Source organism: Brienomyrus brachyistius, unplaced genomic scaffold, assembly GCF_023856365.1.
Source record: "Brienomyrus brachyistius isolate T26 unplaced genomic scaffold, BBRACH_0.4 scaffold47, whole genome shotgun sequence".
NCBI lineage: Eukaryota > Metazoa > Chordata > Actinopteri > Osteoglossiformes > Mormyridae > Brienomyrus > Brienomyrus brachyistius.
In genome coordinates, this window is record NW_026042322.1 from 619,433 (window position 1) to 689,449 (window position 70,017).

The 70,017-nt window shown below is 46.7% G+C and overlaps 5 protein-coding genes across 10 annotated transcripts; 2 read left to right on the plus strand and 3 right to left on the minus strand.

The window, feature by feature from the left end:
• Positions 1–396: 396 nt before the first annotated feature.
• Positions 397–7,893, plus strand: LOC125723377 (calcium uniporter regulatory subunit MCUb, mitochondrial-like). Its single transcript, XM_048999909.1, has 8 exons — positions 397–751; positions 5,860–5,929; positions 6,094–6,264; positions 6,384–6,488; positions 6,615–6,775; positions 6,850–7,053; positions 7,348–7,464; positions 7,635–7,893. The coding sequence occupies exons 1-8, from the start codon at positions 659–661 to the stop codon at positions 7,710–7,712; spliced, it is 999 nt and encodes a 332-aa protein (XP_048855866.1). The 5' UTR covers positions 397–658; the 3' UTR covers positions 7,713–7,893.
• A 3,153-nt stretch (positions 7,894–11,046) lies between these two features.
• pla2g12a (phospholipase A2, group XIIA) lies at positions 11,047–14,707 on the minus strand. Its single transcript, XM_048999911.1, has 4 exons — positions 13,933–14,707; positions 13,648–13,724; positions 13,014–13,179; positions 11,047–11,888 (listed from the first exon to the last, which is right to left on the minus strand). The coding sequence occupies exons 1-4, from the start codon at positions 14,192–14,194 to the stop codon at positions 11,770–11,772; spliced, it is 624 nt and encodes a 207-aa protein (XP_048855868.1). The 5' UTR covers positions 14,195–14,707; the 3' UTR covers positions 11,047–11,769.
• A 257-nt stretch (positions 14,708–14,964) lies between these two features.
• dnajb14 (DnaJ heat shock protein family (Hsp40) member B14) lies at positions 14,965–22,207 on the minus strand. The gene is made up of 8 exons (XM_048999908.1): positions 21,897–22,207; positions 19,851–20,025; positions 17,946–18,091; positions 17,515–17,700; positions 16,664–16,752; positions 16,468–16,577; positions 16,072–16,244; positions 14,965–15,854 (listed from the first exon to the last, which is right to left on the minus strand). Exons 1-8 carry the CDS (start codon positions 22,027–22,029, stop codon positions 15,730–15,732), a joined length of 1,137 nt encoding a protein of 378 aa, XP_048855865.1. The 5' UTR covers positions 22,030–22,207; the 3' UTR covers positions 14,965–15,729.
• Positions 22,208–24,437: 2,230 nt separating this feature from the next.
• On the plus strand, positions 24,438–27,797 carry snapc3 (small nuclear RNA activating complex, polypeptide 3). Its single transcript, XM_048999907.1, has 9 exons — positions 24,438–24,786; positions 24,977–25,054; positions 25,186–25,267; positions 25,482–25,586; positions 25,796–25,945; positions 26,056–26,138; positions 26,542–26,700; positions 26,975–27,082; positions 27,513–27,797. Exons 1-9 carry the CDS (start codon positions 24,548–24,550, stop codon positions 27,658–27,660), a joined length of 1,152 nt encoding a protein of 383 aa, XP_048855864.1. The 5' UTR covers positions 24,438–24,547; the 3' UTR covers positions 27,661–27,797.
• A 703-nt stretch (positions 27,798–28,500) lies between these two features.
• Positions 28,501–38,366, minus strand: psip1a (PC4 and SFRS1 interacting protein 1a). 6 transcript variants are annotated; one of them, XM_048999906.1, is made up of 17 exons: positions 38,348–38,366; positions 37,422–37,522; positions 37,053–37,129; positions 35,896–36,034; positions 35,651–35,761; positions 35,030–35,113; positions 33,791–33,853; positions 33,610–33,673; positions 33,400–33,511; positions 32,988–33,192; positions 32,783–32,892; positions 31,272–31,327; positions 30,952–31,022; positions 30,122–30,223; positions 29,828–30,029; positions 29,463–29,547; positions 28,501–29,312 (listed from the first exon to the last, which is right to left on the minus strand). In XM_048999906.1, exons 2-17 carry the CDS (start codon positions 37,491–37,493, stop codon positions 29,282–29,284), a joined length of 1,584 nt encoding a protein of 527 aa, XP_048855863.1. In that variant the 5' UTR covers positions 37,494–37,522; positions 38,348–38,366; the 3' UTR covers positions 28,501–29,281. The 6 variants fall into 6 exon arrangements, with proteins under 6 accessions (XP_048855863.1, XP_048855859.1, XP_048855860.1 ...); XM_048999902.1 differs by lacking the exon at positions 38,348–38,366 and adding an exon at positions 38,084–38,234 and having other exon boundaries at positions 33,400–33,508; XM_048999903.1 differs by lacking the exon at positions 38,348–38,366 and adding an exon at positions 38,084–38,234 and having other exon boundaries at positions 30,952–31,010.
• Between the last annotated feature and the right edge of the window lie 31,651 nt (positions 38,367–70,017).

Sequence of the window (70,017 nt, forward strand, 5' to 3'; positions counted from 1 at the left end):
GGCTGTTTTTTTTATTATTCAGGGGGTCACAACCCACGTCACCCCATAATTCACGCCCACGCCTGTAAAACATTCCTGATGAATACAAACATACTATCACACGCGGGTTAAAAATTCAGGCCAAAAACATAAATACACTCAGAATTGCTGATTAACTCTGTACATCCCAAACAGAGAGGTTCAGCACATCCTCGTGTAACAAATGCCAGCTTAGCTTCAGGCGATGCCATATTCACGGTTATTTTAACATCATACTGTTTGCGTGGGTGTTTAAGTCGAAATCACACTCAGATCAGCCTGATTCAAACACACTTCCGCCACGGCAAGCCAGCACCAATTGTGCGGCGTATAGTTTTACAGTTTTTGAGTGTCGGAACATTTCTATTTGGTGCACCAGGATCCCGTCCTCTTGCCAGTGTCACCTCCACCAATGGGGCCCCAGTGGAGAGCCGATTGGGGCCGGGCTCGCAGGGCGTTCTGCCCCCGCCTGGTGCTCCGATGGGCGGCGCCTTCGCGCTCTCCACATCTCCGGTTGTAGTGTGCGCACGCTGCGGGTCTGCTCTGCGATTCCTCTGGGAAGCTGGAATACCTCCATTCGGGATTTATATACTCGCAGAGTATGCCATTGTTGTTCCGGATCCGGGGCTGATTCGAGGCGATGGTGGGGCTGGTGCGCGCCGGCGTCCTGCGGACCGGAGTTAGGTGTGCACTGGCATGTTACGGCGCGACTCCCAATAAACTATTTTCAAAGGTGAGTCGCTCTTTGATATAAATTCAGCGATAATATGATATTTTTTAGTCTGTATTTTGCAACTTTTTTTTTTTTTTTAGCAGGATTTGGTTTCAAAATGTCCAGGCAGCTTTGTCTCCCACGTCCGGAGGCAGACATCAAAACTGTTGTCAAAGTTCGCGACTTTCGGCGAGTTTCTCTTTCTCGGATCAGAAGGACGACGCATCTGCACGATCGAACGTCATTTAACCACTCCCAGGGACTTAGAGTTGGGTAAAGTTTGAGCTTTGCTAATTAACTGCTGGATATTCGTTTTAACCAGCGATCGACGTGAAAAGCGACGAGCCTACATGTGTTATTGCGACAAAGTTTCCTGCGTGAAATTTCTTGGGTTCGCGGCAGATGCTTTAAATAGATTTATGGTGCTATGGGCGTTGGCTTATCGTGCGTTTTCACAAGCAGAACTATCTATAGATAACGGAAGAAACCGATAGGAGCTGTCACCAGGTGCGCAAGGTGCTGTGACCGGGTGACACGGCAGCCGCTTCATTATGTGCTAATGCGTGTTTGATACTTATCGCCTGGATTTGCACTTAATGGTCCACTGGTGGCTTTGACGTGACCCTAAGTTAAGGAACAAGCAAATACGCCCGTTACAGCGATGTCACCCTTCTATGCGTGCTAGCAGTACCTTAAATTAACATGAATGGTGAGTCAATTCCTGCCAGCTGCCTATCACTAGGCCTATATTATGAAAGGCTATTATATTTTGCTGACTCAGATACTTACTTATAATTGTCTGAAAAGGACACGTTATCCGTTTAATTGCCAAGTAGTTTTGGCAGCAGAATTTTTTTTTCACCTGGCAGTGTTCCCAATAACCACAACCCTACAAATATTAAATCTCAAGTTGCCGTATTTAATAGTAGTATCATTAACGAGCCGACCAGTAAAAGTCAGGAACTAAAAGACTTTTAGGGGGCTTTAAGGAATGTGTGACGCTCGTCCTTTGTGCAGTTTTGTAGATGTAATCAATACAACCTGAAACCTCAGCCGACATTCACAGTGGTTTAAAAAGCAAGAAAGGGCAAGTAGAGCGTAATCCTTAGTCTGTTATAGATTTTAGATGATATTATGCATCCTGGCTGTGATGGGAATGGCACAGCGCTGACATTTGAAGCCGCAAGGCGCTGCGAACTTGCTAATTGCCTGACAGAACGCTGTGGAGTGCAGGCTGTGTAAATCATCCCATCCCGCCTGTAAGCCAGAGGAAGGGCGACGACGACAGTAACGGCGTGACTGCGGACGCCTCCGTGTAACAGGAACCACGTAGTCGCTCAGGATGAGTCATTGCTTCGGTGCGGATGAGAGAGGCGTGTAGGTAGAAGTTCAAAGATGTGTTTATCCTGCTCCATCAACTACAAAAGGTGTTCAGTCGCTCACCCACACATCTGAGTCTCCGTCTCCCAAAACCTGTTTGGAGGACGCTAATCCAACTCTCGCTGTTTTTTTTCCCCTACTTACGCTAAATTATTCACTTCCGTGTTTACCAGGCATTTCTGTCTCACGTGTGCCACATTCCCTGAATCGCTGGTTTACCTATCCATTTATTATATAGGATCAATGAAGTTCCGGCACCCCTTCGGTGTCCCTGATTACTGTCCAAAAAAAAATCAAACTATTATGCTCCATTAATCTCTTCGCTTTGCTCTGGGATGAAAAACCGGCCTCGTTCTTATCCAGTTGACGGGTTGATAATGGTCGTACAGATTAATATACAACGTTTCTTCACTGGGCATGGTGTGCCGTTCTGTGGCTCCTGACAGCTATGCATATAGCTCTGCTTGTTAAGCGATGAAATAAAAATGATTCACTTGTCCTCTTTGCAGACCACTAAACGATAACAAAGGAACGGTCCCCGGTCGATATTTCATCATTATAGAGACTCGCGGCGGTTGCTGACGGAGTGCAGTCTTTGGAAAAATCTGCTGGACTGACCATATGCTTGCAGCGTTCAGGGCGGAGAGGCCAACCTCCTGCCTGATTAAAAAACAAAACGCGCTGGAGTCAGCTTCCTGTGAGAAGTGCGATCTGCTTCTAAGCGATTTATTTTCCTTCACGGTGACACCAGCTGGCAACAAACTGGATGTGTGTGCCCGCTAGACCATGGATTCTGCATTTCCTGCCCAAAGAGCAGAAATCCAAATAAGACAGTCTGTCGCTTCTCTCCAGCTCCGCTAGCACCGGGCTGGTGGGCGGAAGGCTGGCTTTAAACTGTGTGTCTTCTGAGGCGGGGGGGCACGCCACCCGTTTTTAGGGACATCCCGCTGTAGGTGCTTTGGCAGGAGAACCACGCTCTGCCTCGGTTGGTGTCAGATGGGTTTAAGAATTAGCTTGTGTTTGTGGGGGTAACTGAGATGATTGTGTAGAGAGTGGGGAGAATAAATGGATTAGGCCCAGGACCTGGGGGGGAGTTCTGTGTTTCATAATTGAGATGTAAGGGTGTAGTTAAGAATGGAGTATGGCGAAGCATTATGGAGTATGGCGGAGCATTATGGAGTATGGTGAGGACAGATTTAAGAATCGGCCCCTGTGCACCTGCATGCTGTGTAGTTTTGAGTGACACCCTCCTGTTCTGTAGGTGGTTGTTGTCCCTGCAGCTGGTTTTGCTGATAAAGTTGATTAATTTTCCACCTGTAAGCAGGAACCTCTCACTGCCCTCTATGGCTGCTGGGGGTTTGGGTCACTCAGCATTCATCAGAGGCTGCACGGGGTCATATTTCACCAGGACAGGACTCATAAAGGGCGGGACGTGGGAAAATGAGACCATCTATCAGCAAGACGGACGAAATCACCGCACTGCTGCCTTCAGCCTCGGTGTGAAATCACACATACGCACCCGACTGAGTGGCACCTAGCGGGCCACGCACGTGAAGGAGAGCTCCAGCGAGATTTCCCAGCATGCTTTGATGTGTGATGCTCGTGCCAACCGCGGGAGAAAAGACGATGTCCCAGAACAATGTCCCCCATGGAAGGGCAGCCACCTCAGTAGCCCCTTGCTGCTTCAGTCCTCCCCATCCTGGGCTGTTTGTTGACTCGCCACCGCTGTAAACAAACAGGCGGGAGCAGGAAATGCAGACGGCCGCCTGCTGTGTCGCCATGGCGCCGTCTGTCTGGGCATGTGACCGTGCACTGCATAGTCATGTGACTACTCTTCTGGAACAAAGATGCATGTGCCGCACTGTGTTCCGGTGGTTTTGGTACATGAGGGGGAGGCGTCCTTTGATTTTCCTTTGACAGCAACTTCTACTTCTGCAAACAGCTTCCGTGTAACATCAGTCGTTATTAAATGTATGTCGCAAGCATGAAGTATGGCTGTGACCCCCCCCCCCCCACACACTTGATCAGTAGGGATTGGTGGATCATGAGTCAGCAGTCTGGGCCGCCCTTCTGATTGTGGATGGGATTTGGACGTCGTTAGCGAGCATCATGGAGACCGGGCCGACCTTGAACCCTGGGCTACTGTGCACCAACCCGGTGCTACCTAGAGGGAATCGCTTGTTCTGTAATCAGCCCTTCATGTTGAGCTGGGGCACTGATTGTACTGCTACTGGAACATACTCAGTGTGGCCGGTATCGATTTTAGGTTTTATCGCAGCGGAGGTAGAGGACCTGTGAAGCATCGCCGATGAGGCAGAGATGCACGTGTCACTGCCGGCAAGTGTCCGAGCCGCTCGGATTTCGTAGGATCTGCCGTTACCGCGGTGAAAAGCTCTACGGTAGCGACAATACCAGAGGGATGGGACGGAGCATAGCTAATAATAGCCGTGAGGTCAATCCGGCTGTGCTTGACGTCAGCGGGTGCCACCTGTAACAGTTCCCCCTCCTGTCGCGAATCTGTGGGACCAAAGCCACCCAGCACACAGAGGGACGCCCACATCAAAGGTGCCTTTTTTGGAAGCCTGTCCTACTTTCCCCGAAAATTCAGGTGGAGGTTATCTCAGCCCTGAGTGTCTGTACTTCACGCTGGCTTCCTGTGTGACTTGGAACAGCTTTTTTATTTATTTTTTTTTAAACACTTTTCACCGGTGCTTATACTGGGCAGCTGCCATCACGTCGATGCGGATCTGTGTCACTCACAAACCCGTCTCCGCCCTGTCTGGCCTGGGAAAGGTGCGTCCGCACGGCCAAAGCGTCCAAAGCGCCGCGGTTTTAATCGCATGTTGTCAGCTGCTACTTTGCATTAGCGGATGTGCAGCGAAGTCTCAGCACTTGGACCTTTGAACCGCAGTCCCAGAAAGAACAGTTAGAGCGACGCTGTGCTCCGTCGCCCGGGTTACGGGGTCAGTTCCTGGGAGAGGTGGCTCCGTTTGGATTTCCTGACTCTTGTTGTCTTAATTGAACCGACCCCTTGCTGCTCACCATCTGCTCTGGCAAACTGAGGATTTTCAAGAAGCTCTTAATTTAATGGCTGCAGGATTTATTTCGAGACTCTGGTCCTGGGGCTTCTGGTCTCAGGATAGCAAGAAGTATCCCCAAGGCGCATGAAACTAAACGATTTTATTTGTGTTTGGAGTGGACTGAAAACTGGAGGGAAGCATTCCGATTGGACATTCTGTTTACTGGCAACAAGCACATCGGACTTTCCCGTACTTTCTCGGTTTCATGATGCCCAGCTGGCCTCCGTAGCTTGATCCGATAACGACCGTCTTGCTCGCGTCACTTTTATCACCTCCCGGACAAACGCTAGGAGAGTGCTTCTTTTATTAGCCACACCATTAACATTTCTGGGGTCCGATGTGGCCGCGTTCCCCTTTAATTGCCGCTGCACAGGATCCCGGCGCCGGATCATGTGACCTCATCCGGCTGGTTAAACATTTACCCCTCTGGCCCGCGGAAGGTTCCTTGTTCTCACGTGTTACTCGCTGGCACCGGCAGAGTGCAGGATTCAGGCCAGGATCCAATGCCACGCCTCACTTGAGGCTGTACAAAGATCTGTTCACTCACTTTGTTTATCATTCGGCAGAAAAGCACTCGCTGCCGGATATGCATCACTCACCAGTTTACCAGGTGTACCAGGTGGCAGGATGGCTACCACAAAAGCTCACTTCTCCTTTTTTGCATTTCAGATCATCTCTGAGAATCCCACATGCGGACTACACAGACTTGTCTTCTACAGCACTTTAGCGCCCTCTAATGGTACGTCGCAGTACTTCGGCTAACGGGAATCTTCTCAGCACTGACAGTGTGGTTTCATCTCTCTGAGCTCTTTCACACCGCAAGGGTGTGAGTTCCTGTTTTCACCGGAACTTTCTTTAAAGCTGCACTTTGTACCCAGTCTTGTACTTTTCTTGGCATCCCAGACCTCTCTGTCGAGTACAAGCACGGCCGGCCAGCGCTGACGCTCCCCCTGCCCTCCCGGAAGGAGTCCTGCCTCTTCTTCCTCCGTCCCATGCTGACGACCGTGGGAGACTTCCTGCGTGATGTCCAGAAGGAAGACCCAGGGGTCAGCCGGGCCGCTGTTCTCACCACGGGCGAGTGGAAGACCGTGTTTACTTCCTTAGCACCTTCTCAGTTTCTCTCCTCCGCTGTAAATCTGGAAGTTTCCTATACAGATGCTTGATGATCCCTCCCCCCTCCCACCCCCCCGCAGGTGGAGAGCAGGTGTCCAGAATGACGTCTATGGACGCCCTGCTCAAGAGCGACTTCCAGCTGGTGATGAACGACGTCACCTACACAGTGCGCTGCCCTGCCCGAGGTAATGCTCTCATCCAGGTCCTCTTCTTCATACCCGCCTTGCCATAAAATCCAGTCTCTACAGCGCCCCCCTAGTGGGGAGGGAGTCACATTGGCACTGAAGGCTCTGTGTCTGCTCCGGGTGTAGAGAAGGGCCAGTCCGAACACCTGACAGACGTGGAGGACATGAAGACGCTTGTGCACATGCTGCACACAGCCACACAGCTGCCCACTCACCACCTACGTCAGGAGAGAGATCTTATGCAGAGGCTGGACTTCCTCCGACAAGAGCTCGTGCCCATGGAGCAGGTAGCCTGATTGGCTGATGCCGTGCTAGCACCCTCTAATGGCATTCTGGGTACTAAACTCTGTGTTTGGGGCAGGCGAAGGCTCAGATTGCCCGTGGGGCAGAAATGAGGTCGACCCGGGTCTTGTGGGCCGGCTTGGCCCTGCTGTCAGCACAAGGTGGAGCTCTGGCCTGGCTCACCTGGTGGGTGTACTCCTGGGACATCATGGAGCCCGTCACATACTTCCTGACCTACTCCACTAGCATAGGTGCCTTCGGCTACTTTGTCCTCACCAAGCAGGTACGTCTTACAACCCCAGAGACCAGCCGCAGCACCACCATCAGATCAAAATTAAGGATAATTTGGGGAAATTTAATTGGGGGTATTTAACTGCTAATTGCTGCAGTTTATTTCATACCATTAACAACAAAACCAGGATGTAACTATTTGCAGCTTCCCAGCTAATTACTGGACTAGTACCAGACTAAGATGGTCTCCACATTGGGAACAAATTAGTACTCACATGTGATCTTAGTGCTCAGGCTGCACAGATTCTCATTATAGATACCACTGCCCTTTGATTCCCTCCGCCAGGATTACGTCTACCCAAACGCCAAGGACCGGCAGTTCCTGCACTACTTTTACAAAGGGGCCAAGAAGCAAGCCTTCAGCGTGCAGAAGTATAACCGGCTGAAGGAAGAAGTGGCGCTGGTGAGTGGCCGGGCCAGCTGGGGGCGGGGCCAGCTGGGGGCGAGGCCAGCTGGGGGCGGGGCCAGCTGGGGGCGGGGCCAGCTGGGGGCGGGGCTCGGAAGGGTGGCGGAGCCTGGGTGGGGGCAGGGCCAGTGGCACGCCTTCTCACACCTCTACCCTTGTTCCGCCAGGTGGAGGAGGACCTTCGACGGTTGAGGGACCCCATCCGGCTGCGGCTACCCCTAGAACAACTTCAGGCCCAGCACTGAGGAGGCTGTATGCCCGTAAGCCCGCGGACGACCTGCCGAAAATGCGAGGAACGGCTCAGCAGAGGCTGCCGGGCACTGAACCACTCTTTGCTTCTCAGCACCAGGCTGAGTCGACCACACCTCCAACGATGTAACATCTCCACACAAGGAGAGCATGAAAATAAATAGTTTTTTTTTTCCCCATTATGGACATCTTGTACCCATGTCAGATATATCTATAGCAAACATGGCCATTTCACCGGCAAACTGCTGACTTGTTAATCCCTCACATGCCTCAGTGAGTGTAGAAACCACTCAGACCAGTTTTCAGATAATGCGACTACCAGTACAGCACAAATATGTGGGTTAAATACGGAACAGAATCACGAAATCTTTAAGTGAGGTAGCCTGGGAGTAAATTAAACAAACCATCACGCAAGCAAAAAACAAGCGGCATAAACTTGTGGTGTTAAACGTTTACCTTTCAGCGGTTTGCATGCGTTACAGGCCGTGCTCCGCTTTACCAAGAGATTTGTGGAATGTGGAAAAACAGGTCGATGTTGAGAATTATTTCATGGCACTTTTAAATATTACTGACGCGTCAAATACATCTACTTCTTATAAGATATGTGATTGTTTAAAGCAGTTTCCCAGTGTTTCCCAAAACCATAAACTGTCTGGGAGTCCGAGGACCGACTTGGGAAACGCTGCTCTGATAGATTCATATTCTCCACGCCATGGGTCTCCTACTTGGTAGAGGTGGATAGTTCAGGTCTAGAAAGTAAAAATCCAGACCAAGATTTTGTGCCAACTGACCAGTTCAGTCCTCTGTGTCTGTGACTGTTTATGCACAGCTGGTTGTTTGAAACTAAATCTTTGTCTGGATTTTTACTTTCTAGACCTGAACTATCCACGTCTGCTATGTGGACATCTTCAGCAAGCTTGTAAGCAGGGCAGTATTTAAATTTTTTCCCAATTTTCCTGGAGGGGTCAGAGCCACTATAACTTCACTAATGGGTTTCACTGTCAGATACCAGCATTCACCATTTTACACCAGTAAAATCAGCGTATTTATAAGATGGAGTGTTAGTTACTGCTTTCTCAGAGAATATTAATATACTAAAATGCATTGTAATTTTAGGTGTTCTCCTGTAGAGGGGGTGATGTGCATCCATCTATCTCCTACCCTCTAGGGCAGGGGTGGCCAGTCTTATCTGCAAAGGCCGGTGTGTATGCTGGTCTTTGGGATAACATTTAGGTCAGCATGTTCAAACCCCCATGTGAGGACTCATCCAATCAATCCTCTAATTAGTAATCTAATTAGGGAGTTGCAGCAAAAACCCGCACACACAGCGGCCCTTTCTGGATGAGCCTGTCCACCCCGGTGTTAGGGTGACAGGGTGCTTGCATCATTCCTAATCAAAACATTTTGCTTACCTTTCGATCAGAATCCTTCCATCATTTAAAATCTTTATGAGGCTACTTAATAATAATAATTGATACTTCATTGATCCCTGTGGGCAAATTCTCCTTTCACCATCCCCACTGGCACTCAGGGAGTGGGGGAGGGTTAAGGGCCTTGCTTATGGACCTGCAGATGTGCCAAGGCTGGGCTCGAACTAGTAACCTTCTAATTACAAATATAGAGGTTTCGCCCTCGCTGCCCCCTCAATACTCCCATTGTGACAAAAGATTATGTCAGTTAGAAAACTGTATTCGACGACATCACAAAGAAAACACTGATCCTTCCACCTGTCATCAGGATCAGCAGTATTCTGTCCCAGGGAGCACAGGGCAGGGGGGGGACACTCTGGATGGCTCAATTTAGAGACCCCAATTGGCGGGACTGCATGCCTTTGGACTGCAGGGAAAAACCCCCCCACACAGTACAGAGGAGAACAAGCAAACTCCTCACATACAGAGTGGATTCGGACCTCTAATCCCTAGAGGAACAGCAACATGCCACTGTGACAGCTCCCTCCCCCGTTCGAAACGAGAGAATTTCATGCAGTTCCATCACCCCCATGGACAGCAGGGGAATAAGGTCCCCGTCACGGCCTTCCGAACCCCCCCCCCCCCATGGATGATGCCGGATTTATCCCCACGGTGACAACACAGCTGGGCCGCAGGAGGTCCCGTCGCGCATGGTTTACCGCATCGCCGCAGCTGCCAAAGCTCCTCGCACAGCAGGGGACCCGCTGTCTTAATGCGACACGCTAGTGTGCAAAGCGCAAATAAAAGCAGGCTACGTTAAAACGTTAAAATGCAAGGATATACCGTTACTAACCAACGCAGCAGGATGTTCACGTTGACTTCAAAGGGACATCTGGTTGGGTGGGGGTGACATGGTGCTTTGAATTCACCCCCCCGCCCGCCAACTAAATACTGACATATCAGCATAGACAGAAACGGGCTCCTCACAGAGGAGATCGACCGCGAATGAGGTTTCGCTCATGGGTTCCAACGTCTGAAATTACTCGGCACATACCGATTCTGCTGAGCTGCCTCTGAATTGCAGTGTTCAATCAGCACTGCTCTCAACCCGGACAACCGTGCTGACGTCGAGATTAAACAGCCATTGAGCGATTTTGAAGACGGATCTCGGTGGTGATTCAGCCCGTGAGGATCTGCACCTCAGCAGTAAAAATTATTTAGGGCGAAATAGTGAAAAATACCTTCTGAGACACAGGCAGGCAAAAGGCAGGCAGGGAAAGAATAGGACAGCTTCTGCATGCCCCTAATCTCTGTGGGGCCTGTGTGAGCAGATGATTATGAGACAGCTGATTAGAAACCTCCACCGGTAACAACCGATTCAAACGTGGTGCTTTATTATTAAATACCCAGTAACACATTATTCCTCTCAAGCTACTCTCAGGTGTGGATAATAGTCATCGCTAGATCAGTTAGGATGCCATCCATCTATTTTCTGTATCCACTTATCCTACCCTCGGTCACGGGGGGGGGGGGGGGGGAGCAGCCTATCCCAGAGGCTACGGGCACAAGACAGGGACCAATCCAAGATGAGGCACCAACCCAACACAGGCCACACTGACACAGCAGTGACTCAGATGCTCAGCTATGGCAACTCCAACTACAGACACTACAGAACCGTGCCAGAGAATCGAACCCGGGTTCCAGAGGTGTGAGGCATCAGTGCTGTCTCCTAGGAGACAATGAATTAATCACTCACACAATTTGTCTCAATCACTTATTAAGTAACGACCAGGCCTGAGTCCGGAGTGAACATGTGAAGACCAGGCCTTTGGCAGTTAAGCTGTGTCATTTAATTTATCTGCGGTAAAACAATCACACTGGGGGCTGAGGGCACGGCCGCCGAATCATGAGCTTCTACTGGTTTCATTAATTCATCCAGTCATTTATTCATTCATTCATTCGTTTAAATTCATAGCCGGTAGTGTTCTTGTCACTGGTAATCGTGCATTCATCTTGGTCGACTGAAACGCTCACTTTTCTTCTAAACTGCAAAGATAACTCACAAATGTTTCGGTATAAAACATGGTTTAGCTAGCTAAAAAAAATAAAATGACAGAAGATTTACCTAATTTAGAGATGAATATTGTGCTGTTTTTTTCACCATACAAGTAAGGATGGCAGTCTAAATTTCTTTCTTAGAGAACGTCACTAGCAAACAGCGTCTCATATACCCGCAAATGGGGTCACATGATCTACGACCATGCACACATATCTATGACCTAATGGGTAAAGTAGTGTAGGCTTAGGGGGCAAGATCTTCAGGGAAGAGACACTGAACATAAGCAGTCAAACGAGAAACATCAATGCAACACCGCATTAAAAAAAAACATTGATATGAAACTGGCTTTATAAACATTCTGGTGGAAAACAGTTCTGGGAACAGTTGTGTACACAGAAAAAGCTCAGTACACTCATATACATTGATATATGAATCTACATGAGGGTCACGTGACCTTGCAATTAGCGATGTGCTCATTACACTTGGTCCAGATCAACTTTGCCACCATGAGCTTGCACATCCTTATTCCTGAGCCGTTGGCGTAGTGCCCGCATCTGTGCCAACCATCCCAGGTAGTCCCTGGCATCACAGCTCCGCTTTATCTTCATACTGACACATGCAAGAGGCTCTCTGGCTGTCCAGGTATGGCTTACAGCCCAGGTGCATGACGGCGTCGAACAGCAGCCTCACTGCCGACTCGCAGGCTGAGGGGCACAAAGTAGGAGATCAAGCGTGAGTCACGCGGTAGGAGGAGTCATACATCCAGTACGGGGCCAGTGGAAACAGAACATAATGGAAGCTCTGTCTGGAAGAGTCCTATTGCACAGCTGATATATTTGGCAAAGAATTTTGGAAATGAATTTTGAATTTTGGTTCCATTTTGGAATTAAATTTTTTGACAGTTCTATTTTTTAAATTTTGGAATCTAATTTCGTAGCATTTCAGTTCTTTTTGGGAACGGATTTGACAGATCCATTTTGGAAATCGTTCGGTTGGGTTTTTAATCATGGAATTTGATAGTGAAATATTTGGCATTTAGTCATATTTTGCAATACGTTTCAATTGAGTGCTACTGTGGAAAAGAATTTGGCTTTGCTTTATTGTGAAAGCAGCACACTATCTCCTAACTCAGCGATTCTCAACCCATGGGCCCATGACACAAATTCGGGTTGCGGCTAGTTGTGAAAAGGTCGCAAGGCGTAGTTGGAAATGTATGCATTTTAAAACTAGCAAGCTCCTATGCCAGGGGTAGCCAATCTTATCCGCAAAGGGCAGGTGCATATGCGGGTTTTCGCTGCAACTCCCTAATTAGATTACTAATTAGAGAGCTGATTGGCTGAAGAGTCCTCACACCCGAGTTTGAACAGCTGACCTAAAGGTTACCCCAAAAAGCCGCATACACACCAGCCCTTTGCGGATAAGATTGGACACCCCTGTCCCAGGCTGATCCACAATCAGATTTCCCAGCCCCAATCCTAGAATCAACCCATATAAACGGGTCTTGGGTTTGCAAATGCTGAAGCGCAAAACTATTGAACACTCAACCAATCCAAGAAGCCAAATCCCAGATGGTTAATTTAAATTTCATTTGCACATCCAATCAGATTTGTGCAATAGGCATTGATTGTCTTAAATTCCAAAGCGCACCGCGCGCTTGATAATAGCGGTAATTTAGCTATACTTGATATAGGGTCGGCATTGTTCTAACAGAATATTAGTAGTAAGGAAGCCCTTGAAACCAAAGACTGGATTAGCCTTAACAGACAATGCACATGTAATCTCAGCCATCAATTGTTTTCGGCCAGAGGATTAAAGAAAGGGTCGCATACCTTGTACGCTTTGAGACAATCCCAGCGTGCGCTGCACGTTCCGGCAGATGGTCTCCAAGCAGACTTGAAACTGCTCGTCACAGTCGTGCTTGTCGCTGCCACAAGTGTCATAGCATCGGTCATGCTGGTTACAGCACTTAGTCATGGAAGGGATGCCGATGTCAAACTATGAAATGAGGATGATATTACGTGATGATGCCAAAAGCGACAAGCTTTCATATTTACTCACACTGAAATATAAGCGCACATTGATTTAAACCATTGATGCTACGGCACTGTCGGCTGCTTAACCCTCACGTCGCTTTCTGCAGTTAGAAAATGAGCAAAGTCGCTTTTTTCCATGCCTAAGTTAATAAACACGTTGTCATTTCCAGCTGCACACTGGGGTAAGTATTATTAAAATGGGACACTTTCTGAAAACTTGCTTTCTGGAAAAAAAAAATTACAGCATCATCTCAGTGTCTTGAATTCCGAACATGACACCATTTAATTCTAAATACATTAATGCCCCTTGAACACTATACAGAAGAGAAAATTAAGTATTACTAAGCACATATCATAACTGCAAACTTTAAATGTCCCATTTTAACAATACTCACCCTTCCAGTTACCTTAACACTAACAGATAACGTACCTGAAGCCCAAACACTGGAGATCCGCATCCGTTCGGCGGCGGGGGTTTATAACCGCGGCGAGGCACCGGTTTATAACCTATATAAGATGGACAGAAATGCTCACCCAGTATCACTTAAGAGCTGCACAGCAAACGGTAAACATATCACCGTTTTAGCAAGACTAAAATATATAATCATTTTAAATCGACCACATGAAGGTTGTAAAATCCAGCTTTAAATTGCAGTATGCAGGGATGCATATAGACTGACTCTCGGTATATGTGTAAATATACTCAGATACGCACCATCGCTGCACTTATAATGACACAGACCGTCTTCCCCTCCGAACAGATCCAGGGCGGCGTTGAGGTACGTGTCTATCTTATGGACGCCATTCCGTATTGTTTTCAGAGCCATTCGCCAGTCCGGGGTTTCCGGTTCACCGTGGTAATGATTGCCGGAACACAGGCGACTCATAAATCCGGAGGAAAGCAGCAGGGCGAAGACGGATATGAAGATGTAGTGCATGTTCAGCCCGCCGCCGTACCTGTCAACTAAAGAGGGCATTTAACGCGCAAACGGCTTTACCCCGCCGCCTGATCTTCAAATATCCGTCTAATATAAGTCGTCTCTCAAAGCCAGATTCATCGGTTAAACAGAGACATCAAGTCTCGCTTGGGTTAATCTGACCCGTCTCCTACGGGTTGTTTGCGCGGCCACTTGTCAACATGGTTATTTTGTGGCGCATTACTGCTTCCGGGGTGTTTAACGCATGTGACAGCACAGACATGCGGTCCCTTAAGATGACGTGGTGCTTCGATCACCTGTGTCCAAAGGTCACACTGCTGGGTTCGAAAGCGACCCGCTCCGTTTCCCTGCTTCCGATGCGTCTGTAATCCGTAGAATGCGATAAATACGTAAATAAAGCTACCATCTGGCGTGTCCGGACTGCATTACTCTAGAATAAACTTGCTACATATTAATCGTAGCGATGCAAAAGGGTATGTAAATAAAGCCGTGGTAAGCACTGACGCACCGTGGAGCGATTTTAAAAAAAGTGAAACTATGACGCAATGCGTATTCAGACATGTTACGCAATATACGTAGCTCACTACCTGCAGTGATAGATTCGTGTGTAATGAACTTCATCTGCAAGCCATTGTCGTGCTCAGCGGTGAATGAAAATGCATAAAATATAAGGCATCCATCAAGTCTCTATGAACAAATTTAAATGAACGTGTATTTTCTAATAACTCTTTATAAAGCACTTTTTAAACTGTTAACTAGGTGATACTCTCGATCAACAAGCAAAAATGTGAGATTTAGCAACACCAAACTTTCAGTAATAACTTAGACTTTATTCAAATTATTCGTGAGACAGACATCTACCTTGGCTACCTTAATATTTAAATAAGACTTCTGTAGGTTCAAACTGTCAAAATTAAAATATTTACAAACTCGCTCAATAAAATGAATTGACGTCCATCTTCCGACAGTTCACGAATTATGTTAAGATGCTCTTTACAGTGCAGTCAATGCTCCTCCCCTAGGGAATTCCTCAACAGTGGGCGAAGGCTGCAGTGCGGCTCCGCGAGGCGCTGGCCTTTCTACCGGTCGCCAGAAAGGGGCAGCGTATCTTTAATGCGGTTTTCGAGGAAAAAAAAACTATTAATATAACATGAAAATGCTGTAAACTGAACAACGTAGACCTAAGAGAGAGCTTGTGCAAAACACTGTGCATTCACAGCCAAACTCCCTCCGGAACCGAACGCGCCTCCCCCCCAAGAAAAATGTTTTATTCCAGGTAAAGAGGGGGGGGGGGAATGCAAGTTGCACTCAGTAGTATCTGGAAGCTGGCTGTGGTTTTGGTTCATCAAAGTGCAGGTGATTTTCCAGGGAAAGAAGCAGGAGTCGGGCATCTTAGATGAACTTTCACAGTAAGGCTAATTCCACCCCCTCCCTCATAATTTCTTATTTACCTTCAGTTGTATTTACATGGTTTTCCTTAAAAAATGTGGCTGTGTATATATGCACACACACAGCCTCGATATATATAATTATCTGTATATAGATATAGATATACGAGTCCGGCTAGAATGAGCTCATCCACCACGGTATAAGTTGTTCAGTCTCTCTAGCTCTTTGCAGTTGTCCATGCTCATAAGCTCTGCCTTCCTGCGCAGCCTCTCATCTCTGTAGACCTTGGCGGCGTACAGCAGGTCCGTTTCTGGATGGGGGGGGGGGGGGTGGTAGGAGGAGGAGGAGGAGGGAGGGTGAGCCGTCGCAAGCAGAACGTTTGCAGGTCAGATGCAGAGACGCTCGCAGTTTCATACAGTTGGGAAATGATTAAATCTAGTGCTAGGGATTCATGACAGTTTGAATTAAACAAAACTGGTGAAGGAGCCATTTGTAGAAGCAGGTGTGCTTCTGCCATGGAGACCTACTTGTTTGCTTCTCCTTCCAGCAGTTGTTTCGGACGTTGGAGATGTACTCATCCTCGACGTTCTTCTCAACCTTCTGCAGAGTCGTCCCCTTGTACTCAGAACGGAAGTCCCTGGTGACGTAGTAATCTATATGCAGGTTCTCCGTCTGCCGCTTGACGGTCTGCCCTGTGGACCTGGAGACGCAAGGGGACAGAGATGTGTGTAGATGTGTACGGAGGCATCCAACAGGACAGCCCATGTCTGGAGGACCCAGGGGACACGCCAAGGGCTGGTTTGTCCACTCTGGACTGTATTGGAGCTGTGATGGAGAAACGCATGGTCCGGAAAGAACACAAGTGCCTCACAGCTAAACTGAAATGCATCACAGGTTTAGTTTTTGAGGGCGGAGACACCTACGGTCTGGAGTAGAGGCTGTATGGAGGATTGGACACCATCAGCTGACTCAAGATGGACACCAGGATCAGCACCACGATGGGCATTAGCTGGATGAACATGGAGAAGCCACCCTGGAACAAACACAAGAAAAGGTCAGTTTTTCCACAACGACAGAGCCTCTTTGTGAACACTAGGGGGCGACAGAAGAGAGACTCACATCTCCCCTCTCCTGCCTCTCCTGCCTCGTGTGGTTGCTGTGGTGCTGACTGTACTGCGTCGGGCCATTAGTGAATGTGTGGGCACTCGCTGAAGAAGGAAAAGCAGTCAATCAACAATGCAAATGTAATTAAAAAGGAAACAAAACTTTCACCAGTAGCACACTGCAGGAAAAATGGAAAACTGAACTGAACTGAACTGAAAAAAAAAACTGCAGTGACCACCAGGGGTTTTACCGTCAACTTCTAGTTTTCCCTCAGAGACTTTATTATTTCCAAAGCTTAAGAATTATTTTAAAAATTGCTCAATCGATCTTCGATAGGATACCAAAGTACCAGAAGGTTATGAGGTCATGACCTGATAACATAGAAAAAGTTGCTAAATAACAAACAGGAGTACTTTAATCGCGTGGGTGTAATTGGTTATTAATTTTTCTGAAATTAAGTGAATGGGTGCCCTCTCTCTGTGGGTTATGTATGTATTACATTGTGTTGTGTTGTGTTATTTTTTCCCCACAGAATCTGTGAGTGCAATCAAAAAACTAAAAATGTCAAAAGACTTTTGTCCTGTTACTTATGGTTAAAGGGAAAGGGATTGGTTGTCATTGTTGACACACCACAGCACTCAGTGCACAAAAACTAAATATGTGCTCTGCATTTGACACATATGTGACACGGCAGGGGAGCAGCGCTTGGGGGGCCGTACCTTCCTCAGGGTACCTCAGAGGTATTTGGCTGGGTAGGGGTTAAGGTCGTCAATATTGGGATTAGGGTTTTGCCCATAAAAATGAATGGAGAGTCCCCACAAAGATATGAGTACAGGTGTGTGTGTGTGTCCTCAGGCAGGACGTACAGGATGGGAAACCGCCTCCGAAAAACATGTTGAACAGGTCCTCAGGGGTGATGTCCGCCTCGAAGCCCCGGTGGAAGTCGAAGTTTCCGTGGGCGTGGCCCGAGCTGGCTGGCTCCTCCCCTCCCGTCAGGTCGTACTGCTTCCGCTTGGCTGGGTTGCTGAGCACCGCGTAGGCATTGCCGATCTCTGCGCGACAGAGGCCAGTGGCCGTTCGGGGCTGTTACACAGAACACCTCTCCGACCTTCCCAGGGCTCAAGCCGCCGCTGCATCCCCTCTGATAACTAATCCGAGCCGTTTCAGTCACACGAGAACCCGTCTCCGCCTTCACGCTGAGCTCTCACACTATGCTTTTCAAATAACGCCCGAGCATCAGCGAACGCCACGCGACTGGAAACGCGAGATACGACGGGCTGGCCAAAGGCCGGCTCACTTTTGAAGGCCTCCGTGGCTCCGGGTGCGTGATTCTTGTCCGGGTGGAACTTGAGCGCCAGCTTCCTGTAGGCTTTCTTCAGCTCCTCCTCCCCGGCGTCCTTGGCGACACCCAGAACCTCATAGTAGTCCTTGCACTTCTTAATCCTGTGAGAGCAGCCAGCCATGGGTCAATGCATGGACATCTCTCATCCCTCATATGCAGAAGGTGCCAGCCAGTCGGCTGCTGTTAATCTGTCATCATCCATCATATACTTTTTCAGTACAGGGTAGCGGGGAGCCTGGTAGCACAGAGCACACAGCGGGGGGGGGGGGAGATGCTGGACAACATGCCGGCCCATTGCAGGCCACACACAAACAGTTACACACTATCATAAATTTAGTCACCTAATTGGTCTTTGGACCGTGGGAGGAAACCGGATCAGCCGGATGAAACACGATACCAGGCAAGCTCTACACACGCCGAGCAGGATTTGAACCCCTAACCTTTGAGCTGTGACCTAATATATAATTAATCACTGCAAAACCGGACAAAAAAAAATTAACTGCCGTCCAACAAGCTCTTATGGGTGTCTGGAAATAAAAGCGCACCCTCGAGGGGTCAAATAAGCCCCCAAAGGCTGTGAAGGGGTGTTTGTGCAACACATGCCACAAATTGCATAAGCCGCTGCTGCTAGAGAAAGACCCAGCCATTGCAGGTCCCCTTTGGCCTGCCTGGAGCTACCGCCTGCACGTAGCTCGCAGCGACCACCCACTCTGCGGGGTACAACAAGAAGTAGGAGGCCTCCCCCACCAGGGGGCCAGGACTTAAATTCTGACCCTATCCATTCAGGGGTATAGCCAACTTGGACTGGGTCTCCATAGTGACGGCTCGCACCTGGCAGCAATGCCGTGACTGGCTAGTCTCCAGTGGCCCGGTCAGAATCCTGAGTAATCGCCACCTTGTGACGCGGAGTGGGAGTGCGCACAAAAGCAGCAAAGCTATAAGTGGGGGTGCGGCGGTTTCACACAGCACACCTGGATCTGTGCCGGCTGGCAGGTGTGATGCACGCCTCTCTGAGCTTTGGCGTTTTACGTAACCCCGCTGTGGGGGGTGCGTGTGTGTGTGTGGGTACAGCCCAGTTTCACTGCATGGGTGAATATTCATTACACCCTCTACAGATTAGACATGATGAAAAGTCTCCATCAGATTTATGCTCCAAGACAGTGGGTAAATAAAAACTCTGTCCATTAAAGCTGTGCACATCTGATATATTTGTCCTTATGAGCAATTAGACACAGAAAGTGCCAGTTTGTGATGCAATACTGAGGCTTATAAGAACCAGACTTGGTGCTTTGCATCAGCTACCCCACCGAGAAGGGAAGGACCGACACCCCATAGCTGGTAAAACACACTTTACGCTGTTACCCTTATACATGATTCGCTGGGCAGTTCTCTCTGTACATCTACTACGATCAGTTTCAAAATTGACCAGATTTAAAGTATTTTGGTACAATGGAGCCCAGCATCATCCCAACACCAGAATGAAGGACTTCAACAATGAATGATTCCTTAATGAAGTTCTTTTTCATTCCACCCAAAATATTTGACTTAAAGTCAAAATGATCATCACTCTAACACTGTCAAACCAGTTGTATAATATTCAAAGCTAATTGATCATTGTAAGGGCACTCAGACAACTTGGGATCGTTTGGAATTTCAGCAGCACAAAAGCTGGATTCTCTTACTGAAGAAAAAAAAGAATCCCAAATCAGACCAAGTGATCACATGGAGCTGTGTAAGACAGCCTGCGGGATTTCCCCCCCCCCACCCCACACGATCACAGAGCTCCACATGGCAATGCGGCAGGAAACCTATGGCATGGAGAACACGGGACTAGGGAAGCCGGCATGGAGCCACACTCACTTCTGCACCCCTTCTGTCTGCTCCTTGCTGAAGGCCTTGGCTGTGTCTCCTCCAGCAGCCTCCTGGCTCTCGCTCTGGGGCCGGGGCGGGTCCCCGTTGGGGCTGCTCGCCGGCCGCCTGCAGTAGGCCCCGTTCCCCGCCGAGTGGCCGTTCTTCGTCAGCACATCCAACAGCGCTAGAGAAAACAAACAAAGTGTGTCAGTATCATTTGGGTCACTCAGTTCCCTCAATCCTATTTTAAATCGCACAAAGACACTGAAATACTCCCACAACTCAGCTGTAGCCACAACGGCAACATCGGTGTCAGACAGAGATGACTTAACTCCCTGGAATCATTATGCTGTGAATCCTTCCTCCTCTAACTCCACATAGTTCTACAGGAAAGAGGACATTACATAACCATGGGCTGCCCTGTCTCAAGCAAACAGTTTACACTGGCAGCCACAAATGCTGACCCCAAGCTACCAAGTTGCAGATCCTAACAGACACAAATCTACACCCCCCCCACTCCCACCCAACCTTCCTCGGCAGAGGGAACACCGAGGTCCCACACCGACATTCCTGCACTTCAAAACATTTGTCTGCCAAAACAACACAAGCCAGGCAAAACCAGTGAATCTTCACAAGGCCGACACTGACATCGAGCGGGAAACGATCCTTCTCGCGTTGCTGTAAACCTACACATCTGCTCGTCTCATTAAAGACACATTAATTACAAACTACGGAGCTTAAAAATCAATGCTACACTTCACCCACCTGCGTCTCAGCCCAAATAACTGCGACTCCTTTAGCATAGCATAGTATGGAGTAATTCTCCTTACCTCTGCAGTCAGCTTTGGGTCAGTCGTTGAATTAAAGGATTGCAAGTTTACAACCAGCCCAGCGTTAATCTCCTTTACTTCTTCCCATTTGCTCCAGTTACCTCTTCCGATCTCTACAGTATCCCTCATCCTGTACTTTTCCCTTGTAATTTTTTTTTTGTGCAATTACCTCTTTTTAAAGTGCTAAGGGGCTGCCAAGAGACTCTTCCATTTTTAGACTGAGCCTTCCAGGCCTCAAATCTGGCAGACGCAAATTGAAATGTTCAGCCGCAGCCCCACACATCCCCAGGACACAGTTCCTACACACAAGGAGCTGGTTTACTGTTTCCATTTCTTGTATATTTATTTGTCTGTTACTGCCCAGAATGCCATGCACTCATTTCCGCTAAAGGAATGCTGTAGGCCACTAGATTACATTCATTTTCTCTAACTGGGACCATCAGAAGAATAACCTGATAGCATAATCCTCAAAGACTGACTGACACCAGTCGCTAATCGAGGAGCTACTAACCAGCATATCCATACAGTATAAGATACTAACACAACAAAAACAATAAATCAGAATAAAGTCAGAAATTAAATCACGGGTCTTACTGTCCTGTGTATTGCAGGGACCTCCAAGTAAAAACGATTTTCGATAGTTATAGGTAACAGCTAATCCCTCTTGGATGGATAAGCAGACGTGGACATTGACAGATGGCGGAAGATACGGACATGGATTGATCGATGTATGTATGAATGAATGAATGGATGGATGAATGAATGAACGACCAACAGACCAGTCTCTGTTTATCTTGTCCTTGTAAAACCGACCAACAGAGGTGTCGCAGTAAAATATTTCTTCTACAAACACGCCAGGTTATTATTTAATTGCTTGCCTTGCCATATAAGATGGGACACCGCGAAAGCCGCCGGGGAAACGTTTCTGGAAGCACCAGGCCTCACGGTAAGATGCCGGCATTAGACGCAATTCAATACATTCGACTCCGGCCGACGTGCTTCCTTCATCTTACGGCAACAAATCGATCGACTACCTAATACAATAATAATACTGATAAAACGACACTGTCAGGAAAGTAAACGCAGCCAAGCCCGTCTGTCAGCTTCCTAACTACGCCACTTAGCCGGTCGTTTGTGCTCACGTAGCTAGCTATCAGCTAGCCGGCTAAGCTAATAGGCAGAACATTTAAAACGCCGCTATGTCCCACGAAAGAGCCCAGCTTACCCTTCGCTTTTTCGGTTGGATATAGTTTCTCCGCTTTATTTAGGAATTTCAAAGCCTTCTCCTTATCCCCAGCTTCAAAGGCTTTAGTTGCTATATTAATACATTTCTCTGCTTCATCCCTGTTCCCTTCCATCTTTCTCGTCTTCCTCCTTCTGCCTCTAGCCAAACTGACAGCTAAGACTGCAGAAGAAACCACCGCAGGATTAAAATCCTACGTTTCGTATCTTTTTTCTCGACCCTTAAATCCACGTATTAAGACTTTTAGATATACAGGTATTCAAATTTAATTATGAAAGTTTTTAATTTATTTGATGTTTCGGCTGAAGCTTGTCTTGCACATCCTTTTATGCTTTGTTTTGTGACGAATCGGCATTCGCAGTTTCGAGATGTATCCGTTAGAGACATTGGGAATCGCGTCATTGAAATCAGGAAGTTCAGTTGCTATTAGTAGAGTATGTCTTATGAGAGTTTAACCGAAAGTGGGTAGAAATGGTTTTATTTTAATATGTGGCTTATGTCAGTTAATCAAATAAAATGCAATTTACTCTCAATTGGCAGATATTCATATAAATTGTAATTAATTTATAGCGTTTATTAGGATTTGTTATATGTTATCAGGATTTTGTGTTCATATATTTTTTTTTATTATTTTGATGTCAGACAATGAACTGCAAAGTAAAATCGAAGACGATGGTCCCGTTGTTGACGAAACAAGTTTGCACAGACCCGAGGATACCGAGAAAAAGACCTGCTTTGCCCATACTGTAGCCTTCTATTAAAGTGATCCAACATTTATATTCTTTTGTAGAATAACCTGTGGAGCCAAATAGGAGAGCTGAATAAATTGAGATATAAACTGAATTCCTGTATCACACCGACTATTCAAAGTACAGATCTCTGCTTGTCCACAAATGGGTTCGTTTATTTACAAGGCAATACCAACGAAGATCTATTGTATTTGCATATGTCTCTTATCTGGAAAAGGATCATCTGGGTCTGACGTCATACTCAGAAATCTTGAAAATTGATACATGCTTGCCATTTTCTATGAACCTGACTGCCCTTGGAAAGTCACAGTACAGCAGGTACACCCAGGTCAGCCCACAAAGGAGCAGCAAATAGCCATACTTGAACACGTTCTCATTACATAATGATGAACGCTGCATTGTTTGAAATTCTTCAATGATCACAGGCATGAGACTCAATCCATTCATTCTGCTTGTCTTATTTGGGGTCACAGAGAAAAGCATGATGATATGCTTTCAGCATGATACATCTGAATAAACATTAGATGTACTGGCATTGTGTAATAAAACTGTGCGATGACACTGACAGTTGTAGTACAATTACAGTAACTTTCATGAATATACAGGAATTGCCTTTGGCATGTAACCCTAGGCTGTTTTACATGGTCGTGGGCATGACCTGCACTTATTATGGAGTGGGGCAGGTAACACCATCTTCCAGGACACCTGCCTTTGCAACTGTTACCTGGATATGACTGGTAAAGCAGGACTCTGCCAGCAGGAGACAACCCCAGATGCTTCACACAGAAGGCCTTCACTATCTGGACCATCCGCACGGTGTTCAGAGCAGTCAGTGGGAAAACAGACAAATAAGTGATCAAACATTATTATAAATATTCCATTGCTACTAGTAATGACTGTAATATCAAGTGAAATCCATCCCTCACGTTGATACCTCCTTACACCTTATACCTCCTGATATCTTCTTGATACCTATATATGTATATCACCAATGGTTTTATAATATACATGATAAAACCATTGGTAAGATGCTCCAAGTCTGCAAAACGCATCATTGTAAGGAAAGTAGAAGACTGACCGATGAGCAACGGAAAAAGAACTCGGTGCCGCAAAATTTCAGATCAGGTAACTTGTTTCCATCTTGATTCCCGGCTTCAGAAATCTGATTATACTTTCATACTATGCGGGAGACACAACCAAACACAAATATTTCCGTTCAAACAAGTTCAAACACTGCTCCTCAAATAAGCGTAGTTTGAAAGAGTGTACAAAGTCATCTATTAAAACGCTTAATAAGACAATTTGGTTAAAAGACAACCTGATAAGTAAATATTATTATTATGGTCTTGTCAATCTAGATTTAATTTAAGAATGAAAGTAAACAATTGCACCCGAGGTTCTGATATTTACCGAATCATATATATTCATGAGTTTGTAATTATAAATATTCATGAAGGCTTTTGATGCGAAAACAATGGTGCTTTAGTCTTGTGAAACCTCATCCTTATGGTTATGTGGTTTACCTATGCTCAAGACATTCTACTCAGACAAAATACAAGTTCGATTTAATGTAATGAAGAGCCTGTCAATTACATATCATAATAGGAAATTAGCTTTAGACGTTTCTCCTTTTTTTTACTAAGACATAACACATTATCAATATATTTTTTGTGTTTTTGTAATTTTAATTCAAATCACATTATATGTATCACATTTGGGCACGACTGTACTGAATACACTTGGCTGAGATCGGTTTAGGGAAGGAGACCAATTACCAAGCAACATACTTGAACAACGCGCAGAGTACGTGCGCGCTACTGGGGCACTGCACGCCAGTCGCGCGAGTCCTTTTGCAATGTCACGTGACCAGCAGTGACGCGAAACATGGCGGAGGCTGGTGGTCATGTTGGTGGGTCTGAAGACGAAAACGTGCCGACTTACGAGAATGTCGATGTGAACAGCAAAATATTTCGTGTGGGCGGCTTCGGGCGCCTGTGGACCGAGAAGCTGCGACCGTCCGACTTGTCTTTCCAGGACGGCGACGAGGACGCGGAGGATGCCGCCTTTGCGCTAGACATGGGAATCACCCCGCAGACGATGAGCGAGATCAAGGAGATCTGCAGGTTCGCCCCTCAGCCTCGAAATGTCTCCTTCGTTTTATTGCATTGCTTCTTTAAGATTGCAATTGGAACAAAAGCAAGATTCCTCTTAGAAGTACTCTAAAAAAAAGTTCGTTCAGAAGCAATCTCGTCTCATTAAGGATTTGCTGAATGTTGGTTGAAGTGGCATCTCACTGTAATTTTCCTTTTCTAGCCCCAGTACATTAAAATCTGGTACTGAGACCGCGCAGACCGAACTTGTGCCGGCCGAGCCGATCCTGCGGACCTTACGGTAATGCTCCCTGCAGGCGTCTGGCAAGCGTGTGATTTGTCCGGCGTGTTTGCGTCCCTAGTAAAACAGTCATGCTTTCTTTTTGCACATTATTACATTTAAAAATAATGCGAATTATTTCCCGTCCACAGACTGCGGAAAAGGAGACAGGATTACCAAGAAACCCTTCAGAGAGATTTTAGTGACCGACAAAACATGCATGCTAGTGAATTGGTGAGCGTCGCCCTCTGATGATGATCTATGTCAGGTGTCCCGCAAAACAATTCAAACTATTCAAGAGCCAAATAACATAACCATAACCATAACCCCTTCTGCATGAAATACTATAAGCCTCCTTACTCTCTAAAGCAAACCTGGAGCTGTTTTTGTTGAAGCTTTCCTATATTGTGCAGTCCTTTATTAAACCTCATCTTTTTGGCACCTTTAGGAGGGGTTAGCAGCTGGGAAAAAACCCATGGACCCTAAATACCTGGTCCCAGAGGGCGAGATCATCCTCAGTGTCAACGTTCTGTACCCTGCTATATTCCAGAGGGTGAGTGTCTCTGTCCTTTGGAGCTCGTACATAAAGCGTAGCTCCTAACCTTCCAGATAAAGTTTAAGGGATGTGGACTTGACGTGAATGATGATTTACCTTTGCTTGATAAGTGTTTTTAACAATCGGGACATGTCTGCTGTTGTCGAGTTTGTGGGGAGCAGGCAGCGGTCGTGATTGTGAAGTTCACTCCTGTGCTTGCGTCCCAGTTCCGTTTCACAAGGCAGCACCAGACGCTGCGAGTCCTGGGTTCGCAGAAGCTGACGCAGCTGCGAGACGCCATCTGCTGTGTCAGCGACCTGCAAGTGAGCGGGGAGTTCAGCAGCACGCCCGACATGGTGCCCGAGTTTATCAGCAAGGTGGGCCTACGTGGCCGCCGGCGTCCTCACCTCACACCTCCCTGTTGGGCCAGTCGGCAGGACGAGGTGTACAGGCCTGTGTGCTGAGTCTCTCTCGGCTTCTCTTTCAGGATCTCTACAAGTCGGCTTTCTTTTTCTTCGAAGGGGTGTTTTACAATGACCTCCGGTACCCAGAGTGCATTGACTTAAGCAAGTATGTTGGTATTTTTGGGTCCATGAGGGGGGGGGGTTCTCTGACATTCTACCCATGATAAAGATCAATTCCTTGGTAAACTGATCGAGCATGAAGTCTGTGCCAAAGACGACCATCTTTTCCCTCAGTATTCCAGGATAGGAGAGTGTCTGAACTCTGCTAACCTCTGAGGGCACATTTAGGTCATTTACTTGTCTCCTGTATGTTCCTGAGCTCTGTGGAATTAAGTTGCTTTACGCGGCATCCAGTGTCACATAATCAACGTCTGTCGAAGAGCAGTGTACCCAACAGTAGCCTTTTAGCCATATTATGCGAAATGGTTGATTTCATAAGCTCAGAGCTTAGTTGTAAAATGTGGAATCAAAATACCAGCACGTGTTTGAGAACTGAATTTGCCCGACAGGACCATAGTGGACTGGACAAAGTCTCATGACTTCCCACCCTTCCAGTCAAGGAAGATGGAAGAGACGTCGTTCAGTGACTTGAGGCTGAAGGTTGGCTACCCGTACCTGTACTGCCACCAGGGGGACTGTGAGCATGTTGTGCTTATTGCAGACGTACGGTGAGCTTTTTTGCAAACATATGACTTCAAATAGTGTGAGACATCTCAGCATTTGATAAATAGTTATATGGTGTATTAACTTATTTAACTGTGGGCTTACGGTTATACTGAAACACTTAAGTATTATGTAGTTTGGAAGACGATAGCTAAATGATATTAAAATTTGTTCTACTTACAAAAACATTTAATACATCTGGTCAGAGCAGTGAATGGATTGGCCATAGGCTTCATGAAGAGCATCTTCTCCTCTCCTGTCCCCTTCCCACCATGTTAGGATGGCCCACCAGGATGACTGCCTGGACATGAATCTGTATCCCCTCCTTGCCTACAAGCACAGGGTTAAGACCCGGAAATGCTCAGTCTGTCATATGTATATCAGCAGGTAAGAAATGACACTCTGTGCCCAGCACCAGGTGAATTCTGCTCTTAGACCATCTAGATCAGTGTTTCCCAGTCCGGTCCTATGGGACCTGCAGACAATCCAGGTTTTTGCTCCCTCCCAGCAAAACTGTGGTCTGTTTGGTCACGATGGACAAAATGCTTCATGGACCATTCGCTGTATTTCCTGACCCCACTATGAGCTGCTCTCTCTTCAAAAAAGGGCACAAAGCATGCCCCAATCCAAACATGAGCATCTAGTTGGGGACAAAAAAAATACAGGAAATGGTTCATGAAACATTTTGTTTATCACTACTATCTGGCAGGGATAAGGGGGGGAGCAAAAGAACCTGGACCACCCGGGGGTCCACGAGGACTGGGTTGGAAAACACCATTCTAGACCCTTCTGTTGACTATGCTTTTGCATCACACAGATGGATAACCACCAACGACAGCCTGGCCCCTATGGACCCCTGTCTCTTCTGCGAGCAGTGTTTCCGCTTGCTACACTACGACAAGCAGGGCAACAAACTCTGCAACTTCCTGGCTTACCCCTACGTGGACCCAGGGGCCTTCAACTGACCCCTGTCCCTGAAGAACAGGGACATCATTTACTGCCATGCAGTGTGTTCTTAAGAGACATTGATGTACAATGCAAACATGTGTAACTTTGGTTGTCACGTTAAAACTTTGAATCAATAAAATTTTATTGTTTGGGATCACTCTACAAGTAGTCATTAACTGATATGTGATGGATCAAACTGAAAACGTACTTCACAGAACTTAGATTAGTGGTTCCCAAACCAATCCACATTCTTGCTCCCTCCGAACAAATCAGGAACACCGCATACCTGGTACAGGTGTGATGGGAGCTGAGAAGAAGCAAAAACGTGGGCTATCCGGGATTCCCCAAGGACTGGGTTGGGAAACACCACCTTAGATTAAGGCGGCATTTCTACTGGTTGAAGAGCTGAATTTGAGTAGTTCTAATGTTCTTGCAACTACTTTAATCTGCCTCACAACTATACAAGGATGGTGAGGGCTAAGATGGTGTATGAGAGTTATCTGAGTATGGTGCCTTAAGGCAAGAGTCAGCAATGGATTAAAGAACCTTAGACATAGTGGTGGAGATATTCCACAAGCTACACATGGAGATGGCTTAAAGGTGCCCGGCCATGTGCCTGCAAATGTGAATGTCAAGCTATGGAGTGAAGAATACCAAGAATAGGAAGGGCAGCATGCTACCACTAAAGCATTCTAAAAGTGGTGAGCAGCTGAATACTACCAGCCTTTCAAAAGTCATGTCTGAAATACACCACCTATGGGCAATTTTAGGACTACATTGGCTTGGCTACCGGTTTATTGAAGACCAGCATTTTTTTCCCGAAGTTGTTTGGCTCCAGACAATAACCTTTGCGGGGGAATGTTCTAAACTCCTTTATTACCAGAGGCATACCTGGTTTATAAGACAGGCACAAAAATACTCTTATGTACAAACACGTATGCAAAATGGGCAACTTAAAATCGTGGGCCGGCTGCCGGGAACACAAGGGCATCTTGGTGCGGACTGTAGAGGAAGCTTTGGCACACTACCTAGACTTCACGCCTGATGCTCGCTTTCCTAAAGGAACAGCTGAAGGAATATTTACACTGAAACAGCAGGGAGCAGCTTTAGGACGAACACCTAAGCGATAAGACAGTTTAAACAAACTACTACACAAAGGATGGATATGCTGGTTTGGAACCTAACTAGGTGCAGAGGGCTGCATTAAGACGATTATCAGATTAAGGGGTCAGGTGACAGGAGGAAGTTTTGGGATGTCAGTGAGTTCGGGACGGCAAGCCGCTCGCCGCATCACCGGAGTCCTAGACCACAAAGTTTACTGCGTCGGGTTTGAAACGCATAACGGGACGGAAACGAGGCATGAATCAGTTTGGCCAAGTATCAAAGAGGGGAAACAATGGGAACAGACATGGTACGTTATAGTTGAGCGGCTGGCACTGATGACTCTGGTCACGCTTAGGAACCAGAGAGAAACGAAAACACTGTGGCACACTGAGACCAGGCACGGATACGGACACATCCCGAGGGAGGGGGGAACGTGGACATCCCATCCGGACCCGCATGATCCTACAGCACCGCAAGAGTGTCGCTCGTGTTCCCGCTCCTCCGGGAATCACGCAGGCGGGCCGGCTGGGCATCTCAGGCTGAGTCTTCCTGAGACTTTGACACACTGAATAATGAGAACATTTTGAGTTAGTAGTAGTGTGTATATGACGATAACTACGTCTGATGTCCGTATGATGCAGTAAGGGTCACAGGTAAAATGCGCATTCTCCTAACTGCTCCCCCACGTTCTCGTCTCCCATCTCGCCCCCCTCACCTCTCCTCCTCTGCGGGGCTGCTCTCCTCCAGTAGCCGCTCTTGTCTATTCTCGTCAGGACTGGTGTCACCGTTCATGGCTTTGTCTACAGCGAGTCGTGAAAGACACCAATGACTGGAATGTGACTGGGAGAATGACGCATGGAAGCCTTTCTAGTGCAGTTGGAGCACTCAAATTAAAATGGAATCATTCACTTATAAATCATCTGCCAAGTCCTCTAGGGATGTGACCTAACAACTCGTCTGGTTCCTTGATCACTTTGCTACCTGTTACCAAAAGGTTAACATCCTCACCTGCTATGGTTTTAAACAAATATACCCGCTGACCGGGAATTTAGACATAGCAACCGCACCACCCCTGCTCACCTACACCCTGCTCCCTGGCCTGCTCCGCCCGCTTCAGGGCGCTTTTCTTGGCCTCCTCATGCTGTCGCTGCTCCACCAGTGACTTGTTGAGCACCTGGCTCAGGACTGAGTCGCCTTCTCCAACCAGGAACATTGTCTTGAACTTGTTGTAGAGCATGGTGGCCTTGTCCATGATGTCCTGGCAGGCTTTGAATCGGCGGATCTGCCCCCAAGAAGGAACACCATACATACAAGATCTCACTACAGGCAAAAAAAAAAAAAAAAGGCTGATTTTGGGGGCTGAATCCCACCTACCTTTTTGAGTGTGGCAATGAGCTCACTGTGCTTCTGAAGGTGCTGGGTGGTCAGCTGGAGAGTGCTCAATTCGTCTAGGGCTAGCAGGCACTTCTTCACATCCTGCATGTAGCACAGAAGACCCCATCGCATCTGAAAGCTAATGTGACTGCGACCTGGATTTGACACTTTCCCAAAGGGTGATGGAAGTCAGGAACCACCACCTCATCCATGTGGTCAAGACCATATCTACACTCAGCAGGGCTTCAGATAGTAATCTGTATATATACGGCACCTGCTAAGTTTTGGGTGTCGCTACTAAAGTGCAACCATAGTCCATATAGTGCCGAAAAGCCGGCATCCACACAGATTTTGTTGCCCATAAATACAATCAGCACACCTGTTATCTAATACCCTTGACATCACGAATGCGACCTACAAACGCCATCATCGTGGGTGCAGCCTTCAGTGCCGCCCTTCACACTTACTGATGGACTTTGTCTTGATCCTTAAACACAGCTTAAACACAGACCTGACTGTCTGACATGGTGTTGGGTTACTAAGTCATAAAACACAAACATATTGTGTGTCTATTCCTTTTAATGCCACCTGTGACACAAGGTGAGGTATTTGGCTCCAGCTAGAAAACACCTCATAAAATTAAACAAGTAATCAATTTGTTAACAAGTAAGAAAACCTATTTCCAAGCAGGGTTACATATCTGATGTGTGTTTTTGTTGCTGGGGTGTTTTACTCCTTACATTTATACTTCTGAAGGTCAGTATCAAACTCCCTGAAAGTAAACAAAACTAACTTTTTCCATCAAGGGACACAGATGGGGTTGAACTTACGGGGTTATCAATCTTCAGTGATATCTTGATTTCTCCATGCAACCTTTGCAGTCGTGATTCTGTCGATACATCTGAATCATTTAGGGCATTAAAAGTAAGCGGTTAATGGCTCCTTTTAGCACACTGAAGAAGCACAGATACTACCCCGGCATAGAACCCCTGTTCCAAGTACGCAGAAGGTGGATGGATGAAATCACACAAAAGTAAAATCTAAATTCCATCTCCATGGCCAAAAGGCCTGAATCCTACTTCACGGGGGGTTTGTGTCGCTACATTAGTACATCACTGTAGGAGCATCACTGCCACACAGACAAACGTACCTTTTTTCTTGTCTCCCTTCCTTTCATCCAGTTTCTTTCCATCATCTTTATTCTGCCTGAGAAAGAACATTCAGAGATGGTTGGCCAATTCTGCCTACCGCTTAAATAAAAAGTCCAGTTTATAAAACGATTAGGAAAGGCCCTATATGCATTTTGGGGGAAAAAAAATGTATCTGCCAATTCCGATCGGACCATTTACACACACACACACACACACACACACACAGTAGGCGTCACTGCATTCTTTATCCGAGTACGCACTGCGATTTCACACTATTCTTCCGTATAATGTTTCTGCAAGTGCCTAATTAGATGTGTTATATTAATTAACGTTCTGCTGTTGCCTCCTCTGAAAAGAACAGCACTGCGAACATTGCAGGAAGCTGTTGGGCTGCTTCGCTTTCAGTTTAAAGAATTTCCACGTGGCCGACATCTCAATAGTTTGTAGTTCCAAGCGAAGGGCCTCAGGCTCAATGCAGCGAATGACAGAACCTTAGAATCCGCGCAACTGACGTAACCTGGGCAGATGCGGAAAATTAAACAGACCAGGCTTTGGACTTGGCTCTGGTAGCCAGTACGGAGTAATTGAAAAAAAAAAAGCCTTGATTAGCCCCAATTCTGATCTAATATCTGTTCAAAACATCACTGAAAATTAGTATGAAATTAGCATTTTTACTCATTTTAACATTTATTTTACAATGAGAATTCATGTTTAAAAAAAATAAATCTGAATTTAATACTAAGAATGATTACATGAACATCACGGTTCATTACGTTGGATAAATCCGGTATAAACAGTACAAGCCTTTGCCACCATCTGGTGGATGAGAGATAGAATTACACTGACAATAGTCACGACCTCACATCTCACATATGAGTCCCTAAGGCTGTATTTCACCCATTTATATGACTGGGTATTTACTGGAGCAATTCAGGTTAAGTACACTGCTCAAGGGTACAACAGCAGGGCTCCTCCTGGGACTTTAATAAGCAGCAGTAAAAAGTAAAGCATGAACTTTTGCTGGACTAAACTAACTGCATATAAATCTTCCAGACAGCATATTTCCCCTGTTATGAATGTGAAGCCATATTCACCCAATAAAATTCTTTTTAAAAATGAAACACTGCTGTTTATGACTAGACAGGGTGGAGGTCCAACGCAGCACGATGTGGAGCGGCGTCGGTGGATAATTAAACGTCTCGTTACCGAGCAGACCCGGTCGTTTCCGCACCGTTGCTTTCGCGTCTCTCCCTCCCAGCGTTACCTAACTTAACCCCTCGATACCTCACAACTCATACACGGGGTTCATCGCGCTGTGCTCAAGTACCATTCGCATAATTTAATAACAGATAAAAACTAGAAGGTAAAATATTACGCAGACAGAAAATGGAAGGGAAAAAAAAAAAAATCTCAAGCTATGGGAGACAGAATTGGAAAAAATTCCACCTGCTGGACTCTCAGATGTGATCCACGGAGTCTCAGACTGGGACGGAGGGGCCTGGATACTCACTCAGACGCCTTCTGGTCCTCAGGCCTGCGCCTCCGGTCCTCTCGGTCAGCCTCCACGGAGCCCTGCCGCTGCTTCAGCAGGCCGCGTTTCTTGGCTGTGCTCTTGCTCTTCTGTAGAGACAGGAGACGGGAATGAGATGGGGAGGGACATGAGACTCCCACAGAGTGGGAGGCCTGGGATAACGCTGCCGGTCGTTGGCACGCACCTCCTCATCCTCCGACTCTGAGGAGCTGCCCTCCTTGGCGCTCCGCCGGCGTTTCAGCTCTGGCTCCTTCTTCCCCTCCGAGTCCTTGGCCCGGTCGTCATCCTTCCTCTTCCGGCTGTCCGCCTTCCGGTCCTCCTCACCTGTGCCGGCTCGGGACTTCTCCTCAGAGATGTGCTTCCTCTTCCTGTCTGTCTCCCCAGGGTCCCTGATGGTGCACAAGGAGAGAACAGATTTGCTAGGACCAAAGGTCGCCATCCCCATGGCACCTCTGTAGACTCCCCTGGTCTAGCAGCCACAACATGGCATCAAATGCCACAGGTGGCAAAATACTACGAGGACCAAGGCAGGTTATTCACTCAAAAATCTGTTCTGGTGTCAGCGTGAGGTATATAAAAGAATAAATGTTATTTACACTTCACTGCCAGAGCTACGGGGATCCTGGGACGACTGCTGCTGGAGCAGAAGCATCTTCTCGGCCTTGGGTTTCCGGCCTCTGCGCTTGGGGGTGTGCACCTCGCCACCTGCTAAACCATAAGAATGCTCTGTCTCCACAGCGCCACCTGCTGGCCCGACCTTTAATTGCAGCATATAAAAATGTCAGAGATCCGCCCAAAGGCTCCACCTTGAGGACTTGCAGTTGGGCTGGTGGGAACATCGTCCTTCTCCGAATCTTGTTCCACCTCACTCTGAAACGAAGGTGTGTTCACCGCATCAGACACGCAACACGCACCTTCAACAACGCAACATGGCCGCTTTCTGACTTAAGCGAAAATTAAGCCCATTGATGCGGTACAAGTCCTTACCTTTTTCTTTCTTCCCCTTTTGGACTTGGTTGGGGAGTCGGGCCCGTCCTTTTGTGTCCGTTCCTGGAATGGGACAAGCAGCTACTTCTAAAACAACTGATGAATTTTACAATAAAGATTAAAACACTCAAAAAAAAAAAAAAAAAAAAAAAAAAGCTAAAAAATGAAACTTTGTGGGTGTTTTTTTAGCATCACCTCCTGGATTGCTGTTGTACATGATATTTAACCTTTTAAAATAAAAATACACATTAAGGTTCCCCATATTCATCATCCTGCCCATAAATAGTGAGCATGGTATGCAGTTAGTGGTCAGTGTATTTATACACAGGCAATTAAGGTAAGGAAATGTGTCGTCTTCCCCGGCCTGCCACCATTAAATGCGACTCAAGTATCCTTGGATACCAGCAGGGAATTCTGTGGAAGTGAAGTGGCCGTGGCAGATCACGTGACCAGTGGAGGGGGTTAGGGGGTCACCAAGCCCCTGCCACACAAAACCTAACCTGAAGGAAGCCACAACGAAGAGGACAGAGTACAACAGGAAACCACAGCTGGTCAGAGGGAAATGAAAAAACACACACACACACATGCACTACCCTACTGGTCTAAAAATGCCATGCTCTCCAAATGATCTGCATTTCTCTGTGGAGAGACACAGCACAGGTTCACCTACTTGGGGGAGGACAGTGGTGCACGTTTAGTCCCTCGCTTCTCTGTACGGCATGGGGGATGCTAAGGGAGGGGCCGCTGTACACCCAAAGCTGCCTTTACATGTTTGAAGTTTGGATACACCACATTATCACTCCCCTCCCCTCCCCAATAAAGAAAACATTACTGGTGCATCCCCAGTAGGCACAGAGTTTGGCCAGGACAGCTCCTCCAACCCAAATCAGCGAGAGCGGACACACCCCGAGCGAACGTGAAGGCCCAATCAACCGGCGGCGACAGAGCAGAGCCCAGATGAAACATGTCAAGCGGTGTAAACTCACGTCTGTTCTCTGTTTGACACAAACAACCAGAGAAGGAACGATGAAGGAAAACCAACCAAATACAGGAGGGAAAGGAAAAAAAAAAACCATCCCCAGTGGCTTTTTCTTTAAGTAACTGTGGGGGAAAAGAAAACACCACTGACTACTTTGCATGCTTTACCCCCATCCAAACTGTGTCCAAAAAAAATAAATAAAATGTAGGAAAGTGGCACCCTCTAGAGGGCAGCCCTGGCAGTCCATGCATCGTACGTACATCCTCAGTGCGAGCCACGGGCTCTGACCCCTCGATGGACCCTGACCCTGCGGCAACTTCCTGCTCAGCCTCACTGCCAGTCACCTGGGGTAATAACCAAACACACAGGGCCACGCGGCGCGGGGTTAGCATGTGACGACCGTCCCCACGGGGGCACCCAGCAAGGTGCCAGCGTCTCGAGATGGGAGTGGGGGGGGGGGGGGGGGTGGCGGGGGGTTGATGGTTGCGGCAGAGTACATGCCCAAAGCCGTAACCCCGAAACAGCAGCAAACATCACCCTGGTGCAGCCAGAGAAATCGTAGGACAATGAAGGATAGTGTTCACAATTTCTGTCAAGTCAGATTTACATATCAGCACATTCTAACTGGGTCCACCTGCTCTGCATTAAAGGCACAAGCATCTTTAGTCCAACATCGTTTTATAGCGAGTCCAAAAGAAAAAGAGCTCAAATTCAAAGAGTGTCGGCCATCGCCCAAGAACAGGAACTTTACAGGGATGAGTACCTTTTATAAACGTGTTCGGCGCTTGGTGGCATGTATTCAGAATGGCCCAGATATGAGAGTAAGCGCGGCTTCTCGCTGCCTGTGCCTTCCCCTTCAGCACCCCCGTCCGGAGACTCACTTTAACCGACGTTGACTTTCTCCTCTTATCCTGCGCCTTTGCATCGCCTTCGGTGTCCGCCTCCGGGCTGCTATCCGAGTCCTTTTCCATCGCTGATCCCGGCGGCCTCATCTACAAACGCGTACCGGTCACAGTCAGTGCGAACGCCGATGTCAGGTGGCGACAGAGCAGCGTGCCCCCGGGCGTTTGTGCACGCGTGCAACGTCCCGTGGGAGGGCAGTGCAGCACTCGCATGCGCCTCTCACCTTCTGTCCATTCAGCTCCACCTTGGGGTTGTTCTCGATTTCCCAGAGACCCTCGTTAAAACCCTTCCGCTTGTTCGGTTTGCCAAACTTGTCTTTGTTCGGCAAATATGGAAAGATGTCTTTGGGACCTAAAAATGCCCTAGAAGGCGCATGTGAAAGTGATTAATATGTCATTGACACACCACAGCACCCAGTGCACAATGACATTTTCCCTCTGCATTTAACCCACATGTGACATATCAGTAGTGCAGCTATAACTACTGTGTGAGGCGGAAGCTGCACTGTCTATAACAGAAAGGCCCTACAGCGCATAGTGTACACAGCGCACAGACTGTTCAACCTCCTGCCCTCTGGAAGGAGGTACAGGAGTCTCCGCTCCCGTACCACCAGACTCACTAACAGCTTTGTCCACCAAGCCGTCAGGATGCTGAACTCCTCTTCTTCCAGCCCCAGAGTAAACAATTCGGACCCTGTATCCTCTGACTCACAAAAATAGCAAGACTATCCTCATATATGGAAATTGCACAACCTGCTGCTATTTTTTATTTATTATATTTATTTTTTATCTATCAATGCTGCTATTGACTTTGCACTGACAACTCACTGCTGCCAGACCCTGACTTTAAGTCTCCTCAAGTTCAATTCACATGCACTTTACATGTTGTTCCCTGATTACATACTGCAAAAATTGTTATACACACAGGATACGTTGTTGTTATGTTGTTGTTCTGTGCACTTTATGGTTCGTCCCGTCCTGTATTGTTTGTCTATCGTACGCAAGGGATAGTGAGAAACGTAATCTCGATACCTTTATATGGCTAGTACATGTAAAGGAATTGACAATAAAACTCTCCGACTCTGACTCTGATAACGTAGCACCTGGGGAGCAGTGCGTGGGGGGCGGTACCTTGCTGGTTGGGGGATTCAAAGGAGCAACCTTCAAATCACAAGTACGCTTCCCTAACCATAGGCCACCACTGCCTAACTATGGATAACCAATGACGGCCTTCAGACCGCACTCTCTTCTAGGTTTACGAGACAGAAGCATCTTAGAAACAGCACATCCACACAGACCCACATTACCAGCAAACATAATTAAGAAACACACACACACAAAAAAAGCAGGGGGTTCACTGCTTCACAAAACTTCTACTCACGTCTCATGGGTCCCAAAGAAAAAAATTGGAAATTTAATGTTGGCCGGCTTCACCGCACCATCAGCAACTTCATCTATCTGCAAGGGGTAAGAATGGGGGTGTGTCACCAGGATTTACTGCCAATCAGCACAGGCATCCTAAAAGCAATCTTCAACAAAGGATTTTAAAACCAGAACCCCTTAAGACAAAACAATTAGAAACATTACAAACTAAACTGCACCCCCTATATCAATTTCACGCATGTTTCAGCAGCGGTGAAACCATTACTGGCGCGGCATGTTTACATTATTCATGGGGGAAGGTGCTCTGCGAGGATCCAGAGCCATTATCACGGTCATAAAGCTGTCAGTAAATGGGGACGCGGCTTACCCTGGCCGGCCAGTGAGGGTAGCCTTTCATTTTGGCGAAAATCAGGTCTCCGGGTTTGAAATCTCGGGTCATGGTGTGAAGTTCCGGCGATCCTGCGTGTGCTGGATGCGAGAGACACCGGAGGGCAGGGCAGACACATGCACGGAGTGACCAACGTGCTCACTGGCAGCACACACACACACACAAAGCAAACTGCATAAGTTTTAAGTGCATCGTGCATACGTTTAAAAAAGCTCGGCGGCTGCACGCGGTCCCGCTAGCCCACGCGCACAGCCCGGGGACCACAGGGCTCCGGGAATGGAGGAGGAGGACGGCGTCCCGTAACCCCTCCCCCCGCACAAATACATCCACATTTACGGCAGCCAAACGAGCGCTTGTCTACGTTATAGGGAAATTATGGCAATAACAACGAGAGACCTCAATGGAGGCCGCTTCGACACGGAATAGTTTCCCTTCAGCCGAGCGGACACTTCGGTATTACGCAGGTTGCCATTTTCCGGCGGTCTATGGCTCCCCGCCGCCTAAACCCCCTCCTAAAGCTGTCGTCCGGCACGCTTCTGGGACACGGCCGGCCGCCGAACCACACCCCTCATCCATATCCATGTGTCCCCGGCCTCCACCGAAAAAAAAAAACACGCGGCACCGTAAGGAGCAGAGCTTACCAGCAACAACCCCCGGCTCGGCAGACAGCAGCACAGCCAGCTTAGTAGTGCTCGCTGTACTCCCGCGCAGCTTAGCGAGGATCGTACCAAGCAGGCACTCACATGGGGGTGGTTGCTTTACTAAACAGTAAAGCATTTCTTTTAACAAGACGTGTGATCACTAATAAAAAACGCTGTGACTCTCCATACTTTAAATAACATCTACATTCAATTTTCTGCGAAGTGAAATAACTAATTTCCTATCAAATAGTGCCTTGCACTTACCTCCGACTAAAAAGGTGCCCCTAAATTTCAAAGAGACCGCGAGGTTAAGACGAATGCGCAGAATATACGGACTGGCAGTACTTCGTGAAAATGTATTTAAAACTCCGCCGGAGTTCGGCAGCTTGTGGCAGTGCGAAGTGACTTAATTGGAAATGAAAACTGTTATTTTTAAAAGGCATATTACGGTTTCATATATATAAATGAAGCAAAAGGCTTAAATATGGCCTTGGCATTTCTGTAAGCCCTTGAACCAGGAAACATTAAGATGATGTCATTTGTAACGCCGAGAATAATAGATGCAAGTGTATTCCAATGTCAATATTTCGTAGAATAAATGGCACATATGCTTTTTGTATGAATTATTTATGAATTTATTTAACACTATATATGTATATATTACGATTATTCTCAATAAATGATCAAGCGTGAAATCAGCTTTTGTTAAGTTATATTTGTTAAATAATCAAACTGTTAATATATATCAATTTCGTAGTTTTTTTTTTTAACTATTCAGTTAAATTTCTCGGTATGTATTGCTTGCAAATATGCTTGCGATGTCGTATTTATAGATAGCCAAAGACCAATTTTGCTATTTTCCATTGCTTTATATAATCTTAAATTAAATGCAGAAGAAATATTTCTGTATGTGAGCCTTGCCAACGATGAGAGAAAGCGGCTGTATTACCGTTCACTGATAAAAGTCTGTAATAACTTACAATATCTTATCTAACACTATATCTTGTGTATTGTATGAACAATAGCACCTCACTATTTATACTAACCAGCTGTATAATAATAATAATAATAATAATAATAATAATGATAATGAAAATAGTAATAACAATAACACTTAAAAGGGAGCTAGTTCTCGGTTTTTGAGAAAAAGGTTTGTGTTTCTTAGCCTAAATTCTTAAACATTTTCACGTGCCTCCTTAAGAATCGTTGCAGTTTTTACTTGACGAAACAGTGTCCTCTAGTGGCCATTATTAGTATTGTTTTGCTAACGTGGGAAAATTCAAAATATTGTAACCATGAAGGAATTCTGATATACAGTATGCGCTTAAAAACATATTTAAAAATGTATTCTGCTTAATCTCTAAAAATTGTTATGCAATTTATATCAATATACTTTGATGTTCAGTATTTTTGTATTTTGGAAATAGAGGACTTTCCCCATAATATATAATCGATGACGTCGTGAGTTCAAAACGTTTGCGCATAGTCAATGAGGAAGTTTAGTTTTTTCAAACATTTCATTTATGATCATTACACCTAACACTTGATCACTTGTGTCGAACCAAAAGACTTACTTACTTCATTCAAGTCTATTCGTGTTTAAAGTTTTTAAGATCTTGCTGAGTGAAGCGCTTGAATTGTACGTGTATTTTTCATTAATATTTTGTTTTTTTTAGTTATTAGCATATGTGGTGCAAAAATGGAACATTTTTTGTCAATTAAATTACAAAACAAACTCTCTTCGTTTGTTTTTATTACTTTATGATTTGATTGACTTACCATTATCTGAGTGTTCACCTTAGTAGTAGAAATATATTTAATTATTTGAATTATTGATCAGTTGTCATTGTTGACACACCACAGCACAGCACACAGTGTATTACAAAGAAATGTGTTCTCTGCATTTAACCCATATGTGACAATGTGACACAGCATTGGGCAGCTAATTCAGCGCCCGGGGAGCAGTGCTTGGGGGCGGTATCTTACTCAGGGTACCTCAGTGGTGCACTTCCCTAACCATTAAGCCACCACTGCCCACCATTAAGACACGTAATGTTTGATCATTTGTTTGGATTCAAACTTGTTGTTATGCTTGGCCATTTGAGTCAGTGTGTTTTGTGAAGGAACAGGCGGAAATAGAATAGAAGTATGTGAAATGTACTCTTACAAATAGGATATTTTGTATCTCCTATCAAAATACATTTTCATGTATTTTGCCCATCTCTGAGTGTGACCACGTTTGTATGATCAAGCTGTAATCGTATTTAATTATATTTAGTATATGGAGTTAATTCTCACTGGACAGATGTATTGCGTGCTAAAACAGATTGGAAGGGATACAAAAGCGGGTAGGAAATTTAAAGTCTCTTACTAGATGTATGAATTGGCAAACCTGCATTCACAATAGCTTAATGTAGATATTTGGACGATACTTCAAAATTCTTCCGATGTATTATTACGCAATAATGCACATATATTGATCTTCAGGGCCCTCTAGTGACAAATACTGAAAATGCCGGAATTTCCTAAGAAACATTTCACAGCTCTGCAAATCAGTACATAGAAACGATTTTGCTGTATTTTTAAGATCACCGTCATAATTATCTTTAATAGTGTTTGAAAAAAAAACATAAATTATATTTTTACATTTATATGCAATTATAGTTAGTAGCCTATGAGTTAGGCGTTGTATCACTAGCTTCACATTTTGCATAAACCGAGGAAGCCGGCGACCTAGTAATTAATAACATAACGCTGATAATTTACCTATTTATGTCGTGAGAAAAGAAGGAGCGTGATGGGCACATGTGAGTAGCTGACCTCGGCAAGTGATTCGGTGTCGGCAGGCACACATGCGGTCCGAGAGACGGGGTGAGTGGCAGGTGAGCGCTAAAGGACAGGCTGGGCGTCTCGGAGCGGAGGGCTGAGGAGGGAGATGGATTGATCGTGACCTGCAAGCCGAGAGCCAGTGGCTGGATTGGAGCCAAGGCTGCGGGGGGCAGCCGCTCTCAAACACGGCCGCTGGACTCGAGGCAGTCTGCTTTGTGCCCTTGACCCCGAGGAAAAATCGACACCGTACAACTTCTATCCTCAGAGACAGGCTGTCCATATTGCACAATGGGATCTTTTCCACTACATGGGTTTTGTTATATTCTTAGATCCCAAGTCAAGGACCTGGCATATCATGATATACCACTGGCATACCACTCGAAATACTACAGTAGTTGGCTAAATAAGTTAATCACATTCTAATGTATTGCTTAAATGCTCAATCAGAATCAAAGCCCAGGTTTAAACTTTCATTGGCCCTGAAAAGTTCGTATTTTTATTCAGTGTGTAACATTAATTGTTCGTTCATTGTATAACACTATAGAAAAGTGGAAATCTGATATTTTTGTGTAAGGTATAGAGATATCAAGATTTGAAATAAAAACTTGCACAAACGTACTCCAAAAACTTTATAACCTTTGCTTTAACTTTAGTCTTGAAAGGATTATTACGGCGACTCTGATATATGTCATAACAGCTACGAACCGAAACCAGACTGCAGATTAAACAAACGTGGATTTATATTCTAATCACAATCGTTAATTGCGCAGTTCTTATATCCGCGATCGGCTTACTGAGCTGGGTGCTTTCTGGTAGTAATTTAACGTATTGTTTTTGGCCGCTTTCGACGGACCGTATTATAGGAATGTAGCTAAATAGCGTTCATATGTAGAAATTCATCACGCAGTAGCCTGCTACAAGCACGCGGCGTTTGCCTCCCTTTCCACGGTCGCTCACGCCAGATCCCTTTCTTAACTCTTTGGAACAAAGCTGCGTCCTCTGAAGGCACCTTCTTCGACTTCCGTGAGCAATGGTGTCCTTGAGTATTTTTTTTATCTCGGGGCCGGAGCGGGGGGTAAGGAGTCAGTTGTGCCCGCTCTGGAGACCCGGGCGATTGGCATGCCTGCTTTGGCATCTCTTCAGCTCGCCGAGAGTGGGCTGCTGATGGGGAGGGGGAGGGTAATTAAATAATCACCCGTCAGGTCAACCGTCTCATTTCCCAATTTATATATACCATCACCGTAAATATCCTTATCTGGGCGCTGCTTGCATATGTAGCAGTGGCCGCTGTCGTCTGCGGTAGCAGGCGACCGTTATCACGTACGATATTGCATGCTAATTTTTGTATGACCCAACATCCTCTTATGCATGTATAAAAATGTTTTGGACATAAAATATTCAGGTTACATGCTACAGGAAGATTAATAAGTTCTGTTATTACACAGCTAACAGAAAACATATCACTGAAAAGTCCCTCAGCAGTACTGAGTATGATATGTCTGGCTGACTACCCCAGATCTGCGTCTTACATACATGTTACTGTGACCGTTAGTTATAAAATTAAAAGAAAGATGTGAGCCAGGCTTGCTCTGGTTTTAAAGTAACACTGGAAAATCCTCGTTTGGGACTGGCAGGGGGAAGCATGGCGCTGTCTGGTGGGGTGGGGGTTATAAAAGAGCCTCGACCAGGTCAACCCCCCACCCCCCCCCAAGGGACCCCCATATGCTGCCGGAGAGTGTGCGAAGGGACAGGTCGACAGATGCCTCCATCAGCTCTTGAACAGGCATTTTTTTTTGGGGGGGGGGGGGGGGGGGGGATGGCGGTCAGGTGCCAGCATCTACTCTGACCCCCCCCCCCCCCCCCAGCAGGGTGCAATTTGATGACAAGACAGGATCAGCCCTCACGGCAGTGGCATGCTGGCTGGCTGGGTCCTGGGGTTCCAGGATCAGCTCCCGCTGCAGAGTGATTTATAAAGGTGGGGGTCAGCGTACGAGGACAGCGGAAGGGCTCTCTTGCTGGGCTGCCGAAGCCAGCTGAGGTGGGGGGTGGCATGCAGTCAGCCTGCGAGGGGAGCAGATGTTTTGTTCGGCGTGAGCCAAATTCCAAGGCGACCTTCAGCAGCCTGTAGGTCGCCGCATCCGCTGAGGTCGCGTGGGACATTTCCCAGGTAACGGCTTCAACCTTCACGCAACAACATATTAATTACAGGCCCGGACCCTGGGCCGAGGGGGCGCCGTTAACGCGCCACACAGCTGGCATCGGGGGGCTGGCAGTCCCCTGCAGTACACACACCGCTAATGCCAGGCGTTAATTCTGGGAGGGAAAGTTTTCATAAATATGTTATTGGTTCATAATATATAACAGAGGCGCGACAGACATATATATTTTCAGTTCTGTATGATTTTACATTTATATACATGACTTTAAAATATGCAAATAATGTAATTGTAATTGAGATTTAATTGTAACTGACATTTATTTGTAATTGAAATTTAATTGCAATTGAAAATTATTATTTAACTCTGTTTAGCAATACGCCCAAGGGTTTATTTCTTGCTCAGACGGTCATTCCGGTGAGCCAGCAGGAAAGCACTTGTCCTCCATCTATCTACTTGCTCGAGTTTTTGTCAATGCCCGCAGTTTGGGGTGCTGTGATCTGGGGTTAATCCCGGAATCCATATGGTGTAAGGTGAAGGCATGCCATGAACAAGAGCACCAGTCCATCACAGGGCACGTGCGTGTTCCTTCACTGGAGGAATTGTGAAAACCTGTAAGAGATGGGGGGGGGGGGGGGGTTGATTTGACCCCAGCCATCCTGAACTACTATTCCGCCTGCTGTTTCGTCCCACACTCACTGAGAAGTTCCCAAGCTGGTGAGAAGCCATCTCATTCACCTCCTGGCAACCTCGACATCGATTGGCGAGGAGGAGGAGGAAGAAGAACAGAGGATTAGGGGGAGAAAGAGCACCCAAGAAGGCCGGGCTTACGGTTGCCTTCTGTTTTTTTTTTTTTTTGTTTTAGAATTTACTGAAGAGTATTGACAAGAGAGGAGACAACAAAATCTGGGGCTTACAGCCCAAGCCCCAGCAAAGGGAACTTGAAAGGTGCCTTCATATGGGAAAAGGAGCTCAGACATCCTGTTAGTTTGGGATGGGGGGGGTTCCTTGGAACTGGGCAGGGGGGGGAGTGTATCTGTAAGCCACCGAAGACACGCCGTTGTCGGGGATTGAGACGTTTAACCTCGATGGGAGAACGGGATCGAAGGCGAGGGGGTGGATTGTGTTTGTTTTTTCCGATTGTAGGAGAGGCGCGGTAGAGATGGAATCAGACGGGGGTCTTCAGATCTCTCACACGTGATCAGAACCAGAATCCCATGTAGCACGTGCAGCCACGTTAGTCTTTAACGGGTAACTGGGTACCATGTTATTATACTCCTCCGTTAACTACACCTAATATAAGTGATCGAAATGTCAAAAGAGTCGAACAGTGACAAGAAGTCAGCAGTTTCTAAAGTGAAAGCTACGGGGAGTTCAGACTGTGACAGCATCGCTAATTAGAACATGCAGATAGCTCGCGCTTAATTAGACAGCATGCCACTGGTACCATTCGCTCTCTTAGTTGCTCCGGATCAAATGTATCGGGTTTTTTCACTGGACGTACGTAGCAGGAATTTGGTAGGGGAGTCCTAATTGAATTTCCCGACCTGGGAGCGGAGCTGAAAGGAAATCAGACCCCGGCGTGACTCTGCTCTCGGTACGTGGTTCGAGGGGTGGTCCAGCTAGGCCCGTCGCTTCCAGAACAGGAGGCCAAAACCAGCTCGCTGACGGACAGGAATTACTGGGCCTCCCGGACCACCTACACCTACAGATGTGGGTTGCACACATAGGAATTTATGAGCGTAACAGTATAAGGTAGGAGGGTGATTGGGGGGGGGGGGGTGTTCTAAGGATTTTGGATTCTGGAACTGGTCCAAAATGTCACGGCAACTCAGTTCATGTCCTTAGGGCCACTAGACAGAAGGTAGCCTGTGAAAGTCTGGAGAAGAAGGTAGGACTCCTGTTAGCTCTGCAGTGCTGTTAGAGATGCACGCAATCATACCATATCTACCTTTTAGCAAACAGATTTTCAATCATTAAAGAAGAGAATACTTATCAATACATTCATACTTGATCAAGAAAGCTTGTCCCAGGTCGTAGTAGTAAATAATCATACGGGTAAAGTACGGTTTCTTGTTGTATCGACTGAAGCCATGATATTTTATAATCACATGGTACTCATATCGGGAGTATATATCATCCATCACCGTGGCGACTTGATAAAAACATCTGCGTGCTTCAGGGAGATTGATTGGTGTAGGGTGACCTGAGCATTGTAGGGCTTGGCCGTTACGGTGGGAATGGGAGGTGCAGCGCCGAGCTGATTGAATGAAGGACAGTTTGCTTTGGACACAGACCGAACAAGCCCCCTCCTCCCCCCCCCCCCCCCCCCCAGTCCCCGCTGTGTCCCGGCTGGAAGGCGTCCAGCATGCGGGGGTAAGAGGTGTGTGGTCCGTTGAAGGTTCCTTCGAGGACGTAAGTAATCAGACTCAATGAGCCGTGAGACGGCACCACACTCCCCCCCTCCATCACGGGGCCGGGTCCGCCGCCAACTGGCCGGTCAAGCCCCCGTCACCCGCCATGTCGTCCCTCACGCCCCCCCCCCCGAATTGGCTCACCCCACACTCTGTGATCTAATGCCTTTGAGGAAGAGCTGTCAGCTCGTTCAGTCTTTAAACCACCTCAAAAAGTATATCTCACAATCCCCAGCACATACTAAACACACACACACATTCGTCCGAAATCTTCCAGAAAGCAGTCCAATTGAGAGAAACCTTATCGTTATCTCCCCAGCACCGGCAGCACTACTGAATTATAAATCAAAGTCTGTGCAAACGTAGCTGCCGCTAATTACACATTGCTACTTTCGTGTGTCATTTTTCACTTGCAGCGATTGGTTAAAAAAAAGGGAGGTCTTTCTTAATTGGAGGGAACAAAATGTAAAATGGCCGGGAGATCAGTGATTTTGTTTTTTTTTTGTCTTTCCCCTGCCTCCTGTCTGAAGTTAACGCATGTGTCTTTCCCAACATTTTGTCCTTTGTCCTCCATGCCTCTGTCTTTCAGCGAAGTAAAATGAAGGAAGAATGAAGTGCAATTTGAATTTGTAATTCAAACGTGTCACAATGAGAAAGGGTTCGTGACCTCATGTCCCAAGGAGGTCCCGCGATTCTGCCTCGTACCGAATCCGCGATTTCACACTTTTGTCCATCTCCCATCACCTTGGCGAGTCTGCTGGGAGAGGTCAATTTATCAAAGCAATAGAAGACCTACGGTTAGCATCCGCTAGCTGGTTTCTAACAATCGAAAGAGTAGGGGGGGGGGATACAGATAATTGGTGGGAAACGTTGACAACTCTGAAGGCCAGGGACGAAGGCCTGGGTTAGCCTAGCGGGGGCGTGCTAGTTCCACTAGCCAGGTCCAGGCGAAGGTTAGCCTGGCTGTAAGCAAGAACAAGGAGCCCGCGGTGAGGCGGTCCCGGTGAATGTGGATGTCACATGACCCTCAGCGGAGGATGGGGCGAGCCCCGCAGGTTTTGGCAGGGACCGGGCCTCCACAGTGGAGCTCTGCCAGGGACTGTGGTGTTGCGACTGGGAAAGGGGGAAGAGGAGGCAGCAAAGCCAGACTCCCTGACAGAAAAATGAATGAGCTGTCAGGGAGCACGAATAACAAGCCAAGGGAACGTGAGTAACGAGACCTGCCCCTATGACGCCCTTATAGGCTAGCGACTGGTTAACCCCTGGACCTGCATCTCATGAAAGAGGGCTGGTGGGTGACTGGCCATGGGCTGGAAAGGTCAACACCTACTTCCGCAGAGAGACACAGATGGACGTTGAGCTCTATGTCCTCGGCCGAGTTGGCATTCGGCCTGGAAGGAGAAACACAGCACAGTAAGGCCAAACCGGACCCTAGCAGAACTGAGTCGGGCCTGGAAGGCCAAATCTGGCCCAGATGAGGTAAACCCAGCCCAGCCTTTCTGGGAGAGAGAGTAGGGCAACTAGGGTAGTGTGTGACTCAGTGGGCAAAGCCTGTGTTCCTCTAATCAGAAGGTTATCGGTTTCAGCCCAGCCTCAGCGGAATAGCCACATGTCCGTGGGCCCTTGAGCAGGGCCCTTAACCCCCAGCTCCATGGGTGCCCCTGCCAGTGACTGTGCTTCACAGCCAAGCTTGCTCTCACCTATCTATGTATGTGTGTGCGTCACGAAGACCAAGATGGGGTAAGCAAAAAATAGTTTCCCAGTGCAGTGTTAATAAAGAATATTTATTGTTATTATGGTTCCTGGCGGGGGCGGCATGGTGGTGCAGTGGTTAGCACTATTGTCTCACACCTCTGGGACCCGGATTCGAGTCTCCGCCTGGGTTACACGTGTTTCGGAGTTTGCATGCTCTCCCCATGTCGTCGTGGGGTTTTCTCCGGGTACTCCGGTTTCCCCCCACAGTCCAAAGACATGCTGAGGCTAATTGGAGTTGCTAAATTGCCCGTAGGTGTGCATGTGTGCGTGAATGGTGTGTGAGTGTGCCCTGCGATGGGCTGGCCCCCCGTCCTGGGTTGTTCCCTGCCTCATGCCCATTGCTTCCGGGATAGGCTCCGGACCCCCCGTGACCCAGTAGGATAAGCGGTTTGGAAAATGGATGGATGGTTCCTGGCAGCACTAGGAATCAGTGAGATGTCACTTGAGCCTGGATCTCAGAGGTTGCAGTAAAGCTGGCAAAACTTTGGATGGTTCCTAAGCAACAGGGGCCCTAAAAAAAATTTGGACCATGATTGGATTGGTCTGGGTTGGGAGCCCTGTATGATATGCTTTAATGAGGCCCAGAGCCCCCTGCAGGTCTATACTGAAATTCTCTGTGCTGGACCAACACATGTCCAAGTTTTACCACCACCTGGTGGTCGGCGGCAAAAGTTTAAATAAATCACAAATGCTAGCCTGTGTTCTTGAAGCATCCTTGCGATTAAGCCATTGTAGATAGAGGGTTAATTGGATTAAATGCGATCGGCTGAATTAATTCAATTTCATGTTGGATGAAGGTGGAGGACACCAGGGGAAATCAGCGCGCCTGACTGAGAGCCCTGCCGTGCTCAGGAACCATGTAAAATCCCATTTATAATTTGCCAAAGAGGCTTCAGCCAATCAGCAACCTCGGTCAATCAGCAACACCAGCCAATCAGCAGCCTAGGGTGGATGATAGCCACCATTGTGAAAGACAGGATGCCGTTTCATTGGACATGAACAATGGGTTTTTACAAGGATCATTTCCGTGGCACGTACAACATCCTTTGTAAAAGGAGGAGAAACAATCAAATATTATTTGACTTTCTCTGTTTTTGAATGTGGCGAAACAGGTGCTTTTGACTGGAGTAATTTTCGCAGATGTTAGTTTGGTTCTGACCCGATCTGGTGGGTTCCCCATCCTCCTGTCTCTCCAGGGCAGCATTAGGTGTCCTGGCTGAAGGCTCTGTCCTGCAGGAGTTTTGTTGTCCAGGTGTTCACCACCTTCACAGTAGGTATCTCCAGCCATTTTAGACCTCCGTTCCACATTCCCCTCACATGGGGCAAATTGTCTTTTCCAAAAAAGTGCAATTTCACAGTCTAGGTGAATAATCTGTGTGTACTGTACACAGATTCTCCCCGGGTTACGGTGGTCCGTGTTGCAGTATTATGGCTAGTAAATGTTTTTCACTTTCAGTACATTATTCAGTAAATTACATATGATATCAATTGTATTATAGAACAGGCTTTGTGTTAACGAATCTTTGTTTTGCCCGACTCTAGGCTAATGTGTGTGTTCTTAGCATGCTCAAGGTAGACTAGGCTAGGCTATGATGGTCGTTAGGTTGGGTGTACTGTAACGAAACGCATTCGAACACAGATAGCTCAGTCGGTAGAGCGTGAGATTCTTAATCTCCGGGTTGTGGGTTTGAGCCCCACATTGGGCAGTCCCCTTTGGGGGCAGCGTGTAGCTCAGTGGGCTAAGCCTGTGTACCTGTAAGCCGAAAGGTGCCGGTTCAAACCCAGCTTCAGCATGTCTGTGGGTCCTTGAGCAAGGCCCTTATCCCCCAGCTTCCTGTGTGGCTGCCCTTCATGGACAGCTTACTCCACAAAAAAATAAAGAGCATCTTGAGGGAGGTGTAAAGACAATTTCCCCATAGGGATCAATAGAGTATCGATTATTATCATTTTCACCTTGCGATAAGTTTATCCAGACTGTGGGAGAGGCTGTATTTATACAGTATATGGTTTATTAAGCTTTTAATATTTAAGTTTTATGTTAGAGCAATGTGCCTTAAAGGGAAACCTGTGACCCGTCATTTGAGCCACATCCGGTCCCACCCAGGCCCTCTGGCAGTGATTGGGCAGGACATGGATCACCCTCCGTCCTGGAGGTCCGACCATGCTGCGATTTTCCTGTCCTCCCATAGATTTCATCAGGCAGGCTCGCTTATTTCCCGGGGGGGGGGACGAGTAAGGGGGGGAGGGGGTTTTGGCATAAAAATAAGATGTGTGGCGTATTAGTTGTTAATCTTCAGCTTTAAGTTTGGTGCGAGCAATGCTGTCAGGCTTCATATCGACAGAAGACACAAACACTCCATTAAACCAGCATTAAATGACACCGTTGAGCGGTTAACAATCGATGAATATTAATGCCTCCCTTCTGGACCATTTGTGTCCAGAAAGGAGGATTCGACGCAATAAATTGGTAACAGAGTGATTCTGAGCGATGTAATCTGCTACCATGGTAACCGTAACGCACGGTAACAGAGTCAGTTGTTATGGGTTTCGGGAGGTCAAACACAGTTGTCTGTGTATAGGGATTCTCTACACGCAAAGACTCCCATGCATCAACCATTTCCGTGACACAAAACCACTCACGTTTTCTCGGCTCTGCTGCGGACTCCCGTCCCCCCAGGGTCCCGCCGCTGTATATTTTCATTAACATCGATTCTCCTGACGAATCCTCACAAACAAGTGCTGCTCCTACTGTCCGAAACATTCCCGGATTCATCCGATTCCCCTTCCAGCCTGACTGGAAAAAGAGAGAAAAAAAAAAAAAAAAAAAATATATATATATATATATATATATATATATATATATATATATGTGTGTGTGTGTGTGTGTGTATATGTCTATAAGTCATAATTAAATAATTATAGTTCTTGCGTAAATGGCTAAATAATTCATCAGCTATATGGAATTCAAAATGTGCGGCGATTTGAAATTTAAATGTCTTCAGGGTTAGTTTATAGCTCATATGTCTGAGGAATGAAAAAACATCTTGTCCGCCAGCCCTACAGGGGAACGAGTTCTGATTCAGGCCACCGTTAGCGAAGCAACAGGCATAAATAATGTATCGGCCGGGCATAATTCAGTTCCATTTTCTTACGACATCACAGTAAACAAGGGGATTAGCAGTGCGCAGCTTCTAGTAAATTTAGGAAAATAATAGACACTTTTTAAGTCTGAAATAAGAGTCGTACCCATTACTGAGAATTCAATACAATTTCTTGTTAATATATCATTAACTTCCCATGCTGTGTTAAATTTCTTTGTTGCATTCATGAATTGGTCATGGTAAGCATGGATGTTTCCCAGAATGCACTGGGCAGTCTCTATTGTGCATTTACAGTTACCAACTCACCTGCATGCCTTCAGACAAGGGTTGTGAACTCAGAATTCAGGGGCTGCATTCTTCAGAAGGCAAAATGTCTCCTGTTTCGAAGGCTCCTTCAAATGCGGCCTAGAAATGCGTCAGAAAGAAATGCGTTATAAAGACGCAGCATACAAAGGCTACGAAGCCTATATCCTTCGCGGGATGCAGCCCCTGAATTTGGACACAGCCACATAGACGAGGCAAGCCTTAGGAAACCACGGCTGCCTCTGGCTCCCGATTTAAACTATCCGCTTACAGCCAGGCTAACCTTCACCCGTTTGCAGCGGAGCCCAGAAACCAAAAATTACTTTTGAACTTCTATTTGGAGTAGATGGTTTTGGGTTTATTTTGGGTTCTGGGTGAAATTAATCAGAAAGTGCAACAGGGTGAATTAGTTTATAAGGAGTACAATAGAGAGGAAATGTCTTTAGGAGTCTCGAGGATCAGGGTTTATTCTGACTAATCCATAACATCTGTCTGCGGTGTCAGGGTTTGCGTATAAGGCAACGCAATTATAATTATAGCAGAAGCCGAAGTGGATGGTAGTACCTGGGTAAGGTAAGCGCTCTGGTGCAAGCGTTTTGTTCATCTGTTAGGGCTTTTGTTTGTGTTCGGTCTCTGCACGCTTGCGAACACATCTCTGCAGTGAAGTGTGTTTGTTTATCGCTGTTGGTAAACACGTGTGCATGTGTCATTGTGTTGGCGCATGTTTGCTCATGCTCGCTCTCATAATTATTCGTGTGTGTCTGGACATGTGTGGACTCACATTTGTGCTCGTGCGTGTGTGTGAGTTAGTGCCTGTGTGTGCCTGTGTTCCTCCAGGGGGCGCCGGTGGGGGGTTGACCTTTCTCCAGGACCTACAGCAGCTTCCAGCAGCAGTGTGCATCCTAATAACCGGAGCCCCGAGCCTGCTGGGCCGTCGCTCCCAGTCCGCTCCCGCCGCCGTCCTATAGGAACGAGCGGGTGCCTCGACCTCTGACCCCAGCGCGGCTAATGAGGAGGCAGGCCGGCACGGCAGAGCAGAGCAGCTGAGCTCGGCCCGTCCCAGGCAATGACATCCATTCTCCCAAGGAAGCCCACCCCCTTGCCAAAGAAACGAGAGAGTTAAAAAAAAAATTGAAAAAAGAAAACAAAACACACAAGACTGCTCCGCATTAATAATTCAATAGCATTAATTATGACTTGTCAACGCTCAGTTTGATACCATTGCTGAGGGCAGGGTAGTACCACTGATATCTGCATGTAGCCCCCCCCATTCATGGGACCCTCTGCAGCTAGCAGCCAGCCGCAGCCATGGGGACCTAATTAACAGGACATAAATTAGGGCTTGCTGATGAAGCAGTCAGGGCAAGGCGGGTACTGGGACCCCCGCCAGGAAGCTGGAGCATCCCGTACGGAGGCGGGTCGGGACACACACGCAGGCACGGACGCGCACACACGCACATGTGCCCGTCAGGAGGACGCTGGGTCGGCGAGTACTCCGGCTGCTACGGCGACGGGATAATTAGCCGTAGCACAAGGCAGCCGCTAATGAGGCAGCGTAGGATCTTCCCCCCACCCGCGTTCTCCTCCGCCGCTGCCTGCCTCAGTGTCCGGAAGGTCTGGGTTCCGCTGCCTCGACGCCGACCTCTCGCCCCGCGGGGTCTCAGCGGATTCTGGGCCGTGGCCATTGTTTTCAAAGGAGCCAGAACACTGGGAGAGGAGAGCAGTGGATGCCGGAGGACAGAGAGAGGCAGTGGGGAGCGGCTGGTGATCTGGGCAAGCAAGAGTGTGCAGAGAGATGCAAATTTATAGCTACGACACGTTTTCGGTTTTCTAACCCTCCGATGGTAGCTTGACGTCACGAGAGCACAGAGATAAACATGGGGGGAAAGCTGACTTCCTCTCCAGACGTGCGGGATGTGGGACATCGTAGGTCCAAAAGCCTAAGAGGATCTAAGAGGGTCTGGCGGGTAACAAAAAACTCACGAGGCGTGACGTGTCCAGGGCGAATCTGACTGAGCCCCCAGAGGAGCTCAGCAAACAATGAGGAGTAACGAAAGGGTTGTCATTAAAGTTCCAGAACATTCTTTTAGGGTAAAATGTGCAAGCAGTTAATAAAGTTTTTGGATAATCAGATTGATCAGTATTTTAACTTCGTGTTTGTGCAACCATTGGCAGAACATCCAGGTGGCCCGACTCAGGATAGGCCGCTTGTGGATGGATGGATGGATGGATGGATGTAGGGATGGATGGATGGATGTAGGGATAGATGGATGTAGGGATATAGGGATGGATGTAGGGATGGATGGATGGGTGGGTGTAGGGATGGATAGATGGATGGATGTAGGGATGGATGGACGGATGGATGGATGTAGGGATAGATGCATGTAGGGATATAGGGATGGATGGATGGGTGGGTGTAGGGATGGATAGATGGATGGATAGATGTAGGGATGGATGTATGGGGGATATAGGGATGGAGGTAGGAATGGATGGATGTAGGGATATAGGGATGGATGTAGGGATGGATGGATGTAGGGATGTAGGGATGGATGTAGGGATGGATGGATGTAGGGATGGATGGATGTAGGGATAGATGGATGTAGGGATATAGGGATGGATGTAGGGATGGATGGACGTAGGGATGGATGGATGTAGGGATATAGGGATGGATGTAGGGATGGATGGCAGTAGGGATGGATGGATGGATGTAGGGATATAGGGATGGATGTAGGGATGGATGGATGGATGTAGGGATGGATGGATGGATGTAGGGATATAGGGATGGATGTAGCGATGGATGGATGTAGGGATGGATGGATGGATGTAGGGATGGATGGATGTAGGGATATAGGGATGGATGTAGGGATGGATGGATGGATGTAGGGATGGATGGATGGATGTAGGGATATAGGGATGGATGTAGGGATGGATGGATGTAGGGATGTTCGGTGGCTATTTTGTTTTCATGTTTCCTGCTTCTTCCTGTTTGCCTGTGCGGAAGCGCTGGCCCATGTAATGCAGACCTGACAGGCGTAACTGCCACCCGGCTGTTTTAATGAGCCCGCCCCTCCCCCCCACATCGCGGAGGGTCCCGCCGCAGGCGCCGGGTGTGTGGGAGGCGACACCCGCGCCCCTGGGTGGGTGGTGGGTCCCTGAGGCTGAATTCAGAGGAGCATTTGGCGGCTCTGAGAAGCATAACGGCTCCATGCCCCTCCAGGCCAAAAAACACAGGACGCTGAGGCGAGTCAAAAGGTCGGACATTTTCCTCTTAATGCTCCTCGACGCCCCCATCTGGTCAGATCCCGCCAGCATTATTAAAGATGAAGGTTTGACATTCAGCAGCAGGAAACAGCTCACCCACTGCTGCCAAATCCACCATTACGACTCGCAGATTTGTTGTTTTCTGCTAATCTCAACTTGATTTAATACTGGTTTCGTTTAGTTCGAAATTAATTGCATAATGTTGTTTACCTTATCCCGCCACAAGAAGGTAAGCAGGTTTCAGGGAGATTCCTGATGTAAAGCTACGAAATCTTAAACTGCTTCCTCTCCGCACGACAGACGCAAACTGGAAACAGGCAGTGCTGTCCTTATATCTTATGTTTGATGGCAAAAAGCGGCTGGTGATATTTATAACTGTATATCAAAGCGACTGTAGAGTGGGGCAAGCGGATTTGCTTACAGAAGGGACCTCTGTGCTTCCCCTTTCCCTTGTCACCTTCAGTCTTGTCCCCCTGCTCTGTAATTATGATTGAGTTTCAAGTTCTGGAGTTATTTGTGTATGTGTGTGTGTGGGGTGGGGGGGGGTTGGATTTCTGCCACTGGAAGAGGTAAGAAGGTCCAAGTATGAGACTCTGGGAGTCTCCTGAACTCTCCTGTGTTGTTAATTTTGATTGATCCTGTTAATTACCCGGTTCTTATCACCAGCGCCAGGCTGGATGAGCCCTACAGCTGACGCCACCAGTTTTCTTTGTAACGGACACAGTTTGCCCCCCGGCAAGCGGGGCGCACGCTTGTTTTGTCCGGTCACGCCTGTCCCGGGGTCGCTTCCACTGTCACGGGGGCGCAGCCTTCGGCAATTTTTTATTTTTTTTTTCGACAAAAAACAAACGCAAGAGAATAATGTCCTGGGGAGGTCCCAGGGCACTCTGAAGCGGGAGGTGGGAGGACTGGGGGAGGGCGGGGGGGGGGGGGGGGGGGGGGGGAGCACAGTTAGACCATGCTGAGCTCCTGCAGTGTCTAAAGCGAGGGAGAGAGCGAGAGAGAGGGAGGGAGGGAAGGAGTACCTGAGCGCCTCCCTGTCCAGCAACCTTTAATTATTCATGAGGCCGTGTCAGAAAGCTGTAGGGCAGAGGGGCAACGGGGCAGCAGCCCGGTGCATGGATCAGCGGCGAACTGACGGGCGGCGCCAAACCGCACTTAGAGGTCTCCTGCATGCGGCTGATGGTGCACTAGCCTCCTCGGCAGGAGGCACGGTGCCCTGTCAGCTCCACCCGCCACTCCTGCCTCTATGACATCGTTCCCTACCTTTCGCTTGGGTTTATTTATTATTTTTCGGTTCTGGAATAAACAGCTCGTTCACGCCTGGCGAGGCGCCCCCCCACCTCAGCCGACGCTGACCGCTCTCCACCGGAGGATTCGGACCAAGCGAGGCGACACCGGGAAATGTAATTAAAACACGCTAGCCGCGTCGTGCGGGAGGACTGCTCGCGGTCTACGCTAGAGTGCAGCTTTGATTTACTATTTTGAGATAGAGTGGGATAGCGAGGTTGCCGTTACGAATTAATCATAAAAACCCCTCGCTCCAGTTAATTAATCAAAGCTGTGAATGTGAATCGCAACAAATTACAGTCGCGTAATTAGTAAATTGCCAAAAATGCATTTCTTAAATAATGCAAATGAATGAATAAGCATGATTAAATGTGAAATATTACCGGACGTCAGTGTGATTTAATGTGTGCGTTCATCAAATCAGACATTAAAAGCCATAATGTGAAACATTTATTTGTTCAGTATTGTTTACATTTGCAAACCTGATGAATAAGCAATACACCTCAAACTGGTAATGAGTTATTTACGCTGTTATTTAACTGACTGTAACTTAGCATTATGTTTGACCATTGATATTGGCTAGCAGTGTCCTTTCATGAAGTCAGAGATCGTGACCCCACGTGGGGCTTGTCAGGGGGCAGGGTTTCGGCCATTGATATTAGGATAGCCCACAGTCTAGACCCCCTCACTCCAGCTCACGAGGCCCCGCAGGTACGCCACCCTATCAGGTACCCAGGTTTTGGAGATGATGCGCTTTTTGGCCTTTGAGTCGGCCCACCTCATCCTGGATCGGGTTCACCCTCCACTCATCCTGCAGCGAGAAGCCATTCATCACGCTCCGGCGTCATTAGGGCCGCGGCGGAGGCCAGGTCGCTGCCAGCTGCTGTCGCCTAAAGCATTTGCTGCGATGCCTGCCCACTCCTTTCTGGATCATTCCCTCCCTTTGGCGCCTTCTCCCATGTCTGCTCACGCCCGCTGGCTCGAAAACACCTGCCGTCCACTGACGGCCGTCTTTAAGTCGATCCGTAGCTTCTTCACGGCCTCATTAAGAACACGACATGGACGGCCTCACCCCCCCCTCTGCCAGTCAGTCAATGGGGGGGGCGCGCTGGTAAAGTTTTAACTCACCATACAGTGTCTGGAACCTTTTCGGAATATGCACAGCGTTTTAACATACATATCCCACTGTTCCCAGTAACACACAGTAGTGTATTCTGGTGAGGATGGAAATCGTAAATTCAGCTTATCTTGGACTTCCTGTCTGCCTCCTATTCCAAGCTATCACTTTTCATTTTGGGCAACATCAAGTATCCCACTAGTCCGGATCCAGTGTGAGTGACATATATCATTATGGGGTCCCGTGGCAGCCGTAAGCTAGACCGAATTTCCTCGAACCCGACAGACGCTGGGGATGCGGGGTCCAGCCTCAGCGGTCCCTTCGCACCCCCGGCACATGAACGCCTGTAGGAAACTGCTAATGCCATCCGCGTCTTTCTTCCAGGTCCTCAAATCCCATTTCCCTCATTCCGGGGGTTTTATTTGGTGAAATGCGACTGTTTCCCTTGGCACAGGATCTCCCATCAATCGCCAGTAATTGCGGCGAAGCCTCCTTGCCGTCCAGGGCACTTCGGAAAAGTTCTGCCATTTTTTTCTCCTGCCCGGAGCCTTTTATTACTTTAGGAGATTAAACGGGGCCTCCGTGTCTGGGGGCGGAGTCAGAAAGGAGCCTCCAGTACGCTGCTCGGCGCCGCTCAAACGGGAAAGCGATTTGCACCGTCCCGGCTTGACATGTAGCGCATCCGTTTGCAATGCGGAGGCATCCCGCGAGACAAAGTCAGCGTGTGTTGCCGCCGCTTGCTCCTTCCTGAAGACGGCGAATCAAATCCCTACCCTGAGTTGGCCATGGGACTGTCAATAAATCGGCTTTAATTCGCCCGATCCCAGAAGAGAGCCTGAGCAATTAGGATCCGGGGGATGTCACATACGTGATGACACGTAACTAACGATGCCACGAAGCCTCGTTTGACGGGGCCGTGAGAGGCGGGGCGCTTTATAAAATCATACATAACAGCCATTGTATCTGTCAGACATGCTAATGAATATTAGCGACGTCGACGATCCCATTCACTCGCGTTAGACGCCACTGATAATTGCAGCCTTGAGATGATGAGTGGTAGGGAGGACATGTTTGGTGGACCAAGGCCGCAAACTCATTACACACTCAGGGTGATTACGGGCGGTCTGCTGGGAAAATAAGTAATCACGCCTGTAAAATTTTAATTGCCCAGCAATGCGAGCTAAACCATAAAACCTCATGGATCTTAGAGGGAGGTGGGTACGTGGTTCGCTTCTGCAATCTTCACCTCAGCTACGCTAAAAGAAGAACATGCAGTCTGGGGCATTTGAGTGCAATGTGGGATGGGGGGTGGGGGGTAAAGCAAGCTTCCTGTCTCATAAAGAACACCCCCCACCCCAGAAGTGACCCTCGCTGTTACATTCTTTCGCTACTGCGTCGTTCCTAGCAAACCCACGATAAGGAGCACGTGTGTGCTTAACGTGGCTCGTCAGGGAAGTCCTCCGGTCTTCTAAAGTCTGATACAGATATTAGCAGAAATACGGTAAGGAACTGCAGGCAGTTATAAAGATGGAAGTAGGTATCGTGAATTAGGCGGAGGTACGTTAACATTCACAGAGTGGGGGGCTCAGAAGTATATGGAGAAAATCCTTCCCAACGTTTAAGACCTTTCCCAGGTTCCGTTAGCGCCTTGTGATAGGTCTCTGTCAAGTGTAAGCCTTTAGTCTATGAGCTGTGAAGACTCCACAGATACTAGACTAGGCTCATTCAACCACTACTTAACCAGCTACGGAACTAGTTGAGTCGTGATTTAAGCTGGACCAGTACGGAAACGGCACTGGGAATGTTGTAGATGCGTCTAAATGCTCGTCAGCGCTTCATATCTCATTCTCTTTCTCTGCTTTCATCGCGGGCATCACGGCTCTTTGATTTTTTTTTTCCTTCGGAAAACCTCCAGTTTATCCAGGACACATTATTACATCATTAATATTTTCATCTCGCCGGCAATTATTTCAATTTGAGGCGCGGGTAGTAAATGTGCTGAATTGGGCTCCGCGATGAGGAACACGGGCGCACGCTGGGACCTGTCAGCTCGCGGGATCGCCCCGCGTTTGATCCCCCCGCCACGTGGCCGGCTGTGACAGCGCTTCGCGGGGGTCGCCTCTCAAGATTATCTCTAATAAGGGAGAAATCGCTTCTGAGGAGCGCATAGGGCGGAAGCTACTATTTCAGCTCTTAACAAACAAGAGCACGGAAAAACGTTCAATAATAAACATGCGTTACATCTTTTATGCTTTCAAAGCAATTATGTCTTTTTCCACTTATTTTTTCCCCATACATCTTTTTATATAATTATAGCATAGCCTATAACAGATGTAAAGCGTGTAGGACTGTAGTACTTCTCATTCACAAACCGCCTTTACATTTTAATTTATAACATATTTTTAAATATAGCAAAATCCCAAAGAATTCAGTGGTCCCGCACTTTAATTAGTAATTGTTTACGAACGCCGTTAATTGTGAGTAAGCCACGTGTTTGTGTAATTAATTACGACCATGGCTACTTTCCAAAATAGCATGTTTTCGCCGCAGAACGAGCATATTCTCTCTAGGGATTGCGCGCTTTCGAGAAAGTGTCACATTTTTATTGGATCTGCCCCCTGGTTCAGACCCGACGGAGACGCGATGAGCGCCTCTGATGAGCCCCGCTGTCAGATCGTCGAGGACGCGCTGCAGCGCGAATGAAAAGGCGCCTCCGTCTTGGATTAAGGTACCTATCTGCGGGCTGCGCTTTTAAGATAACGCCACCTAAGGCGACCTCACTCAGACACACAATTACAGAGAGGCACGCTTCTCCTTTAATTTCATCGGGGGCTTAATTAGTATACAAATAAAGCTCCCGTTATCTGCCTCTCGCCCTAATTGGCCTGTCTTTACTTATGCCTGCTGCGTGAGAGAGCAGGCCTGTAATTAGGTGACCGGGTTCACCTCTCTCTCTCTCTGGCAAGGTGTTGCCTTGGAGCCTGCGGGCTGGGGGAGAGACACCCTAGATTATTGCTCTGCAATCCCTCTCGCTGCCTGCGGAGGCTTATCTGTGAAGAGGTGGGCTCTGGGTGCTGGAATTTCCCACTGCCATGCAGGAATCTTCATCGTCTCCCCCTGCTAAATGTTTATCGATTATCTCAGCTCCGTGCCGACAACTTAATATCAGGTGACATGGCAGAGAGCTCCCCGCGTAATTAGGAGGGGCCCCAGCGGGTACGGGCTGGGCTAGGGGCAATTAGACGCCTAGTTATTAAATTTGATTTATCCGAGGTTTTTCCTGAACGGAGGACTATGTGCTGCTGCTCTCTCCCCCCAACAACCTGGAATGACGGACCGGCCCATTGCTCGACACGGCAACTGAACCTTGTATTATCATTTCATGCCCCAGCCCCCCACCCATCTTAAAACTGGAGGACCAGGATTAATTTACGAGTGAAGGAAACAAGGCTGATGGCAGACTGACAGACATGAATGGGGGGGGGGGGTTACATAATTAACTGTGCATGTGTGAAAATAGGACATATATTGACATGTAGAACAGCCTGCATTCCTCCAGGACCTGTCAGGCCAGGTGGATGTGGGTCTTGGGGGGGTCGGACGACATGGGGGCCCTGGGAGGGACTCCCCCCGATACAGGACGCAGGAGCGGTATCACCTTAGAAACCTGCCATTTTGGGCCGATGAAGAGGTGACCTTGACAAACACACAAACACACACTTTGGAAACACAAAATAAAAGTAAAACCAATGACTTGTAGCCACAAACACTTCATAATAAACATTATTGTAATGACAGCAGGAACCTTTCTCTAATTTATTAAACAATCACACTTTGATTTTTTACAATCTATAGTACAAGATGCTCAGAAGCATTTATGTATATTCATACGTTACATCCATTTATGAATATCTGTTTGTCAATAAAGATTTCAAATGACATGGTAACATAGTAATTTGTTCCGTAAAAGGGATTAGGTTGCTGGTCATGGCAGATGCATTCTGGGATATTCATAAATGCATATCTGCAAACCAGCTTCTCAGTCAGCCTGGACTAGAAAGGTCGGCAAGTACTAACCTTCAGGATCTGAATACGCCTCCTATCCAGACACCTCCTGATACTCCCTCTGTTATTAACTAGTTCAGCAAAATACTAATAATAATAATAATAAAATAAATTTTAAAACTCTTCCTGCTTGGCTGCCATTTGCTGAAATGTATTATTTGTCAGTATTGAAGACAATGCTTGGGGTTTATGGGAGTGGGAGGGGACAATGGCTTTGTGGGAGATGACCTTAGGTTTCTGTTGCCTTTGGTGGGGACCACTGCAGTCACGACCCAAAGTAACCAAACGGGAAATCAGCCCGCCCTTTCCACTTGGGGGGTGGTATTTACTGCCTTTTCTAGATTGCCGTTAAACATACAGAGGTCGTCTTTACTATCTGTTTCAGCAGGAGCTTAACAGTGATTCCCAGTAACCACTTGTCGGCCGCTCATCCTGGCTCCGCCCACCCTGTGGTCCTGGCTCCGCCCACCCTGTGGTCCTGGCCCCGCCCACCCTGTGGTCCTGGCTCTCAGGCCACCATCTAGGCTTTGTCAAGGCCCCTTTATTGGCCTAATCAGAATTCTGAGTGACCAGCGACTCTCGTCCCATCAGACTGGGTGCCTGACACGTCGCTTCACTGCAAATGTCGCCTCTCAGGGGGTCTTTCTGAGTTTCCCCCCAAGATTTAGTTTAATAATTCACATTTATTATTATATATATTATGTACAGTAGCAAGTATTATTCTTACAACTTTTCAGGGTATTGACAGCATCCATAAACACCCTCTCCACAATCCTTGAATGTTCTTATTGTGTGTATTATTACGTGTATTTGAGTGTATTAAGGCTACTGGATGCCTAAATTTACTTTAGGATCAATAAAATCTATCTATCTATCTATCTATCTGTCTGTCTGTCTGTCTATCTATCTATCTATCTATCTAATATTGGTGTGTGTGGAGATGTCTGGGGTAAACCTGATGTGAGTCAGTGTCACCTCAATGTGAGTCAGTGTCACCTCAATGTGAGTCAGTGTCACCACAATGTGAGTCAGTGTCACCTCAATGTAAGCCACCATCTCCTGCTTCTATGCCCCCACTAAAAGCGAGGTGAGTCTCCTAAACACCACCTTACCTTGGCACCTGTCCTGGCCTGAGAGAGGTCATGCATGCATATCCGTGGCTCGGCAGCAGCCCTGTAAACCTTCAGCACTTTAGCCAAGTTCTGGAAGCACCATGCAGCCTGTCAGAATAGGAATTTTGGACCAATGTACAGATGTGAATAATGCATGCGATCTGATGCTAACTGGATCGCTTAGGTACAGAACTCTGCTCGAGTAAAAAACAGCACACTTATGTGCTCCTGTGTACTGGGTCTGAAGCCCAGGAGGTTAGGTTTTCAATCCACTTTGTCAGTCAGTGCGTGGGGGGAGAAAGTACCCCTCCCCCAGAATGTTCTGCCCTGTACTCCCCGATCGGAGTTAAACCTTGTCAGTGGCAGCTGACCAACAGTGACTTGGTAAATCGTGCAAAACAAACCTGCCCTCTTATAAAGAATTAGCAACGCTAAAGTCTGAATTCAAATCAACTGAAAAAAATGTGACGTCACACAACACCGAATACCACGTGCAGCTTCTATCACATTCCATGCGCTTTAACTCACCAATTTGTGAATTTTATATTAATTTCGCAGGGAGCTCTTCCCAGCGCAGTGGCCGCAAAACGTAACCTATTAGAAAACTCTATATAATTCGATATGGGATTCTGCTCTATTTATAATGCGAATCGTATTCCGACTGGCTCGCGTTACATTTATTTGTATAACTTTGCGATTAACCTATTACAATAAATCAGTTATCCGTGCTTATGCAAACTGAACCTTGAGAATTTTGCGAAATGCCCACGGTCCTACATCAATTCCTCCTTGCAAATCCTTTGATCCTTAAAGCACTTATTAACTCGACTTTAGCCTGCATAATGACAGCTCTGCGCCGCCGCAACTGCACTGAGAGTAACGGCAGAGCAGACGGGCACTGCGCGTAATTCATCTTCAAACCTGTATATTGCAACAAAACCGCCCGGCCTTCAGCGGCGTTCAGCCTTGCTGTTGCTGTTAATTTCACTGATCTATCAAGCGATTCGTGCTTGGCTCTTGCCCTGGTTTAAGAAGGTATAGTTATTTTTGAGAATCGTAAAAGTGGGCGTGCAGCACGAGAAGCGCCAGCCAAAAACTCTCAGTAAAAGCAGTAATGTTGTAAAGTGCGGCTATCTTAAAGTGTGCAGCAGAGCTGCTGACTGTTCCTTTCAGCTCAGCCTTTGACTGGGGTCATGGAGCCGGGCGAGGCAGCGCGTCCGCCGGCGTCCGTGCCGCTACCACCTCCAGCTAGCGGCATCTGCCCGATCACCCCGTCAGCCACTTCAATGGTAAATACCTCCCGTTACCCTTTAGGGAGCGAAGTCGGGGCGGTGCGGGAAGACAGGCTCCGCTGGTCCGAGCCCGCAGCGCAGTCGACAGGAGCTGCCGGAAAAAATCGAGCCGTCATGCAAGCCGTCACCGGCAGGCATTCACCCAGCCCTACCCGCCAACAAATAAAAAAACAAACAAATAAATAAGCAAATAAATGGATGAATGAACGAACAAACTAATAGGCCTAAATACGTAAATAAATAAACAAATAAGGAAAGAATTGTAATTACTCCCAGAGCAGCGGTCAGGGTTAGGGGCGAAGCAGGGGAACTAACCCCAGGGTGATCAATTGCTGAGAAAAGCATCGGCAATCTAGTTACCGAATACTCCCGCCCTGGATGGTAGCTGCCAGTTTGATTAGGCAATTACAGCGATTTCGTAGGTCCACGCTAACTGTGCCTTTGAACGCTTTCGTAGGACGTCTTGCACCGAGCAGAAATATTTGTTTAGCGGTTATTAGAAAATATACATGCGTTCCGTCTAGCAGGAAATAACGTGCTATAGCTTTAAATCAAATAAAAAAAAACTGAAATCTAATACCCGTATCTGTTTGTTTTATGTCAGATTTTTTAAAACGAAAATAAATGAAACGAAATTAATGAAATTCCCACTCCCGAGACTAAGCTATGAAAATGTATAAACTGTTTCTAAACACATACAGAATGTGCGAAAATAGCTGGGAAATGAACTGAAAACGAATCGCTGTATTTACCGTTAAAATTATGTAAAAAATAAAAGGCAGCACCCCAAAACAGTCAATATGTCCTCCAGAGCAGACTATTAGCATACATACTAATCCGTTTCATCTTTACAAATTAAGTCTGTATGTAAAACTGTTTTGTTTTCGTTTTGTGGCGCCCAAGCCTGAATTATTTTGTTGGAATGTACACATTTAGAGATGGATGCATTCAGTGGGTTTATTTTGCATTACAATTTGATTCCTCCTTGCTGTTATTTACTAGTTTATTATTTTGCAATTAACTTAATAATATTTCTGAAACAGGCCATGAACGTTTATGACTCACTTGTGAAAAAATATGTGGTTCTGATTTCATTTTAGCTTCGGAATTTATACGCGCACCTTATATACAAAATCCTATGCTTTCGGTGACAGAAAAAAATCCGCTAATTTATTATCGAAGACAACTTCGATCAATCATATAACTTTTACACTTTACACAAATCTGTAGGTTGTCTTTCATAAATGTAATGTGTCTGTCTGTGCTGATGCATGGCGCTGAAAGTTTATTGTTCAGAGATCCAAGGTCAGATAGTTTTAGCGGTGAACTGCTCCTGACGTGAAATGGCAGTAACTTGATATAATGACTCGTGTTCTTGCGAACTCCACGCTGCTGGCCGCAAACTGGGGCCACGGCAAACCATCCCGCTGTTCTGGCCGGATTCACCGCGAGACTTGCCGTCAATGCGCATCTCACGAGCCGTTTGTGTGCTGGAGTTAAAACTCGGGAAAGACAGAGAGCACCGTTCAACCAGCAAGGTGCCATCGTGTTGCTGATCGTTACGATGATTTTGGCATCTGTGCAGTTGCGGTTTGAGAATGGAGAGATGCCCCCGCCCCCCGCCGCCCAACGCACACACACACACACACACACACACACACACACACACACACACACACACACACACACACACACACTTCTCACTACGCTGTTTGCGGCATTGTTCTCTGGCATTATTGGCAAGCACGTCTGTATAGTCCGGTTGCGGCAGTTTCCCTGGTGGCCTTGTGACAGAAGAAAGGGAATGATCGATACCCCCCCCCCCCCCCCCCAGGTTAAACTAGTCTCTCCAAGCTGATAGCATCTCCTCCGGGGGCTCGAATTTAATGAATTTTCTTTCATTTCGCGCAAGTTTTTAGACATCAAACAATAAATTGGCCAGGGTGCAGTGAAATTTTAGATCTATTGACTGCGGTTAAAAAATGTAGAAGGCAAAAACTCTAGTGGTTTGATGCTGATACATCTGAACACTTTAATCCACATGAGTGTTTTCTTTTATCTGCCCAGGTTTCTCAAAAAGACGGGAAAAGAGCCTAAAGAATATTATCAAATGTGCAGAAACTTTTTTTAAAGTCAACACCTTTTGCTGCAGTTTTAGAAAAGGTATCCTTGGACAGGAGTATTTTTCTAATTGTGTTGTGGAGTCCCGACTCAGCCAAGCCTCTGCATAACCGAAGCGCCGAAAACTTGACGCCGCGGAGAAACCGATGCTCGGGGGTCTAAAGTTTGGGCAAACATCGTTACGCTTACTCTCGGCGTTAAAAAAGAAAAAAAAGAAAAAACCGCATAAATAAATAATAAAACGCATACATGAATATACTAAAACAACAAAAAAAAATCTTACAAATAAATAATGAAGAGCAAACCAAAGTCGCAGAGGTTAAAAACAGAAGAATGGGCATGTTAGAGATTAAATGCAACCTCTGAACAAGTTCAGTGGACAAAGTCAAAACGAGGTGACGTTCTGGATGTGATCCTGTGTGCACCAGCGCTGTGTTGCACTGACGTGCTTCACCAGGGTATGTAATAAATACACTTGTGTACTTCATACATGCTTTGGCTCCGTAGACCATCTGTGGCGTGATTCATTTCCACGTGGAAGCGCAGCGGCTGCCAGGTCGGCGTTTCCACACCGCGCGTCCGTTGTCCCCCTCAAGTCTCCTCTGAACCTTCTTTTCCTCTGCAAAGTCACATCCTTTATTTTTTCCTTGCCCAAGAAAGATAAAACAGGTGACAGTAGTTCACAAGAAATCCGGAAACTGCTGGCACAATCGCACAACGTGCCAACTTCGCACTATAAGATGCGCAGTTTAACAATGACAGCGTCATTCAGAATAGTCCTTAAGTGAAGGATATTATGCTGCATTTTATATGAAATGAAACTGAAACGTATAGCTTCCATTAATAATCCGCAGCGTAAGATGAACACAGGCTGTCAGGAATGCAAAAAGCCGTATTTGTGAGCAGCTGCCGAGGCTGTAAATTTGCAGGTGTACGACTGTGGTTTTATTAGCCTGCCTTGAGACTTTGGGGAAAACACTGGACTAAGGCAACAAGTGTGGTGAAGTGGGGTAATTTAAGGTCATTTACACGTCAGCGGTCAGTTTTGCGGCACAAGCATACTGGGTGTATTTATTTTCACGTATGTTCCGTACTTCGGTCACTTCCCTTCACGGATGCAGAGGAAATATCCGCGTTGCCATGATAAGGAAGAAACATGATGTAATATTCCAGTTTTTTTTTTTTTTTTGCATAACTTTCATTTTAAGGTACACGCCTTTGTGCGGGTTTCCATTTAATTTTGCGGTTCTGTTCCTTCTAAACTGATAAAACACGTCCCGCAAAAAAAAACGACTTGCTGACCAGTAGGTGGTGCTGTGATACTTGAGAGTTTCAATGCCGCAGTGGACGAAGTCGCGAAACACACAAACCCTGGCCTTGGACTGGGACATGTCTGTGCACGTGCTACGCCGCTGCTCTAGTACCAACTGTCATAATCTGAAAAATAGCCGAAAACCTACCTTTAGAGAACAATTGACTCTAAAGTGCGAATGTCACAAATACCCTGAAATAATTAATAATGCCGATAATCCGTCTGCTTTTGTTTTTCTACATGGCATTCCTATATTAGAAGGCATACATTTCTTACCTAACCCTGAAACACATTTTATGATAAAAAGAACATAAGAAATTTACAAACGAGAGGAAGCCATTCGGCCCATCAAGCTCGTTTGGGGAGAACTTAACTAATAGCTCAGAGTTGTTAAAATCGTATCTAGCTCTGATTTAAAGGAACCCAAGGTTTTAGCTTGCGCTACACTAGCAGGAAGACTATTCCATACTCTAACTACACGCTCTGTAAAGAAGTGCTTGTTCAAATTCATTTTAAAACATTCTCCCACTAATTTCCACTTATTGCCACAAGTTCTAGTATTTAAACTAATATTGAAGCAGCCATTTGCTGAACAGCATCCAGACCTGTTAGAATCTTATATACCTGGATCATGTCCGCCCTTAATCTCCTTTGCTCGAGGCTAAACAGATTCTGTTCTGGTACAGCTATACGACATATTTTGCGATCCGGTCGCATTTCTTTTCCCTGTTGCGCCGACATTAATATGTGCGCTTTATTCACACAGTGAAAATGTGAGATTGTTTAAGTCAACATCGCAGTGGTTACGAGTGGCCTGCATTCTAAGTTTGTACTCAATGAACCCTGCAGCCACAATTAATCGTTTTTTTTAGATTGACTACGCCAGGTCCCTAAGTTTAAGCAAATAAAAAACAAACAACGTAATGGAATCGCGGCGACACCGTTTCCCCTCCAGCCTTTAACTCAAACCCCTTTGAAAGCAATTAAAAGGCAGGGCAGGTGAGAGAGCCTTGGGACCTAAGGGGTTAAACTGGAGGGCTGTCGGATCCAATGAGTTTTCTTTGTTTGTTTGCTTCATAACGAAGCTCAGGACTTCATATTGACTTATATAAGTCAATTATATATATTGACTTTTATCAGGCTCTCAGTGTGATGAGGCTACATGCTGTAAGTGGAGGACGCAAGGGTGATCGGAAAGGAAACGATTCGACGGGAAATTTGACAACTGAGATAACTTAGGATTTTCTTTTATATATATTTTTTTGGCATTCAGTACTGTTTCCTCTTCATTTTTGCGAGGAACAGAGGCTGCACGATCCCTCCTCAACATTCACTACCTCGACTCCGATTTATTTGCAAAAAAAAAAAAAGAAATCAATTAGTCCTAAATTTATTCATGGATTTCGGGCCTTGCAGTCAATGCGGGTCCACTCAGTGGCCTCAAAGGGACTCCGTTCATCCCAGTTAATGTGTTTGAAGGGGAATTAGCATTGACGTTGTTTTCTCTCAGCTTGGGTCAAAGAGCATGTCTGGCTGTCATTGGCCTGGGGCTTGGGGTGGATGCGGAGGGGACCCTCCATCTTTCCTTCCCCCACACCCAAAGAGATTGAGGCGGTCCAGACATGGGATTTCAGGGATCTTCTCACCGATCACCATGTAGAAAGCGGAGCCAAAGAAATATCTGCTGAGGGCCAGCAGTAGGGGACTGGTGACAATAACTAGTGTCTGTCAAGCAATAAGGGAGGAAACCTTTTAGCGAAAGAGATGTTGGGTGGAATCGACAATTCTGAAAATCAGAAACAATCTCAATCAATTCCAGCAGTTTTTCCACATTGAAAAAAAAAACAATTCAATTTAAAAAAGAAAGAGTATTCTACTTTGTCGTTTTATAGCCTTTAAAGCACTTCCCTTGTTGGTCCGCAATGTCAGTTACGGTTTCGCAACGGAGATTAACCTCTCAAAGTTTTATACAAATATATCCTGCATTTGTTATGCGATTAGAGATGTCTTCCGCCCTGCTCAAGGCGCCTTGAAAGTGGCAGCGGGGTAACTGACCTTCTGACCGGTGGTGGAGAGGAAATGATTAACATTTACAATAAAAACAGTAATCCCCCCGGGGAAATCTTTACGTAAAACTGCTTAGCACTTACGGCCTTTTTTTGGTGGTTTTGTGTGGCTCTTAAAATAAGCTGATGGCAGACTGCTGAGGCTAAGGCGATACACCTGTAATTAACGAAACGCAGGCACATATTTTAATTTATAGATTTATAGGCCTATATTGTAAATTGACGTGATTAAGTGACACATAGCTTGACTGTAATATGTTCCGCTATATCTAACAAATTCACAACGTAGCACAACACGACCGCCACGTCTCTAGCGTGATTTCTTTAATTTTCAAACATACTTTGCGTTTTCTTTCTGTTTTTTTTGTTTGTTTATGTATCTATTTATTTATTTGTTTATTTATTTATTTAGCTTGAATTTTTCCTGCAAACGCGTCATCCTTAATATCGAGTGGGTTGAAGAAGCCGGAAACTCTGAAAATATGTTCCGGCTAAAGAATAGAACAAATATTTGACAGGACAAATATTACACGCCTATAAATATATATTTCCCAGGAAAGGCTGCTGTTCGGGATTGTGCTAGAATCAGCTCTGACACCATCCTGTAACATATGGAACCATTGGGAGACAAAGCTGTTTTATTGCTCTTACACAACGGAGACCAAGGGTGTGTTTGAAAATTTAGGCTGACGTTTAAGTGATTTATTTTTACTTTGAAGGCTTTAATGACTACTGTGTAACCAGCTTTGATCAAAATCTGTATTAATGCAACATGGATAAAGTGGAATAACAAGATATAAATCCCACACTGTAGTCACAAATCCGAGGCCTGAATTTACACATGCAACTATTTACGAACAGTATGATCTCCTATCCTTTTAAAGAAATGTGCTTTCACACTTTTAAAAGGGCCATAAAACCCGTTAAATCATATGCAAAGCCAAGACTAATCCCAAAATGAGGAAAAAAAACTATACACTATGTAAAAAGATATGACGTAAAATGACAAAATATGTATTCTTGATAAGTTTAACAAATATCAGAACCGGTACAATAACAGGTATCTAATTAATTTTTTTCCGAAATACCTTTATCTGGAACTGCTGTAATGAATGATTGACATTTTTAAAAGGAAGTATGTTATTTTTTTAGAGCCTGAAATGATGCTGAAATTGAAATAAGAAATTAAGAAGAATATAGACAGATAGTTACATTAGTAACTTACCCTGAAGGAGTTTTTTTAATGTATCAGGTTATAAAATGTGTGTAAGTACACAGGCATGATTGCATCATTGTTTTACATATAATCAGGTGTCACTGAAACCTGTGGAACCGTCTGCGATCGTAAGTGTATGTTCGCTTACTCATGCCTGTCGAAACATCAAAGCTTTTCATCTTAGCAGTGACTGTGCGGCCGCTCTTATCTTCACTCCATACAATATGTATGTGGGTAACAATGGCTTGTGGGAGTTTTACTTACACAAAAGTGTTCTAAGGGCAGAACGAAAAATGATTGGTTCAGAGTGATAACCAATAAGACTGTAGAGGAGGCGGGTCCAAGCGACTAGAGGAGGCGGGACCAAATCATTTTTCATTCCGCCCTTAGAACACTTTTGTTAAGTAAACCTCCCACAAGCAAGTAATGCGTTTACACAAAAAGGCCCCTTCCACACTGAGAACACGACACTTCCTCAAAAGTCTGTTGTGTAAGCGGTGTGTAAATCAGATATGTGTCTCTCT

Bases quoted from the DNA above. Each gene is read 5' to 3' on its own strand.
- LOC125723377 (XM_048999909.1), top strand. From the start codon at position 659: ATGGTGGGGCTGGTGCGCGCCGGCGTCCTGCGGACCGGAGTTAGGTGT. The intron at 6,776-6,849 runs GTAGCCTGATTG...TGTTTGGGGCAG, and splicing joins AGCTCGTGCCCATGGAGCAG to GCGAAGGCTCAGATTGCCCG. The intron at 7,465-7,634 runs GTGAGTGGCCGG...TTGTTCCGCCAG, and splicing joins TGAAGGAAGAAGTGGCGCTG to GTGGAGGAGGACCTTCGACG.
- pla2g12a (XM_048999911.1), bottom strand. From the start codon at position 14,194: ATGCCCTCTTTAGTTGACAGGTACGGCGGCGGGCTGAACATGCACTAC. The intron at 13,725-13,932 runs GTGCGTATCTGA...CATCTTATATAG, and splicing joins TCATTATAAGTGCAGCGATG to GTTATAAACCGGTGCCTCGC. The intron at 13,180-13,647 runs GTACGTTATCTG...CTCATTTCATAG, and splicing joins CTCCAGTGTTTGGGCTTCAG to TTTGACATCGGCATCCCTTC.
- dnajb14 (XM_048999908.1), bottom strand. From the start codon at position 22,029: ATGGAAGGGAACAGGGATGAAGCAGAGAAATGTATTAATATAGCAACT. The intron at 17,701-17,945 runs GTGAGCCGGCCT...TCTGTCGCGCAG, and splicing joins AGCCACGGAGGCCTTCAAAA to AGATCGGCAATGCCTACGCG. The intron at 15,855-16,071 runs GTAGGTCTCCAT...CCCCCCATCCAG, and splicing joins CTGGAAGGAGAAGCAAACAA to AAACGGACCTGCTGTACGCC.
- snapc3 (XM_048999907.1), top strand. From the start codon at position 24,548: ATGGCGGAGGCTGGTGGTCATGTTGGTGGGTCTGAAGACGAAAACGTG. The intron at 25,587-25,795 runs GTGAGTGTCTCT...CTTGCGTCCCAG, and splicing joins ACCCTGCTATATTCCAGAGG to TTCCGTTTCACAAGGCAGCA. The intron at 27,083-27,512 runs GTAAGAAATGAC...TGCATCACACAG, and splicing joins TGTCATATGTATATCAGCAG to ATGGATAACCACCAACGACA.
- psip1a (XM_048999901.1), bottom strand. From the start codon at position 38,219: ATGCTTTACTGTTTAGTAAAGCAACCACCCCCATGTGAGTGCCTGCTT. The intron at 29,548-29,827 runs GTGAGCAGGGGT...GACTCGCTGTAG, and splicing joins GGCCAGGGAGCAGGGTGTAG to ACAAAGCCATGAACGGTGAC. The intron at 29,313-29,462 runs GTGAGGGGGGCG...CTCATTATTCAG, and splicing joins AGCCCCGCAGAGGAGGAGAG to TGTGTCAAAGTCTCAGGAAG.